This window comes from Microcaecilia unicolor, chromosome 10, assembly GCF_901765095.1.
Source record: "Microcaecilia unicolor chromosome 10, aMicUni1.1, whole genome shotgun sequence".
NCBI lineage: Eukaryota > Metazoa > Chordata > Amphibia > Gymnophiona > Siphonopidae > Microcaecilia > Microcaecilia unicolor.
Genome location: NC_044040.1, coordinates 186,404,693 through 186,476,781, shown reverse-complemented (window position 1 = coordinate 186,476,781; position 72,089 = coordinate 186,404,693). Strand labels below are relative to the sequence as shown.

The window sequence follows — 72,089 nt, the reverse complement described above, 5'->3', positions numbered from 1 at the left end:
AATCAGCCCACCAGTGTCCTTCTTGTCGGCAATTTGCACACTGGTTACGCCCTATGGGGGACCGCGTTCCTCTTGTTCTCCTGCCCCTCCCCTTCGGTCTAGACCTCATTCGTTCTTCCAGCACCGTGGCCAAGACATCTGCCTTCTCCCGCATCCGTCTGGTCGATTCCTTCCGGGCCTCCACCTTCTCCTCCTGGTCGCGATATCCGAATACGCGATCAGCTATAGCTTTCAGTTGGCTTAGGCTCATCCCTTCGAACCCCTCCGTTCTCTGTAGCTTTCTTCGTATATCCGGTGCTGACTGGCTAACAAAACTCATAACCACGGTTGGGAGGTTCTTAGGGTCTTCGGGATTTATCGGGCTGTGCCTTCTGAATGCTTCCATAAGTCGTTCAAGGAAGTCCCCTGGACTCTCGTCCTTTTGTTGGACCACACTGTGGATTTTTCCCATGTTGGTAACCTTCTGCTTCCCCTTCTTTAAGGCGGCCAGGTACGCCTGTTGGTATCGGCGGATAAAGGTTTGGCCTTCGGCGGTTCGGTAATCCCACGTGGGGGCAGCGATGGGCGCCTCCGTTTCTAGTAGGTTCTGTAAATTGGCATGGGCCGGATTCGCATCCCGGATGGCTTGCTCCATATTTTGTTGTAAAAGGCGGCGTTCCTCAGAGGTCAGGATGTGGGCGCTCAACTGCCTAAGGTCGGCCCAAGTTGGATTGTAGCTGTATATAATGCCTTCCACCAGCTCTATCAGCTGCTCGGGTTTCTGGTCGTAGGACGGCCCATGAAATTTCCAGTTATACAAGTCGGCACTTGAGAAGGGAACGTGGCTATAGACTGTCGATTCGATGGGCTGGCCCCCCCCTTCTGCCGGGTTAGGGGTATAGGTGGTGGACTGTCGGACTGGGAATAAGTGAGAGGTTTCCCCTTTTCGGCGGGACGGAAGGGCCTGTTGCGGACTCGATTGGGGAAACCGAGTAATATTCTTCACAACCCGTTTACTCTTCCGTGTGGTTGCGAGGCCAGGTGACTCAGGTGAGGCTGGGCGGGACGTCTCCCCGGCATCCGACTCTGACCCGGAAGTCCCGGCGTCAGCGGGGCCTTCTGCTAGGCCCGTAAGGTCAGGGTACATAGGAGCATAGGGCGGCGGCGCAATGTCGTCTTCGTATGCTTCCGCCGTAGCAAGTATCGGGGCTTTTGGAGGCTTCTTTTCGGCCGAACCCTGAACTTTCCCTGCGGTTTTCTTTGGGGGTTTTTTCCTAGAAAGTGTGTTGGTAGTACTGGGCGTAGTTCCTGCCTTGACTCTGGTAGCAGGGGGCGTGGCCTCAGTGGCTTCAGTGCTAGGGGCGGTAGGCCGTATGGGGGCGGTCCCTGCGGCCTTCGGGACGGCAGCGGTTGCCGAGCTTTGGAGAGCGAAGGCATGGGTCGGCAGGGTTCTAAGTTTGGTTTTCCGGCCCTTTCTCTGCTTTACCAACATAAGGGCGGCCTTTTCTACCTTCCGTTGGGCCCAAGCCGGCGGATCCCGGACTACATCCAACCACGCTTCTATGTATGGAATGTCCTCGGGACAGCCGGGGTTTCCCTCAATTATAACAATATTCATGACCGCCGCCACTTTTTCATACTCGAATGACCCTTCCGGGGGCCATCCAGCAATTCCTAGCCCTGGCCACATAAATTGACATCTCTGTATCATCCCGGCCCTGCTACATTTATCTAGATCGAACACTTCGCTAAAGTGTTCCGCCATTAAATCTAACGGTGAAGACCCACCCCCGCCCATCCTAACCTGAGTGCCAAAGGACAGGTGACGGACAAAGGGGGAAAGGGGAGGTGGAGGAGTAAGGGGTCTCGTTCCACCAGACACAGAAGGGTCAACACTCGGCCTGACCAGGACGCGGTCGCCCGGCCTGGAACTGCAAGCCCACTCACACACTTTCATACGCCACAAGAAACCCCCCCGTTCGTTCGCCGCTCGGTTTCGTCGCCGGAGCCTAGTGAGTTTCGGGACCTAGTCGGATACCAATAGTCCGTATTAGTCACTGGCTAAAAGAGGGTGATCACGCCTCTTCTTCGGTCCTTACTGGGCCGGTCACTACGTAGAGTATACTCGCCTGTCCGCCGGGGTCGCAGGCCGCGCCGTCGTGCGCTTCTCCCTGAAATAGAAAAGGTGCCTTGTCGGAACCACACAGCCCCCTCTACAGTCAGGCAGAGTTGATCGGCCCTCCTCCGGGAGATGGACGCTGAAATCAGCGGTGGCCACTCACCACCTCCTCGGGTGGGAATCGATGACCCGATCCGACTGCAGTGGGGGAGGGGAAGAATATAATCCGATTCCCCTTTCTACTTCTGTCCCATCTGGGTCGCCAATGAAACAGGTGGGAAATCAGGAGACGAAAGGCAAATTTTGGTTCCAAACAAGGCAACTTTATTGCTAGCAAGTGAACAGCACCGAGTAGCCTCGGGACACTGTGTGTCATAAATCATCTGACGCTTACATTTATACTTCCCTACTGGGCCTGCGCATTTGGCCCCTTACACGTCACAACTGTCATGCGCAGTAAACATTTGTAGTTCTTACAGTTCAAAATTGTAGTCCCAGTACGTACACACGTCATAACACTGAAATGATACTGGCAAGAAAAACGAAACTTAGCAGCTTATTCTGTACACACAATGCTCCTTTCTAGCACAGGAGATAAGGTGCGGCTCAGGAATGCAGGGGGGTGTCAGCACCCTCCAAGGTCGCCTATTCAGATGGCGTTGCTACGTGCAAGCTGGTCTTGTATAGGCCTTGCAAACTACTGTTACAAGCTATATATCTAATAGCCCTGCATTCTGTCTGTACATTAGTAAACAGCAAACTTGTCTTGTTAGTAAACAGTAAAACTGGATAAGGCACAAATGTCCAGTGCAGTAATAAGGTGTGGCCAAACAGCCAAAAGCAGAGGTAGAGTGCATAAGTAAAAGTCCATCAGTAGGCACAAAACATGAGGTTGTCCTGTTGCTCAGTAGTATTCAGGTAGTACCGGCGTTCCACTCCTTCAATAACATTGACCAATGTGTACCAATGACATCCATCCCCATCAACCTCTTTCTTGAATGCCACTTTGCCTAGACTATTATTTATTTGAATTTTGCTCACACCTTTTTCAGTAGTAGCTCAAGGTAAGTTACATTCAGGTACACTGGGTATTTCTCTGGCCCTGGAGGGCTCACAATCTAAATTTGTACCTGAGGCAATGGAGGGTTGTGACTTGCCCAAGATAACAAGGAGCAGCAGTGGGAATTGAACTGGTCACCTCTGGATGTTAGGACCAGTGTGCTAACCGCTAGACTACTCCAACACTCTCTCTTCCTCCCCACTCCCAAACCATTTTTTGGCAGACTGACCCCTAGCAGTCTCTCATCTTGAAAGATGGTGGTGCTGGAAGAAGAAGCAACTGGGCATCTTTCTGCCTTTAGAAGTGGGTGGGGGTTGAGAAGTCAGAGGAGTGTAGAGGTAGGTCACTGGATGTTGAGGGAGGACTGAAGAATATCTAGGGTGGTCAACTACTATCTGTGGAAAATCAGGGGTGTGTCCAGCAGGGGTTGATGAGGACTGCCAATGGCTTGCAGGCCTTGTACTGAAGAACACTGAACTAGAGGAACTATTTGATAAGTGTACTAGTTTTTTCTCTACCTCTATATTTTCAAACATAGTTCAAACATAGTAGATGATGGCAGAAAAAGACCTGCACGGTCCATCCAGTCTGCCCAACAAGATAAACTCATGTGCTACGTTTTGTGTATACCTTACCTTGATTTGTATCTGCCATTGTCAGGGCACAGACCGTATAAGTCTGCCCAGCACTAGCCCCGCCTACCAACCACTAGCCCCGCCTCCCCCCACCAGCTCTACTACTACTACTCAACATTTCCAAGGCACTACCAGACTCACGCAGCGCTATACTACCATAAACCCATCTGTTTTGAGGGTAATGCATAATCCAAAAAAACGTTTTGTTCCCAGATGCTTTACAAAGAACTACCGAATGAAACCAGATATATTATTGTAAATCTCATCCTGTTGCTTGTTGGGCAGCTTCAGCATTTTCGTCTATAGCTACCCCAGACCTCGTTCATTTGTGGCTCTTCCTCTCTGTTGCCTTTTTCACTCTCAGATGCTCTAGATCTTGTTGCTTACTAAGGAATCCTATTACAAATCTGTGGTAGAAAGTGGCCTTAGTGTGCTCTAATGCAGTGGCTTTCCTTGGGCTAAGGCAGTTTTTACCACAGGTCTTGGTAGAGTCATAGAGAATTAAAAATTATAAACAATTAGACAGTTGAACAATTCATGATACCTAGCTTCCTATTATGGATGGAGAAATTAGCATATGATTATGACTAGTAACCAGAGTCAGGGCAGCTTTAAAATCATTGATGACATCATAATATGCTCTGACATCCCTGAAAATACACATGAACAGAACTGATCAGACCTGTTTCCCACTAGGAAACTAACATAAGAAACAGCATTTGTAAGTTTTGTAAGTTTAGGAGGTATTGAGCACAGGAAAAGTGTGGATTGGGGAGGGGGGAGGGGTCACAAGATTCTCTAGTATCTATGGCACAAATATGAAAACTGGATAAATGTTTCAAACGTTTATTTCAGAGTGACAGGGGGGGGGGGCATACAGTTGTGATGATTTCATACTGCAAAGCAAGTTTCCCTGTAGAAAATATGCTAAAGAAAGAATTATCTAAAGCCACAGAAAAGAGCCAAGGCATACGAGTTAGTCATAAATGGAGAGAGCAAGATATTATACTGCTTCTCTTTTAGGAAAACAACAATAAAACTCGTGTTACACTGCTGATATATATATATATATATATATATATATATATATATATATAAAATCTATTGTATGCTAAAACCAGTAGCATGCACCCATGTCACTAGAAAGTTATTTCTGCTTAAACTCCCTGGAGTCTGCTTAGGGTGAATGGCAAAGGATGGAAGACTGACAATGCTGGCTATTAATGGGTTTATATTCAAATCAATTTAACTTGCCAGAAACGGCTCCTGGCTGGTTATATCGCTTCATTAATTATTAGCAACTAAAATACCAACCTAGTAGTTAAGGGTGAAAAGGGATGGTGTGTCAGAGAAAACTGAGACATTTTAGGGAGGGAGAATTTGCATCTATCATTTGGTAAGAAGAAAAAAAAAGAAACAAACTCTGATAAAATACCTAAGTTCTAAGGTACTGAAGTATCCAATGCTATTTGTCTTCTAAAATCTACTGAACTGTAAAGATCTAATTTACCTTTGGAAAATAATGTAGCATAGCTTTGATATTTGAATGCTTTATTGTACAATGCTGATATGAAGTTACATATAGCTCTGTGTTATATTATTTCAACCCAAAGCACTTTATTAAAAAAATTGAATACATATGGGCTCATTTTCAAAACAGAAAAACGTCCAAAAAGCATTACAAAGCGGCAGATGGACTTTTTTTTGCCAAAACATCCAAATCGTTATTTTTGAAACCCATTTTTAAGACGGTTTTCTATGTAGTTTGTATGCAGTGCATCCAAATCACAAGGGGGCGTATGAGGGGCATGTTTGGGGGGTGGGATTTGGGCATTCTCAAAACTTGGATGTTTTTCTGCCATAATGGAACAAAGCAAAAACATCCGGGGCTAAAAGTTAGACATTTTGGTCTAGACCAGTTTCAAGCACAACTAAGTCACAAAAAGGTGCTCTAATGACCACTGGAGGAATAAAGGCATGATCCCCTCCCCCCTTTTTTATGTGAAGTCCACTGTAGCACTCCCTAGGGTGCCCCACTGCTCTGCTGGGATATCTGTGTGGCCAGTCTACTAAAAATGCTGCCCCCTCATACATCCCAAATGCTGGTTTTGGTGCATTTTTTCCTTGGACTTTTTCAAAAAAAAAAAATGGTCCTACAAGATAGATGCACTGAGCATCTAGCAAATGGCAAAAACATCTGGCAAATGGCCATTTTTGAAACAAAAAGACAAGACGTTTTTCTGATTCAAAAATCGCTATGTTCACCACTCAATTTTTGGATGTTTTTAGCAAAACTGGATAAAACAAATTAGTCAGATATTTTGTTTAAAGATTAATGAATTTAGTGGCCCAGAGGGCACGTTCAATTGCACCCAATATCAGAGACTATTTACTGTCTTTTGTTTATGAAAAAGGGAATAATTGTTCAAAGGAAGACCAGAAATGTTTTTCAAATTTTCCCTATAATATTTTTGCCACATTCCCAAAGGACGAAGACTTGTGGACACATAGTTACAGTGATCTCATTTCTCAGTAACTTTGGGGTCCTTTTACCAAGCTGCAGGAAAAGTAGTCCTAGCACAAACCCTTACACAGGTTTTTCCTGTGCAGTAAGGTCATTTTTCCTGCAGCTGAAAAATGGCCAATTTTCTGTTTTCTCAGTAAAAACCATTAGTACGCAGCCATTAACAATAATAAGCTAGTGAGAACTTACTGCCACCCATTCTGTAGGTGGTAATAGCTCACACACTAATCCTGCGCTATTCAGTGTAATGTAGATGCATTGATTCGCCCAGAAAAACCCACTCTCTACCCCCCCCTGACACACCTCTTCATGGAAAAAATTTAGAAGTTCTTTTGTGCATTGTTTATGTGCACAAACATCAAACTTACTGCAGGACACCGGAGCACATCCCATGATAAGCCCTTTTAAGCTGTATTAAGCACACGTTAGTGACTAACACATCTTAGAAAAAAAAAAAGGCCCCTTTATGTTTAGTCTTCTTTCCACACCAATTTTTCAGTACATATTACGGGTGCAGTACAGAGGCGTAACTAGGTGGGGTACAAGGGAAGCAGCCACACCCCCATTTGGATTTTGAAGGAAATGGCGCCTATGCAACAAATTGGGCCTGCAGCCTCACACTGGCACCTATTCAAAAGATCTGCTCCCTCTGACATCAAAATCCAGCTACTCTTCTGGTTCAGGAGATCTTGATAGTAGTATTTTTGTTTGGTTCCACATTTGTGAAATGTGTCCAGACTCCTTTAGTTAATTGAATGCCCCTTACCATTCCTGTGTTGACTTCTGGTCTCACTGCTGGTTTGCCTACAAGGTACTAAAAGGATATTGACATGGGAATAAGATATGCGGCTGTCAAGTATCCCACAGTGGACAGAATTCCAAGAACTGGGAAAACTCAAGGTTTACAGGGGGGAAAAAAGCAATATTTATATAGAGTGAGAAAATGGAAAAGGGAGGGAGTAAAGGCAGCTGAGATTTTGTCTGAGTCTACAACATATTAAAAAAAAGGTTATTATTCCACCTTGTTAATAAGATCCAACTTTCCCTAACCAACTGAAATGACCCCTTCCTGGACACTGCAAAGGAATTTGCTCAGTACTGAGAGTGTGTGAGTGTCCGCTGAGCTGGTACCTAGATACTGATATATGGAGGAGGATATGAAACGTTTAGGTTTAGAGGACTTGGTAGTTACAAGGATGAATCTTTGGTTATATGCATTCGTCACCCTCACTCTACTGTTCTCGTTCCACTCACACCATGTCACAGTACACATTACATGCAGCAAAAGATTTAAAGAAGAGGACAATTTTCAAAGATTTTTAATTGGTTAAACTTATATTTATTCAGGAAAAAAATGTCTGTTTGAAACCCGCCATCCTTCCCTGTGGATGAAAGGACGCATGCTGTTCACAGGAAAAGGAGACAAGGCTAAGAAGTAAGCAGCAGTAAAAAAAAAAGTGGCCTGTGGTAGTGTGGGCACGTGTTTTTGGCATGCCCTGGTCCATTTTTCACTGTAGCTGGGAAAGGCATTTTTCAATGGGGCAGTAAATAGTCATATGCTAAAATTAAAAGTAGTGTGTGGTTATTTACTACCTGAGCCCTTACTGCCACCCACTGACCTTGCGGTAAGGGCTCATGCACTACACACAGAGCAACCATGCAATGCACACCAATGTGGGCGCACTGCAGATTACCGCTGGGAACGACCCCCGTGGTAGAAAATAGAAAAATATTTTATACCACGGGAAACAGCGCGCGCCAACTTCAACATTACCGCCGGGTGAGCATGCTACCTGGGCAGTACTGTCAATTTGGTGCTCTCTACACACACACATTAGCCCTACCACTGCTTAGGACAGCTAAAATATGCACATATTTTCCAGTGTGAACTTTACATCTGCAAAGCAAACACAAAGTCCATGAATACTTCTAGGGCCAACTCACCCATTACACAGATGGTAGTTGCCTACGGCAGCAAGTACTAGAGAGTGGTGAAAAGCAGTTGAAGTCAAATAGATCCCGAGAACCTCACAAACAAAACACCATCAGCACATGCTTTCACCCACAGGGAGGTGGGTAATTTTCAAACAGTCCTTTCATCAGGATAAATGGTTTCGGAAACTGCTCTCATTCTGGGATAGTTTTTAAAATAGTTTCCATATGTAAAGCAAGTTTACATACAAATAAATGTGACAAACTGGTGTATACACATATAAAAAGAAGACATCAAAATGGTTTAATATAATGAGTGCATAGGTGTTCCCAGGAGAATAGTTTAGGCAGAGTTTCAACTTATGCTTGCATTTGATGAAAATACCCTTGTATACACACACATCTTTTCTTGAAAGGTGTACATTTTTGCACTACTGGGGGTCAAATTCAGAAGCCTATTTTATAAAGGCACACAAACATAAAATACTAGTAAAAAAGGCCCATTTCTGACACAAATTAAACGGGCGCTAGCAAGGTTTTCCTCGGAGTGTGTATGTTTGGGAGAGTGTATGTGAGAGTGACTGTTTGAGAGTCAGAGTGAAAGTGTGAGTGTGTGAGAGAGTGAGTCTGGGTGTGAGTGTGTTTGTGAGAGAGTGTGTGTGTGAGAATGAGAGTGTGTGCAAGTGTGTATGTGAGACACAGTGTGAGAGAGAGTGTGTGTGTGTGGGCGAGAGAGAGAGAGTGTGTGTGAGACACAGATTCTCTGTGAGAGTGAGTGTATGAGACCAAGCAAGTGTATGAGTGACTGTGTGGCACATAGAGAGTGAATGTGATACAGTGTGAGACAGAGTGTGTGAGAGGGAGAGTGAGAGTCAGAAAGACATTGTATATGAGAGAGAGAGTGTGAGCCCTGCCCTCCCAATCCATGCCCATCTGTCCCCTGCCCCCTCCATTAATCCTTTTCCAGCAGTTCCCCTCTCTCCCTGAGCCCTGCCCTCCCAATCCATGCCCATCCATGCTCCTCTGTCACCTGTCCCCTCCATTCATCCCTATCCAGCAATTCCCCTCTCTCCCTGAGGCCTGCCCTGCAATCCATATCCATCCATGCCCATCTGTCCCCTCCATTCATCCCTATCCAGCAATTCCCCTCTCCATGAGCCCTGCCCTCCCAATCCATGCCCATCCATGCTCCTCTGTCCCCTGCCCCCTCCATTCATCCCTTTCCAGCAATTCCCCTCTCTCCCTGAGCCCTGCCCTCCCAATCCATGCCCATCCATGTTCCTGTCACCTGCCCCCTCCATTCATCCCTATCCAGCAATTCCCCTCTCTCCCTGAGCCCTGCCCTGCAATCCATATCCATCCATGCCCATCTGTCCCCTCCATTCATCCTTATCCAGCAATTCCCCTCTCCCTGAGTCCTGCCCTCCCAATCCATGCCCATCCATGCTCCTCTGTCCCCTGCCCCCTCCATTCATCCCTTTCCAGCAATTCCCCTCTCTCCCTGAGCCCTGCCCTCCCAATCCATGCCCATCCATGCTCCTCTGTCCCCTGCCCCCTCCATTCATCCCTTTCCAGCAATTCCCCTCTCTCCCTGAGCCCTGCCCTCCCAATCCATGCCCATCCATGTTCCTCTGTCACCTGCCCCCTCCATTCATCCCTATCCAGCAATTCCCCTCTCTCCCTGAGCCCTGCCCTGCAATCCATATCCATCCATGCCCATCAGTCCCCTCCATTCATCCTTATCCAGCAATTCCCCTCTCCCTGAGTCCTGCCCTTCCAATCCATGCCCCTCTGTCACCTGGCCCCTCCATTCATCCCTATCCAGCAATTCCCCTCTCTCCCTGAGGCCTGCCCTGCAATCCATATCCATCCATGCCCATCTGTCCCCTCCATTCATCCCTATCCAGCAATTTCCCTCTCTCCCTGAGTCCTGCCCTCCCAATCCATGCCCATCCATGCTCCTCTGTCCCCTGCCCCCTCCATTCATCCCTTTCCAGCAATTCCCCTCTCTCCCTGAGCCCTGCCCTCCCAATCCATGCCCATCCATGCTCCTCTGTCCCCTGCCGCCTCCATTCATCCTTTTCCAGCAAGTCCCCTCTCTCCCTTCCATGACCCCCCCCTCGCATCCATGCTCCTCTCTCCCATGTCCCAGCCTGGGCCGCCCTCTTCCCCCCCCCCTTCGCATCCATGCTGTCGTTTCTCCCCTGCCCTCCCGCTCCCATTGTTCTTCTTTACTGGCCACCCTCTTCTCTCCCCCCAACATCCCTTTTTGTTTTTTTTCTTTTTAAATTTACCTCCGTGGCGGTTCCGGCAGCGAAGCGTCAGGGAAGGAGGCGGCGCTCCCGACATCTAGCTTTCCCTTCGCTGTGTTCTGCCTTCTTTTGACGTCATCCTTGACGTCAGAAGAAGGCGGAACACAGCGAAGGGAAGGCTAGACGTCGGGAGCGCCGCCTCCTTCCCTGACGCTTCGCTGCCGGATTTGTTTTTTTTTTTCCGCCCTCGACGTCATGTCGTTTGACGCGAGGGCGGGGCAGAGACGGCTGGCTGGCTTGAAGGCTTCACACCACGAATCCACGAACCCTTCAGCCTGGGAGTGACGTCAGATGGCTTCATGGCTTCAGAACGTTGTCCTCAGAACGTTGAGGGTGCGTTTTATTATATTAGATATGCTTTCTACCGGGAAGGCGGTAGAACGAGAGGACATGAAATGAGATTGAAGGGGGGCAGACTCAAAAAAGATGTCAGGAAGTATTTTTTCACGGAGAGGGTGGTGGATGCTTGGAATGCCCTCCCGCGGGAGGTGGTGGAGATGAAAACGGTAACGGAATTCAAACATGCGTGGGATGTGCATAAAGGAATCCTGTGCAGCAGGAATGGATCCTCAGAAACTTAGCCGAAATTGGGTGGCGGAGCAGGTGGGGGAAGAGAGGTTGGTGGTTGGGAGGCGAGGATAGTGGAGGGCAGACTTATACGGTCCGTGCCAGAGCCGGTGATGGGAGGCGGGACTGGTGGTTGGGATGCGGGAAATACTGCTGGGCAGACTTGTACGGTCTGTGCCCTGAAAAAGGCAAGTACAAATCAAGGTAAGGTACACACGAGTTTATCTTGTTGGGCAGACTGGATGGACCATGCAGGTCTTTTTCTGCCGTCATCTACTATGTTACTGTCACACTCATTTTCAAAGCACTTAGCCTCCCAAAGTTCCATAGAAACCTATGGAACTTAGCCTCCCAAAGTGCTTTGAAAATATGCCTCTATGTATATATGCTTTCTGGAATTTTTTAAAGGGTCCTGGTATGAAACTACCACCATTATGTGTTTGTTTGTGTCTATATATGCATACATGTACACACATGGGTAAACACGAATCAATTGTTTACTCTTTCTAAAAGTATAGATGAGGGAACACTCAATGAAGTTACATGGTGATACTTTTAAAACAAATAGGAGAAATATTTTTTCACTCAGGAGCCCTTTTACACAGCAGCGATAAGCCCAATCTGGGCTAGTGTGGCGGTAACCCGACATTAATAGCACCAGAGTCCTTATCGCCACCTCAGTGGGTGGCAGTAAGGGCTCCAAGCCACATGGCCATGAAGTGAGGGTGAGAGTTATTTCACCACGTGGCCATTTTTTTTTTTTTAGTTTTACTGGCTGCAGGAAAAAGGGCCCTGAAGTGATGGAAAAACAGCCTCCGCCGCCAGTGCAGGGCCCTTTTTCCAACAACTTAGTAAAAGGACCCCTCAATAAATAGTTACGCTATGGAATTCGTTGCCAGAGGATGTGGTAAAAGCAATTAACATATCTGGGTCTCAAAAATGTTTGGATAAGCTCCCGGAGGCAAAAGTCCATAAACTGCTGTTAAGGTAGACATAGGGAAAGCCACTACTTATCCATGGGGTTGGTAGTACTACTACTACTACTACTATTTAGCATTTCTATAGCGCTACAAGGCATACGCAGCGCTGCACAAACATAGAAGAAAGACAGTCCCTGCTCAAAGAGCTTACAATCTAATAGACAAAAAATAAATAAAGTAAGCAAATCAAATCAATGTGAACGGGAAGGAAGAGAGGAGGGTAGGTGGAGGCGAGTGGTTACAAGTGGTTACGAGTCAAAAGCAATGTTAAAGAGGTGGGCTTTCAGTCTAGATTTAAAGGTGGCCAAGGATGGGGCAAGACGTAGGGGCTCAGGAAGTTTATTCCAGGCGTAGGGTGCAGCGAGACAGAAGGCGCGAAGTCTGGAGTTGGCAGTAGTGGAGAAGGGAACAGATAAGAAGGATTTATCCATGGAGCGGAGTGCACGGGAAGGGGTGTAGGGAAGGACGAGTGTGGAGAGATACTGGGGAGCAGCAGAGTGAATACATTTATAGGTTAGTAGAAGAAGTTTGAACAGGATGCGAAAACGGATAGGGAGCCAGTGAAGGGTCTTGAGGAGAGGGATAGTATGAGTAAAGCGACCCTGGCGGAAGATGAGACGGGCAGCAGAGTTTTGAACCGACTGGAGAGGGGAGAGGTGACTAAGTGGGAGGCCAGCAAGAAGCAGATTGCAGTAGTCTAAACGAGAGGTGACAAGGGTGTGGATGAGGGTTTTGGTAGAGTGCTCGGAAAGAAAGGGGCGGATTTTACGGATGTTGTAAAGAAAGAAACGACAGGTCTTGGCGGTCTGCTGGATATGAGCAGAGAAGGAGAGAGAAGAGTCAAAGATGACCCCAAGGTTTCGAGCTGAGGAGACAGGGAGAATGAGAGAGCTATCAACAGAAATAGAAAACGGGGGGAGCGGGGTGGTGGGTTTGGGGGGGAAAATGAGAAGCTCGGTTTTGGTCATATTTAATTTCAGGTGGCGTTGAAACATCCAGGCAGCAATGTCAGACAAGCATGCTGAAACTTTGGTTTGGATGCAAGGTGAGATATCAGGGGTAGAAAGGTAGATTTGGGAGTCATCAGCATAGAGATGGTAGGAAAAGCCATGGGATGAGATTAATGAACCAAGGGAAGAAGTGTAGATAGAAAAGAGGAGTGTTAGATAGCATAGATCTTGCTCCTTTTTGGGATTTTGACAGGTACTTGTGACCTGGAACCACTGTTGGAAGCAGAATACTGGACTACATGGATCTTTGGTATGACCTAGTATGACAGTTCTTATGTTCATATATATTTTTTGTTCAAAACAAAGCTTAATATTTAAAGGCATAATGTCCAATTATATATTTTTAAGGATTTCCAGTAGTTGAAAATTATTCCAGTGCCAAGCACACTTCTATGGTCTGTGGCCTGAAAATGAAAGGATAACTCAAATGCATATGCTATATCATATACTAGGAGTTTATCTTGTCGGGCAGACTGGATGGATGAACAATCTGCCAATATCTATTATGTATCTTTCTAGCTGTGACTTTAATGATTAAACTGAACAATCATATTTCAGTGGAAGGAGCTAGGGGCCTAAAAGTTAATTAGGGGGGGCATTGGAGTGGACTCTGTGGGTGCTTGAGCACCCCCAATATTGAGAAAATTCCTTGTATGTGTCCAAGGAGGAGTTATTTTCGTTGGACTTAGCACCCCCAATAATTTTAAAAAGTTGGCTCCTATGGGGGGGGGGGGGGGGGGAGGAAAGCCTTGAAGGCTTGCCTAGGGCACTTAATACCTTTGCACCAGTCATATGTTCCCTTCCCCCTCCCCTGAGCTGACAGATTTTCAAAGAAAATTCATATGGCCTTTCAGAACAAGCAATCTAATCAAGAACTCTGAAAATTGTCATCCTCAAAGATTAGCGTTCACACGTTTCGTTTGGTATGTCTGCTAGCACGTTCCTCCAGAATCGCCATGTTACTCAGTTTCAAGAGGAAGACTTTTTGGATAATCCTGATTTTTAACTTACATTTCCAATGCAATGTGGTATTTACAGTCCTTGATACCACCCACTACATATCCCATAAGGAACAAGAACTGGCCCCAAATCTCCCTCCTGGAACGGTATCATTTGACAGCTGGTCTTCCCGCACAATTGTTAGGCATAAAACTGAAGTGCTAGGCAACCAACTAAACTGAAGACACAAGAACATCTTTTAAGTAGAATCAGACATGCTCCTTGGTATACCACCATTTATTCAAATAACTTATTTATTCAAATAACTTATAAGCTGCTCAGCAGCATGGTTTTTGAAACTCTCTCACATATAAGCCATAACCTTTTTTCGTAGGACATCCTACATCTCTGAATCTCCAACCAATTCCTAGAAACGCGGCAACAAGAAGTCCCTGTGATTTTCGCGCGCCCAATACCAGGAAAAATTTCGTCTACACCGGCGGCAAGCTCAAAGTATGGGGGGGGGAGGGGGCGAAAGAACGACTTCACCTCTACTAACCTATGATGAGATTCAAACCAACCCATACAGTTCATATGACGCTCGACGTCATCAAAGCGCCCGCCCAGTAACCAATGAAAACCAGTAATGTCACCGCAGGGTGTGTTCTAATACCAGATCGACGGGTAACGCACTACTCTACCAGGCGTCACAAACATGGAACGATTGTTCTACGTTGGCCGAACAGCTGTTAGTTGGGGCTGGCCGGAAAAGAAAAAGCTAGTCCCGGCTACGGAAGTACCGGCGTAGGGATAAGCAGCATAAAGGGTAAAGGAAAGACGAGAAGAATGCTGTTGTGTGAGAGTTCAGGACATTCCTAGAAATGACGTCAATAGAGTTACGGAATAGGCAGTGCCGTGGCGGCCCTGGCCTGGGGAGGTTTCAGGCGCTGGCCTGGTTCATTAGTTTGGAAGGTCGGACTACTGTCGGTAGTTAGGCTAATTCTGAGCCAGATGTACTGTTTTTCTCATAAGCACAGAAATATGGGAAACCCTTTAATACCTTTGAGCGCCTAGCAGCCGAGGAGTTTTCAGTGGGGACGGTGTAATACATGTAAAATGTCCGTATGTAAACGACTGGCGAAAAAAAAAATTAAGTTTGAAAAGGTTTGTGATCGAATCCGGGAAGATCCCGAGGATCCCGCAGATCTGGCTTTTACACCGTCCCGTTTTCGGGATGGCTTTTACACCGTCCCGTTTTCAGTGTCCTACCTTTTGCCTGTGCGGTAGATCACTGGAAAATTCTGCATTTCATGGGATTAAAACGGAATTAAAGCTGTTCATCCTAAATAGCCGGCGCAACAATACCGATTTATTACTGTTTAAGGAGCTACCAGTGCTATAATTTCAGGAGTATGACTTTTTGAAAGTAGAGAGTGTGGGTTGAGATTTGATGCTAATCAATAAAATATTCCACAGTTTAGGAGCAGCATACAAGAATATAGTTTTACAAGAATATCGAGTCAGATACTAAAAAGAGAGGAAAGTTGCAATAAATCATGCTGGAAACCCTAGGAAACGAGTAGGAGTGTATGGAATCAGGAGATCAGTTGCATTGGGTAGGAGACCTTTATAAACTATGGAAAGCTGGATTCTGGCAGATGGTTAACCAATGTTCTTTTTGAAGTAGTGGTGTGGCATGATAGAATTTGCAAGTATTTTCGAATAATTTGACTTTGGTTGATTGTATTAGCTGTAGATGCTTGAAAGAGGAGAAGGGAAGACCCATAAAAAGGGAGTTGCAGTAATCCAAGTGAGAGATAACCAAAGAAAGTAAAAAAAAATGAATGCATGATAATGGAAGGTAGGGTTTAAACGAGTGAATACGGTGGTACGCAAAGAAAAAGGCTTGAAGTACTTTATCAAGGTAAAATTATGCCTTACGTGATCATTTTTTTTTTCCTTTAGTCTCAGCAGATGAATCCAAAAACTGGTGGGTTATATCCGTCTACCTGCGGGTGAAGATAGAGAAACTGAACTGAAGGGAGTGATATTAGACGGCCAGCCCCTCCATCAATAAATGAACTGGTTCTAAATATCACACTCCTGGAAGAGTGATCTAAAAGCAGCAGTACAAGTCAAGGCGTTTAATGCACCGTTCAAACAGTATACCTCGCTCAAAACTATGCAAAACCAGTTCATTTACTGATTCCGCCAGAACCAATATACTCATATCACTCCTCTCCTCAAGTCACTTCACTGGCTTCCGATCAGATACCGCATCCAATTCAAGCTTCTCCTCCTTACTTACAAATTCACCCGGTCTGCTGCTCCTCACTACCTCTCTACCCTCATCTCCCCCTACGTTCCTGCCCGTAACCTCCGCTCACATGACAAATCGCTCCTCTCAGTACCCTTCTCCACCACTGCCAACTCCAGTCTCCGCTCATTTTGCCTTGCCTCACCCTATGCCTGGAACAGTCTTCCTGAATCCCTACGCAAAGCCCCCTCCCTACCCATCTTCAAATCCTTGCTTAAAGCTCACCTCTTCAATGCTGCTTTCGGAACCTAACCTTTCGAACATATAGGTTGCCCCAATCTGCCTGACCTTTCAGATTAACTGTACATTTGTCTTTTAGATTGTAAGCTCTTCAAGCAGGGACTGTCTTTCCATGTTAAATTGTACAGCGCTGCGTAACCCTAGTAGCGCTTTAGAAATGTTAAGTAGTAGTAGTAGTAGATTCCACTGTCATCTTACAATAAGATATTCTGCTTACACCTGATGCAGGCATTTTTATGCTGAAACGGAGCTGTGTCGGGTTTTATTCTTATTACTAGCTGTTGAGCCCGTGAAAACGGGCTACTTTTGGAATGGGGGGGTTTCCGAGCTCCCCCCCGGAGTCGCCGCCGCCCCTCCACCCGACCCGAGCAGCACTGTAAACTTACATCAGCACGCAGCAGCAGGCACATCAGCAAAGCTGCCGTCGGGGCAGGCTTCCTTCTCTGCCTGTGTCCTGCCCTCGTGTGACGTAACGTCGGCGAGGGCGGGACAAAGGCAGAGAAGGAAGCCCGACGGCAGCTTTGCTGATGTGCCTGCTGCTGCGTGGTTATGTAAGTTCACAGTGGTCGGGCTTGATGGAGGGGCGGCGGCGGCGACTCCGGCGGAGGGGGAGCGGTTCAGACGTCTGCAGCATGCCAGTAGAGACTTCCCTCTCTGTCCCACCCCCATCATCACGTATTGAAGTGGGGGCGGGGCAGAGAGGGAAGACTCTACTGCGCATTTGCGAGTGAGTAAGGTCACTCGCCGTTTATATGTTTGATTGATTGATACTGGCAATAAAGAATCACCTGGTCCCCTACATCTTATTTATTTATTGGGATTTAATAACTGCCTTTATGAAGAGATTCGCCCAAGGCACTGTACAGTAAGTACAGTTTAACTTCAAAAGTACAATTCTGTTAACAGCATAACAATAATTTTATTTTTTTTATTTCTAAACTTAATACATAACATATTCCGTTACTTGACATTATAAATGTTAACATTTCTCTTGCCTGGGTACACAGCTTCTATCAACCGTTGCCTTTCTTGTCTCACAGGTTGTGCCGTCTAAGCGGCGGCTGGGGGAGGTGGGCTGAACTGTGGCCCCCCCACCTCGGGCTCTGGACCCCCTCCCACCGAGGTCTGGCTACACCCCTGATTGAAACAGTAGTGCAGTTGGAGGACTCCCACTCAGCTTAGAGGGAACTGTGATGGCCAATGAGATGAGATTGGCTCGAGATTCCTTAAAATTTAGTAGAGACGTGCAGCCCAAAATGTTTTTACTTTTTTTACGTTTGTTTTTTTTTTTGGCAGCACTGTTGTCAATAGTATGCACTCTTTGGAAAAAGTGCATAATATTTGTGAAGAGCTCACTATTTTTCAATCATGCACACTCTTCCGGTGCAGGCATAAACTGACATCATCTTGGGCTAAAAACAACATGAAATGACATCGGAAAATTTTGTTGACATTTTCCATCCTATTTGAAATGAATGCACATCTCTAAAAAATAGTTCTCATAGTGTTTTTAGATTTATTTTCTACTGCACATTTGATTTTGTGGATCATTCTGCTGATGCAATATTTTGAAGAGTTCGGACTTGCCAGTGCGCTTGGGTGGTTTAAATGTTATCTGCAAGATTGTTCTTTTTAAGGTTTGTGTCATTGGAAATCTGTGGTCAGAATATCCACTTCTATCTTAGTCTATCATGGGTCATTCTAGTGCCAGTTCTCCTTAACATTTTCTTTTTCCCTTGGTTTCTTTAATTCAGTCACTTGGATGCAGGCCTTATGTTTACACAGAGGATATTCAGAATTTATTTTTCAGTTGATCCACGCTTTAGACTTCACACTCTTCAAAACATGCCTTTATTGTGGTGGCAGAATGACTTGATCATAAGTTATTTTTGAACACTGCAAAACGTGAGAATATCTGGTTTAGTTGGGCTGGGCTCTCAGCAGAACTAGTTCTCTATTCAGGAAGCTACCTCTTGCTTCATGACTCATTTGTTAAATTAGGGATGGGAGGAGGTTCAGTCATGCCTTCCCCTTGCTGGCTTTCCAGCATCAGGGCCTGGTTATTTATTGAATTAAAGTGCTCATTCTGGTTCATCAGGCTTTGCATACTGATCCATGCACATGCTTGGCTGTCTCATCATGGGCTTCACCACTTGTCTGTTCCTTGTCTGACACTTACTTGGAGATCCCCTCCCCAAACGCTTTGGATTAGCCTCTGTTTTGCTGTTGTTGGGAGTGTTGCTCTGATACATGTAAATTTGTCTGAAGACTTTTTTTTTTTTGTATTGGGTGTTTGAAGTGAGAACTTGTGAGGGGAGAAGGGGTGGAGACACAGGTCCTGAAGGCTAAAGTTTCTTCTTTTGTGTTATATGTAGTATAGTTTGTCTGGTCTGTGTGCTTTTCTGGATTTTCTTTTTTTCATTGTGAACTGTCTTGATTGTGGGTTGACTGGAAGGGTGGTCAAGAAAGTTTTATAATAATAATGAGATAGATTTGTATTTACTGTCTCTGTTTACCATAGTAAATGTTTTCTGGAAATTTCCCTCATTATGAACTGTATGATGAAACATAATTTAATATTTAAATGTTGATAGCCAATTACACATTTTGTTGTGAGGGTGATGGTGCAGCAGCATCATTATACTAAGCCGGAATTGTGCCCTATGTGACACAACCCCATGGGCCCCAGCCCTGCAGCCAAAAAGAGAAGACAATGGATGGAGAGCAATTTTGGCACCACCACCATGAAAACAGTAGTGGAATTCAAAAATGTGTAGGATAAACACAAAAGAATCCTATTTAGAAGGAATGGATCCACAGAAGCTTAGCGGATATTGGGTGGTAACACCTGTAATTGGGGAGCAAAGCCAGTGTTAGGCAGACTTCTACGGTCTGTGTTCTGAATATGACAAGAACAAATCAAGGTCAGATATACATATAAAGTATCACATACCAGGGGCTTAGCCACGGGTGGGCCTAGGCCCACCCAGCAGTGGAGCACCCTTAACAGCACTGGCAGTAGAGCACCTTTATCAGCACAGCAGCAGAGGGAGCAGGCTGAGCTCCCACGATCCTGCATCTACCTCCGTCTCAGCAGCGATAGCGATTCATACATGCCACCTACTGCTTCTAACCTGGAAGCATCTCCTCTGCTGCGTCCCACCCCCTTTATCACAACTTCCTGTTTCTGCTGGGGCAGGACGCAGCAGAGGAGACGCTTCAAGGTTAGCGACGGTAGGCAGCGTCCTGGAATCGCTGCCGCTGAGAGAGGGAGGCAGATGCAGGATTGTGGGAGCTCAGCCTGCTTTCTCCAATACCAGCGCTGTTAAGGGTGGTGCCCCATTGAAGCGAGAGGGAGAGTTGGGGGGAGGTCTCCTTCTGAAAGATAGATGCTGCATGGGGGGGCATGAGGTGGAGAGGGGCAAGAGAGAGAGAATTATGGGACATAAGATAGAGAGGGGTAAGAAAGGAAAAAAATCTTGCATATGGTGGGGGAGGGGAGAGGGATAAGAGAGGGAAAAATCTTGGACATAGGGGTAGTGGGGAGGGAGAGATGGTAAATGTTGGACATGTGGTGGTGAGGAGGGGAAGATGGTGAAAAATTGGGCATGATGGTGGAGGGCAGGAAGAGATGCTGTAGGGGAAACGAGAGATGTTGGATGGGGCACAAGGGAGGGGGAGAGGCAGAAATGTTGGACATGGCAGTGGAAGGGAGGAAGAGAGAAAATGCTGCATGGGGGAGGGGGAAGAGAAGTGTTGGATACATGGCACAAGAGGGAGAAATGGTAGAAAGTGGGAGAGAGGGAGATATATTGGACCTGGGGGTGTATGAGAGGGAGAGAGAAACACAGGAGGTGGAGAGGGGAGAAAGGAGGAGATGTTGGATTCAGGAGCAGAAGGGTGATGGAGAGATGCTGGACAGTGGGAGTGAGGGAAGAGAGAGGGAGAAATGTTGGAACATGAGGGAGAGGGCAGGAGGGAAGAGAGAGGGGCAGAGAGATGTAAGGCTACAAGATTGGGGTGGGGAGAAAGAGGGAGCAGATGCTGGGCTAGAAGGGTGGAGGGAAGATGGTGGAACCATGTGGGAGAGGTCAGGAGGGGGAGGAAGAGGGTGGCAAGGAAATGAATAAAAAGATAGTGATTACAGAGGATAGAAATATGGTAATGAAAGGGAATGGAGGGCTGAGGAAGGAGTGAGATGGGGAAATGGAAAAGCTAGTGGGTGAGAGAAGATGAAAATCTGATAGGTAGCTGTAAACTAAAAAGGAGGAGAACAGTGAGGGTGAAATTTGAGTTGACAGCAAGGCAGAAAGAAGAAAAAAGGAAAGAGCTAAAAATAACAACAGTCAATATGTCAGAAGCAGGTGTAGTGAAGGTAAAAAAAAGACAAATGGACAGCAGCCGCTTGAAAGAGAATTAGAAGACGACAGGAAAGCAGAAAAGAAACTGCAACCAACATGATGGAAAAATACAATGTCCAGACCACAAAGGTAGAAAAAAGCAATGTATTTTTAATGTTTTAAATGGAATATGTTGGCTTTGAGAAATCTACATTGCAAATGTGTTTGTATCGTGTTCAGGAGAAAGGAAATGCATTTCTATTTCTCCAATGTTGCAGTACATGCTAAGTTTAACTTTTTGGAGTTCTGAGTTCAATTTTTGTCTACATATTTTTATTTCTGATGTGTGATCCCCTGTTCTGTATTTAGTGAGGGTCTGTTGGTGTGACAGTAATGGCAGGTGGGGAAATCGGAGGGAAGGCAGGGAGGAGAGGAGATCTGGGAGGGAGCCCTAGCATGTCTAACACCAGTTCTGACCCTTGCTGTATAGCTGGTAGGGATCCTAAGCCTCCCCAGCTGAGGACTTCCTCCAAAGACGGCCAGAACTTCCTTCTACCAAGCTCTGCAGTCAGTGACAGCATGCTTGAGTCACCACAGCTAAGCACGCATAGGGTGCTGGCATCAGTGGCTTATGGATGTTGCTGCTGCCTGCCAAGTTTGGTAAAAGGGAGTTCTGGCCACCTTCAGAGAAAGTTTTCAGCTGACAGAACTTGAGGATCCTTATTAGCTAATGTATTTATATTTTGCGGTAGGGCAGGGCAGAGAAAATATTGTGCCCACCCACTTTGGGCTTAGGCCCATCCAAAATTGGCTGTCTGGCTACACCACTGTCACATACAATGAGTTTTATCTTGTTGGGCAGACTGGATGGACCGTACAGGTCTTTATCTGCCATCACCTACTATGTTACTGTGTGGCTGCACCGCTGGCACAATCCTTGGTGCAGCCTAGGATGGAGAATATTGAAAGTTAATGGAAGGCTTGCTTTAAGCTAGCTAATACTCTTGAATAGGCTTTGAGTGCTCCGGTACTATGTCCGTGCTCCAAAGCACTTATAATATTAAGTTAGTATTTGATGTATTAGTTAGAATATGTATGCATATGTGTGAGTGTAGTTGAATGATCTGGGGTATTTATGAGTAGGTTAATGTATTAAGCATTTGAAAAATATTTATCCATTAGAACAGTTGGGATCGATTTATAATAAGTGTAAGAGAAAGATCAACCGTGCACTTTGAATTTACAGCTGAGGCATCAAATGTTAGTTGTAGAGCAGCTGAATACAACAAGTATTCGGTAAATAACCTGCCCAACCAAGCAGATTTGTGCTACAAAAGAAATGCTGAGAAATGACGCAAGGATCGCGTTACGTGTCCGGTCACTTTTATTACACGACATTACGTCATGTACGGCTCAAGAGATTTGCACAAGCAACTTCCCCCCCCTATCTTTCTCTCTCTCTGGAAACAAAATCTGGGCAGAGGGACTATTTCGTGTGGTAAGATGACCTCAGCGGACGGATACGGAGTTGAAGGCTAGTCAGCGAGGGGCGTTCTCCTGTCCCGCGGGCGGCGGCTGCGTCACAGACCGGTCGGGCTCGGCGCAGCAGGCTGTGTTCCTTTCATTCTTGTCTTCTGCTGCTGCCGAAGGTGCTCGCGCGTAATGGCGTCCGGTGCTCACCCCGCTGCTGCTACTGCTGGCGCCTCTAATCGCAGCGCAGACGGCGGGATCCTCATCGGGGACCGCGTCTACTCGGAAGTCTACCTCACCATCGACAACTCGCTGATCCCGGAGGAGCGGCTCTCGCCCACCCCGTCCATGCAGGACGGGCTGGACCTGCACACGGAGACGGACCTGCGCATCCTGGGCTGCGAGCTCATCCAGTCTGCCGGCATCCTGCTCCGTTTACCGCAGGTGAGAGGGCTCAGGGTTAGCGGGGGGAGGGGTGAAATCTGCCCTTGAGGTAGGGAAAGTTTCGAGAGGAGGAGGAGAAATAGGGGTGGGTGGGAAGGGGGGACATTTTCATGTTTTAGATAGGGAGGGGGGAGGGGAGAAATGCGGAGGCCGCTCGAGTCTCTGACGGGAATGGCGGAAACTGCTTCACACAAAATGGCGGCGCTTACATCGCGCTTTTTTTTTTCCGCCTCCCCCGCAGGTGGCCATGGCTACGGGACAGGTGTTGTTTCATCGCTTCTTCTACTCCAAGTCGTACGTGAAACACAGTTTCGAGGTGAGTGCGGATCGTCTGTGTGGGGGAGGGGGGGACCGGTATCCTGTGCTCTTCTGCTGAAGGCAGCTTGAGCGGCCATTACGCGCCTGCCATGCTTGGAGCCGGAGGCCTGGCGCAGACGCCTCACACAAAGCACCGAAGAGTTGGTATAGTTGTGGCCTTTAACCGGTTCCAGTGGCCCTGTAATTTAGGTCTAAAGGGGTCCAGCTAACTTAAGTCACCGAATTAACTTTTCTCTGCGTACTTTTTGAGTTTCCAGTGTTTTCGTAACGTTCAGGTAGACCAAAATACAATGGGTTAGTGACTTAAGTTGGGAGTTGAAATGTTTACATGAACAAAATACAGCCATACCAGCAGTCCTGAGGAACTGAGTTCGATTCCCAGCACAGGCAGCTCCTTGTGACTCTGGGCAAGTCACTTAACCCTCCATTGCCCCATGGAAGCCGCATTGAGCCTGCCATGAGTGGGAAAGCGCGGGGTACAAATGTAACAAAAATAAAATAGATACTATTGGAGACTCACAGAAGCAGAAGCCTGCGCGGCCACATTGGTGATCTGCAAGGGCTGACTTCTACATGGAATGTTGCTAGTGGAATAGCAACATTCCATGTAGAATCTCAAATAGTAGCAACAGTGAAGGAGTGGCCTAGTGGTTAGGGTGGGGGGCTTTGGTCCAGAGGAACTGAGTTTGATTCCCACTTCAGGCACAGGCAGCTGCTTGTGACTCTGGGCAAGTCACTTAACCCTCCATTGCCCCATGTAAGCCGCATTGAGCCTGCCATGACTGGGAAAGCACAGGGTACAAATGTAACAAAAATAAAATAGATACTATTGGAGATTCTACATGGAATGTTGCTACTATTGGAAATTCTACATGGAATGTTGCTATTCCACTAGCAACATTCCATGTAGAAGTCTGCGCAGGCTTCTGTTTCTGTGAGTCTGACGCAGACTCACAGAAGCAGAAACCTGCGCGGCCACATTGGTGATCTGCAAGGGCCAGGCACAGGCAGCTCCTTGTGACTCTGGGCAAGTCACTTAACCCTCCATTGCCCCATGTAAGCCGCATTGAGCCTGCCATGAGTGGGAAAGCGCAGGGTACAAATGTAACAAAAATGAAAAAAATATCCAGAAGGTTTATAACTGGTTGCACATAATTACTGTGCTGTAACGTGAGAATATCGTTTTTTTGGGGGGGTGGGGGGTTGGGGCCAAATATGCTTATTTTGGTTCCATCAGGTTTAACCAATATATTGCACAGTGATGAGCCTTGTGTGGTATTTAGTTCTCTTGCCTTACTGATAGTAACAGAGGCTTCATTTCTGGAATGTGAAATTTGCATCGAATGCAGAATGATTAATGTTGTTGGCCTGAAGAATCCCATTTGCAGTTTCTCCCCATTTTGTTTTGATTTCAAGCAACTTTCTGTGGGGAAATGCCCCTTGAAGAACGTACCATGCACTAGTGTAGAAACTTGTATTTCATGCCAGTGACATTTTTTTCAGATTGTTGCCATGGCTTGCATAAATCTCGCTTCAAAAATTGAAGAAGCACCTCGTCGTATCAGAGATGTAATTAATGTTTTTCATCATCTACGCCAGTTAAGAGGAAAAAGGTAAGAAGCTTTATTTATTTTGTTGTATCAATATAACTCTCAATTCAGAACTGGTAACTTTAAGAACAAAAATCTGTTACTTTAGTCATTGATATGTTAACATTACTGTTCAGTATTTATTGCGGTCTTTTGACCTTTTATTTTGTGGGAGCAGAAGAAACATTGGCCACAAAAAAAAAAAAAAATCCTCATGCTGTGACTGAGAAATGAAACTGTACAATGCACTATTCTGTGGTTGTGCATAGTAGTCCATGCATGAGCCTGCAGTAAAATATTCCATGTTGCTGGCTTTTTAATAGCTATTCCTTGTGGGAACAATTTAAAATGAATAACATTCCATCTCATTTTGCAAAGCAGCATCAGATTTCCGATTTTATGATGTTAGTATTTTAAATACTAACTGCCTTCTGCTTCTCTTCTCTGGTATATGTGGGAACTTAGGAGCTGAAAACCAAATTTCTTGACTTGGTATTCCTGCTATGGTTATCCCCCATTGACCTCTTCTTTCTGAAGTGCTTGAGTGCAGGCTTTCTGAACGGTTATGTTTTTTGGTGTAGATTAATTACAAATCAGAGAGCTTTTTTCAGTTCACTTTTTTAGCAGTCGAATATTGTTTATAATATCAAGCTATATGAAAATACAAGATCTTAAAAGGATTGAAGCCAAAACAGTTTCAAGGCAGGAACAAGGCTTACAGGTATTATCTTCTGGGCAGGTTTATTTTCCGTAAGTGTAATTTTAAAATTTTTCTAACTATTATAAGTTAATGTTGGTTACTGATCTTGAAATAAGCAGTTATATCAATTAAACAAGTAGAAGTTAGGTCTTGATAGCTGAACTGATGGTACACTTGTGATGCAACACGTTTAAACATGGTAGAGATTTAATAGAGAATGTGAGCTTGGCCTTAACCCTGGCCTGATTGACACACAGTACTTTCCTGAGTGCGAGTATTTACCTTACCATATTGTACATCATGTAAGAAATTACGAGATTGTGACACTTTTTTTTACAAACTGAGCAAGAAACAAAGGAATCACTTTGCATAATGAAAGGATGCTATTGCTGTTTGTATTTTACTCTTAAATGTGTTTAAAATACACAATGGTTACCATGGGTATTCTAATTGGTTTTTATGAGATCTTCATGAAGTATATTTTTATGCTAGTTTTATTTTTAATCAGGTAATAAGAGAATCAGCATAATAAGGGAAAATATATGATAAATTGAAAGCACTACACATTCTGTTGTGGAGAGACAAAAAGGAATACAAAATAACATGACCCTATAAATAAGCCATTACCAAGCAGGCATCAAAAACCAGAGGGGATCAAAGAACCAAGAACTACAGGGCTATTCTTATTAAGGGAGTCTTTTACTAAAGAATAGTACAAGTTACTTGCCCACAAGACCCATTTTATTCTTATGGGGCCTTTCTGCAGATAATGTGCTTATTAGTTAGTAAAAGAGATCCCTTTAGTCTTTTCTTCAAAACAAATTGATCACAATAAAGGGAGGGGGGGGTCTTTTACTAAAGATTAGCACATCTGCAGCAAGGCCCATATGGGTCTTGTAGCAGATAACATGGTAATCCTTTAGTAAAAGTCTCTCTTAAATGGGTTAACAAAAAAGTCTTCCCACTGAGTGTAATAACATTCATAGAAAGATTTTAAAATACAATACTGTAAAAGTATATACGAAAACAACCAGCTGATGCTTTTGAAAACTTTTTTATTGTTTTCCTCAAGGGGGGGGGGGGGGGAATCTTTATTTTCTATAAGGACTAATCAAGATTTCTTTTTAAAAAGTGCTTTGAGATGGTCTCTATTGGGTGAAAGGGGAAAATTGGAAAAATAGATCTTCAAACACTTCCAAAGACATCTTGAGTATTTGTCAGGTTACCCTTCTAAGGAGAAACAAGCATACCCGGATCACCTTCCATGGGAGATGCCCAACCTGTAGAAGTTAGATTAATAAAATGCCTTAGATGCAAGAAGTATAGTACTAGAGTTAGTTGTGAATATTCACAGAATAATTCTGGAACACGTCTTCAGCTTCAGTCAGTTTTCAGAAGGTGATTCTTGGAATGAATAACATCCAAATTTTCAAGCAGAGTATAACCTTTTTATTGGAACAATCTTCAGTAGCAAGTTCTGTGTGTGTATACTGTACTCTAGAGGTGGGCAGTCTGTGGTCTGCAGCTTGCCATTGAATTTTATGCACTCTGCGATATGGGTAATATACAAAGAAAACAATCAGAATTTGGACTGTTTTAAATACTATATTTTGGAAATATTTTCAGAATAGCCATTCAAGCAGTTTTTCCGTCATTTTTAATTAGATATCACAGAAGGTCTGTGCGTTTATGGTTCTGACATTACATAATGTTGCAGTCCACTAGGAATAGTACCGACTACTGGCCTTCTGTCTAAAGGTTTCCCATCCCTGTATTCATATGAATAAGCTATTTTTGTAGGTGAGGGACCTTCGGAAAATTATATTTAGCCAGCAATCTAGGACATTTTGTGCGTACTTACCTAGTATTTTCAGTCATTGGTCCCTCATACTGTATATGTCGACATCAGGTTTAGCTAAATTGCTACACCAGGGGTCTAGGATACTATAACTATTTTGGAACAAATAGTCATTCGTATCTCTTTTAACAGCTTCACAGAAACACAGTAAGGTGTCCACTCTTTGTAGCAGTAGCGTAGCCCCGGCCCACCCAAAATGTCATTTACCTTAGTGTGGCTGGCAGGGATCCCTAAGCCCCACCTGCCAAAGACCTTCTTCCTGCCAAATGAGCTTATTTTGAAGGCCCCTCCATCATGCACTTGCTTAGCTTTCATGCATGTGCAAAATTGAGCATAGGCGGAGGCCGGAATTGGGCAGCAGCGGTTCAGGGACAGTGTTGGCCGCCCAAGAAGTAAGCTTGTTTGGTGTGAAGGAGGTCTTCGGCTGGCGGGGCTTGGGGATCCCCGCCAGCACAAATAATTACTGGGGGAGGGGGGTGCGCTGGGAGGGGTGGCAGAAGTTAAATTTGGGTTTTGCTTTGGGCAGAGTTGAGGGCAGAAGACATGAAACTTTTGGCCCACTGACTTTGACTTGTATCCGCCCAAAATTAGCTAGCTAAGCTATTTTTTTAATTAAAGCCTGTGATGTCACTAGCTAAAACATTGACACAGACAAAATAGCCAAACTCTTTTTGTTAAAACCAGCACCAACAGCTTCAGAATGGAAATCAATAATGATGTAATAGTTGCTATAAAAGAACATATATATACCAAAAGCAAGCTGTGACTGCTTTCCCACATGTCCGGGTTAGAGCTGTTCATTTTAGCCTGCAATGTTAATAAATAATGCCTATATCAGTATTCAAATATATTTTTAATGTATCCCTTAATACTTTTATGTTCAGCTTAAAAATTGCTTAATGCTATTCCATTCCACCACATTTAACCCAAAGAACTTCTGAGAATTGCATTGAAATACCTAAAATTGTTCACACAAAGCTATTCTCACTTCTGTCTCCTCTCTGATCTGATCAATAATAAAACAAATTGAGTTGATCCAAAGAATGAGCTTCCTCCAAACAGTGACTAACCAAGGTGTTGTGGAAATGCCTGTATTAACACGGCTTTTATGTTCTGTTAAGCAGATTTGGATAGGTGTAGTGGGTCTGCTAACGTATAACTTCAAATACAACACCGGATAACATACAGTACAATTATCAAATACATGTGATTTAGTTATATGGTACCTTTCTGTTTGTGCTTGGATTAATCCACTCTCAATTCTATACTATAATAGTACAGAAGAGAAACTTATATCTTACCTGATAATTTTCTTTTCTTTAGTCAGCATCACTGTTTCTGAACCCAGTGAGTGTTCTCTTCCCACCAGCAGGTGGAGATAGAAAAAAACTGAATTTTAAGTAAGTATACATAGGAAATCAAATACGTTAGCGTTTAACTTTAACAAAGGAGACTATGATAAAATGAGAAGAACGGTGAAAAAAAAACTGAGGAGAGGCTGTGAGGGTCACAAATTTACATCAGGCATGGAGGCTCTTCAAAAACACCATCCTGGAAGCTCAGGCCAAATATATTCCATGTATTAAAAAAGGAGGACTGATGACAGCCGGCATGGTTAAAAAGTGAAGTGAAGGAGGCTATTAGAGCTAAAAGAAAATCCTTCAGAAAATGGAAGAAGGAATAGACTGAAAATAATAAGAAACAGCATAAGGAATGTCAAGTCAAATGCAAAGCTCTGATAAGGAAGGCTAAGGGGGACTTCGAAAAAAAGATTGCGTTGGAGGCAAAAAACACACAGTAAAGTTTTTTTTAGGTATATTAAAAGCAGGAAGCCGGCAAAAGAATCAGTTGGATCGCTAGATGACAGGGGGGTAAAAAGGGGCAATCAGGGAAGACAAAACCATAGCGGAAAGATTAAATGAATTCTTTGCTTTGGTCTTCACTGAGGAAGATTTAGGAGAGATACCAGTGCCAGAAATGGTATTCGAAGCTGACGAGTCTGACAAACTGAATGAATTCTCTATAAACTTGGAGGATGTAATGGGGCAGTTCTGCAAATTGAAGAGTAGCAAATCTCCTGGACTGGAAGGTATTCATCCCAGAGTACTGATAGAACTGAAAAATGAGCTTACAGAGCTATTGTTAGTAATATATAATTTATCCTTAAAATCGAGCGTGGTACCGGAAGATTGGAGGGTGGCCAATGTAACGCTGATTTTTTAAAAAGTTCCAGAGGAGATCCAGGAAATTATAGACCAGTGAGTCGGACGCCATTGCCAGACAAAATGGTAGAGAACAAAATAAAGAACAAAATTACAGAGCATATTCAAAAGGATGGATTAATGAGAGAAAGCCAGCATGGATTTAATGAAGGGAAATCTTGCTTCACCGATCTATGACATTTTTTTTGAAGGGGTGAACAAACGTGGATAAAGGTGAGCCGGTTGATACTCTGTATCTGGATTTTCAGAAGGCGTTTGACAAAGTACCTCATGAAAGACTCCAGAGGAAATTGGAGAGTCATGTGATAGGAGGTAGTGTCCTATTGTGGATTAAAAACTGGTTAAAAGAAAACAGAGAGTAGGGTTAAATGGTCAATATTCTCAATGCAGAAGGGTGGTTAGTGGGGTTCCCCAGCGGTCTGTGCTGGGACTTCTGCTTTTTAACATATTTATAAATGACCTAGAGATGGGAGTAACTAGTGAGGTAATTAAATTTGCTGATGACACAAAGTTATTCAAAGTCATTAAATGTGGGTGTATTGTGAAAAATTACAAGAGGACTTTCCGAGACGAGACTGGGCATCTAAATGGCAGATGACGTTTAGTGTGAGCAAGTGCAAAGTGATGCATGTGGAAAAGAGGAACCCGAATTATAGCTACGTTATGCAAGGTTCCATGTTAGGAGTCACCGACCAAGAAAGGGATCTAGGTGTCATTGTTGATACGTTTAACCCTTCTGCTCAATCTCAAAAAAGATATAGTGGAATTAGAAAAGGTGCAGAGAAGGGTGACAAAAATGATAAAGGGGATGGGACGACTTCCCTATGAGGAATGGCTAAAGCAGCTAGGGCTCTTCAGCTTGGAGAAAAGGTGGCTAAGGGGAGATATGGTAGAGGTCTCTAAAATAATGAATGAAGTGGAACGGGTAGACGTGAAGCGTCTGTTTACGCTTTCCAAAAATACTAGGACTAGGGGGCATGCGATGAAGCTACAATGTAGTAAATTTAAAACGAATCAGAGAGAATTTTTCTTCACTCAACATGTAATTAAACTCTGGAATTAAATTAGTACGGTCCTCTTGTAATTTTTCACAATCCTCTCACGATTTAACGACTTTGAATAACTTTGTGTCATCAGCAAATTTAATTACCACTCCCATCTCTAGGTCATTTATAAATATGTTACAAAGCAGCGGTCCCAAGCACAGACCCCTGGGGAACCCCACTAACTACCCTTCTCCATTGAGAATACTGACCATTTAACCCTACTCTGTTTTCTATCTTTTAACCAGTTTTTAATCCACAATAGAACACTACCTCCTATCCCATGACACTCCAATTTCCTCTGGAAATTGGAGAGTCATGGGATAGGTGCTGAAGATCTGCATACCAAGGTCTACAAGGCAAATCTGGTGCCACCAGCAGGACCAAATGAGGATGACATGCAACAGTTGACCCACCAGAGGCCAGAGAGGGAAGACACAGAGCAACACCACTGCTGGCCAGGGCTGAACCAGGGCATCAATCCCCTGAGGGGCTGGGTCTGTCCAACTGAAGAGGCACTCTACCTTCAGATTAGCTCGTGAGGCCATCAGGTTGAACCAAGGAGGCCCCCAGTGGTCCAGTTTCCACTCTCCTGGATTCAGAAAAGAGCAACTGAGTCTGCTTGCACACCTTCCTTTCTCACAGTATTGACTGCTGAAAGGGCCTGCAGAGGCTCGCCACCGCCTGTCTTCCAGGTTCCACCCAGCTTGTTGATGTACGCCACAGTTGTGTTGCCCAACATCACTGACCGCTTTCCCTTCAAGGAGTGGCTGAACTCCAGCATAGTCGACCGGTTCGCCTAGACTGGGCTGAGGAATCTCGCACAACCGGTGCGTCTGCACCCTCAGCTTCTCTGCCCGCTCCTCAAGGAGAAACACAATCTCCCATCACGTGTTGAAGTGAACTCCCAGGTACTCCAGAACCAGAAGGTGGATGACCAGATTAGTGATGTCACTGGTTTGAATTTCATTTTCTCTACCGCCATCTGCTGGTGGAAAGAGAGAACACCTAAGAAAGGTGCATCTTCTGAATATTTGTGCCTCTAGTATATGTAATGCAAGGACTTTAATATGAAATTGATAGAAAGTACATGCCAGTGTTCATAAATTCATGCTATACAAGAAGCCATATTCGTAAAGCTAAAGGTACCCACTGTTATGTAGTATTTTTGCTTTGTCATCCAGTAATTCCTGATTCACAAACCAAGTTCTCAATCTTTTTTGATTTGGGGCTGAGAGTGTCCTCTTGTAATTGATCAAACAAATGCCCTAGATTTGATTATAATCTGAATCAGAAGAATAGATCCATTATAACCTAAAAAATTGTCCAATATATATATTGGTAGACCCAACGCATGTGGAAAATTTAAGATCTGTGCTACTGCAGTACAGTGTACAGAGCAGATTTAATATCTATGCTGATTGTTTAACAGAACATAAAAGTTGTTAATACAGGTATGTCCACGGCCACTCTGGTCCCTTGGTATTTGGAGAAGGCTTATGATTTAATGTTAATCGGTTTATTATTTATCAGATACCAAACTCCATCAGAGATTAGTTTGGCATGAACAATTTTGGATGCAGTATTTTAATGCAATTCTCATTTGCTGTTGGGGTTAGATGACTCTGTGAAATGGAACAGTGTTTAACCTTTGAGGTGAATGTAAAGTATCATAGTTTAAAAAAATTCATTTTGTATATCACTGTAGACTTTTTTAAAAATTAATAAGGATGACAGATGACGAGAACACTAATTTAGACATGGAGAGAGAATATCTTTGGGGGGTTTGTGTGTGTGTGTGTGTGTATATATATATATATATATACAGTGGGGGAAATAAGTATTTGATCCCTTGCTGATTTTGTAAGTTTGCCCACTGACAAAGACATGAGCAGCCCATAATTGAAGGGTAGGTTATTGGTAACAGTGAGAGATAGCACATCACAAATTAAATCCGGAAAATCACATTGTGGAAAGTATATGAATTTATTTGCATTCTGCAGAGGGAAATAAGTATTTGATCCCCCACCAACCAGTAAGAGATCTGGCCCCTACAGACCAGGTAGATGCTCCAAATCAACTCGTTACCTGCATGACAGACAGCTGTCGGCAATGGTCACCTGTATGAAAGACACCTGTCCACAGACTCAGTGAATCAGTCAGACTCTAACCTCTACAAAATGGCCAAGAGCAAGGAGCTGTCTAAGGATGTCAGGGACAAGATCATACACCTGCACAAGGCTGGAATGGGCTACAAAACCATCAGTAAGACGCTGGGCGAGAAGGAGACAACTGTTGGTGCCATAGTAAGAAAATGGAAGAAGTACAAAATGACTGTCAATCGACAAAGATCTGGGGCTCCACGCAAAATCTCACCTCGTGGGGTATCCTTGATCATGAGGAAGGTTAGAAATCAGCCTACAACTACAAGGGGGGAACTTGTCAATGATCTCAAGGCAGCTGGGACCACTGTCACCACGAAAACCATTGGTAACACATTACGACATAACGGATTGCAATCCTGCAGTGCCCGCAAGGTCCCCCTGCTCCGGAAGGCACATGTGACGGCCCGTCTGAAGTTTGCCAGTGAACACCTGGATGATGCCGAGAGTGATTGGGAGAAGGTGCTGTGGTCAGATGAGACAAAAATTGAGCTCTTTGGCATGAACTCAACTCGCCGTGTTTGGAGGAAGAGAAATGCTGCCTATGACCCAAAGAACACCGTCCCCACTGTCAAGCATGGAGGTGGAAATGTTATGTTTTGGGGGTGTTTCTCTGCTAAGGGCACAGGACTACTTCACCGCATCAATGGGAGAATGGATGGGGCCATGTACCGTACAATTCTGAGTGACAACCTCCTTCCCTCCGCCAGGGCCTTAAAAATGGGTCGTGGCTGGGTCTTCCAACACGACAATGACCCAAAACATACAGCCAAGGCAACAAAGGAGTGGCTCAGGAAGAAGCACATTAGGGTCATGGAGTGGCCTAGCCAGTCACCAGACCTTAATCCCATTGAAAACTTATGGAGGGAGCTGAAGCTGCGAGTTGCCAAGCGACAGCCCAGAACTCTTAATGATTTAGAGATGATCTGCAAAGAGGAGTGGACCAAAATTCCTCCTGACATGTGTGCAAACCTCATCATCAACTACAGAAGACGTCTGACCGCTGTGCTTGCCAACAAGGGTTTTGCCACCAAGTATTAGGTCTTGTTTGCCAGAGGGATTAAATACTTATTTCCCTCTGCAGAATGCAAATAAATTCATATACTTTCCACAATGTGATTTTCCGGATTTAATTTGTGATGTGCTATCTCTCACTGTTACCAATAACCTACCCTTCAATTATGGGCTGCTCATGTCTTTGTCAGTGGGCAAACTTACAAAATCAGCAAGGGATCAAATACTTATTTCCCCCACTGTATATATATATAATAGTCTTTTTAATCGCTGCACAAATAGTGCCATGGTATATACATTCATATACATTCTGACCACCACAGCACTATCTGGTCAGTGATCCAGATAGTGGCGAAATTCAGCCCACTTACCTGTTTACCAGATAATGAGGTGGGGATTGTTTTAATGAGACCAACTCCCCCACCCCCAGTGCTGTGGTATTCTAGGGTAGGACGGACAGGAGCTCCTGCCTCTGTTCGCACTGAGTTCAGAATGGTGGCCACAGCCTTTAGCAGTGGTCTCATGGTACAGTTGCTGGGGGTCAGGACCCTAGCAGTAGTACTGCGAGACTACCGCTAGATGTCATGGCTGCTATTTTGAACCTGCAATACCATTGCATTCTTAAGGTAGGCTGGGTTGAGGGGAGAGCTTCTGGAGAAGGGTGGATTCACTCCCATTATCTTTCATGTCAGTGTTAACAGCATTAATGTTAATTACTGTTCAAATCTGTGGAGGAGTGGCCTAGTGTTTAGAGCACCGGTCTTGCAATCCAGAGGTGGCTGGTTCAAATCCCGCTGCTGCTCCTTGTGATCTTGGGCAAGTCACTTAACCCTCCATTGCCTCAGGTACAAACTTAGATTGTGAGTCCTCCCAGGACAGAGAAATATCCAGTGTACCTGAATGTAACTCACCTTGAGCTACTACTGAAAAAGGTGTGAGCAAAATATAAATAAATAAATAGGCATGAACAATGGCTAATCAGCACTGTACACTTTATATAATGTTCTCTTGGGCCAGACATCACATAAGTTATACAGATGTGTCTTCCACACATGTGGAAGCTTTTATTTCCTCTACTTCTGACCAGTTGATTTGGTGAGACTCTGTCCTGGCCGCCTTGGATCTCGTTTCACTTCTGGTTAAGTTCATTGCTTGCTTTGGTGTGTATCGTGTGTGTGGTTTTTATGGACCATGTGTATTTTGACATCAACTATTGCGTCACTGTAGATCAATTTCCATTAATCTTGTTGGTGCTGGTTTGTAGCGCAAAGAGTTCAGCCTTTTTTGTTGTATTAATAAAGTTGTAGCCTGCGATGACACTACAGCTTTCGCCAAAAATTCCAGGGGGAGAAAAAAATGTGTTAAGAAACATGGGCACCTTACTGTTAAAACTGTTAAAATTAGATTTTCAGATAGAGCTACCAATAACACTTTTGTTGCTGAATGGAGTTAAGGATTCTTGGAATCTTGGACCCTTGACAGTAATTTCATAAAACCCAGCATATACTAGACAGTATGAGGAACTGATTGAAAATATTAGCTGACAAATGGTGCAAATGTCCTAAATTACTGGCTTAAGTGTTTTTCTGAAGGTTTGTCATCTAAAAAAAAAAATAGCTGATTCATGGCAGTAGTGCATATATTCATAAAGTGCTATTGAAGATAGTATTTAGTTGGTTTCTTCTGAGACTTTCGGTCACTAGTTTTGTGTTTTAACAAGAGTAGCAAAGTTTGAGTCTGTAACTCTTTGCTCACATTCAGTACCCTGTCTTGAGTAGCCAGCTTAGTGACACTCTCGCTTAAAAATTTACAAAGTTCCAGAAGGATCAATCAGTACACATTGATCAGGCAGCTTCCAAAGCTGTTAACTCACTGGGATGCATGAATATCATCCCTTTCATTCTTGTTATCCCAGGGAAGGTGGTAGCCTGTAAGAGTATGGTTTGAGAAATCACTTCAAAGCTGGTGGATCTTGACCTGACACCTGTTTAGGCTGCTAAGGCTTAACCTTTTTTCTCCTATCGTTCTTTGCAATTTGTGTTAATGTCTATCCTTCACTAGAAAGCCCAATCGTGGATACGATGGAAGTGGACACAGTACATTGCAAATTTGCAGGCAAAGGTAGAGGGGAGCAAACTATTGGACACAATAGTGTCTGCTTCAGAGCCAGAAAGGCCTGTGCCTCATGACACTCATCAGGGTCCTCCTTCAGTCAGAAGTGGCACAGAGTAGGAGCAGAAACTGTTTGTGGGTAGGTCTTAACATACCTGTTACAGTACATGAAACCATATTGTCTCTTAACGGGAGTTCAGTAGTAGTCCAGTTCTCCCCCTCCCCCTTCCAAACAGTTTATTGGTGCTCCTGAAGTGGTTTTCAGAGGGGAACATTTTTCATCATATGATGCTGTTCTGCTGCTGGCTGTTCTTTTATTCCAGTTTCGGTAGCCACCCTTGATAAGGTCATCTGTCAGAGGCATGGCCTCAAGCCCAAGAAAGGGGGGGATGCTTTCGTGAGAGGTCTACCCAGGTGTAGGGGACCCAAAGTTGTGAAGAGTTCAATTTTTTATCCTACCTGCAGCTGCTTGTCAGTCACCGTACCTCTTCAGATATGTTTTATTTCTAATTTGTATCAATCATGCTAGTGCATTTCTTTAAAAAAAAAAATGACATCTTTCTCATTTCAAAGCCTTACTTGGCAATCTTTGTACTAGATATATTTGAAGCAATACATCTGGATTTTTTAATTTTCCTTGTTTGCAGAAGACTGGATGCTTTTCTGTTGAGCATTCCCTGCTTCATAGGTCGGATACCATCTTTAGTTCCCGTTGTTTTTTTTTTGTTTGTTTTTTTTTTTTTTTTTTTTGTTAAATCATTACGTTATTTCCAGAATTAAATTCTCAAATATATTTCTCTGTATATGAGGGTCCATGAGATTTTGGGTGAGAAAAGTAGTTTCCTTACCTTCTCTGATATACCAGTCTGAACAACTGGGTTGTGTCTCTCTCCTACCAGCAAATGGAAGTAGAGATATAGATTTTCCAGTGACATCACCAGTACATAGGTATTGCCACACAGACCAAAAGATCCATCAAGCCCAGTATTCTGTTTCCAACAGTAGCCAATCCAGGTCACATACCTGGCAAGATCCCACAAAAGCTCAATCCATTTTATGCTGCTTATCCCAGAAGTAAGCAGTGTATTTTCCCTAAGTCCATTTTAATAATGGTCTATGGACTTTTTCTTTAGGAAGCTGTCCAAGCCTTTTTAAAACCCTGCTTAGCTAACTGCCTTTACTGCATTCTCTGGCAACAAATTCCAGAGTTTAATTACACGTTGAGTCAAGAAAGTTTCTCAGATTTCGTTTTAAATTTACTACTTGTATCTTCATTGCATGCCCCCTAGTCCTGATATTTTTGGAAAGAGTAAACAAATGCTGGTACCTTCTGAAATTCTCTTTTTCTGCCTCCAACAGATGGTAAGATGGTTCAGGCTGGTGCAGCAGGTTTAGGCCACGCTCCCCAGAATGCAAGCAAAGGCCTATGCTTCTGGTTGAGCTTAATAGCCTTGCTCCTGGAGTTTGGTTCATGAACCTTACCCTGGTAGAGTGCAGATTTTGATTTTCCACCGTCCTAAGCAGCACCTGGGGTGTCAGCTTAGTGTGGCTTCAGGTTCAGACCTTACAGCACCTTGCCTGTGGTGGGTGGTCTCTTCCCCCCCCCCCCCCCCCCCCCCCCCCATAACAACTAGGCAGCTTTGAAAAAGAAAATTGGAATCTGCTGGCTGCCTGGTACTTTATCTCTGTTTTTCTAGTGGAACAAAGCTTTAAAAAAAATATATATACACACACACACACACCTAGAGGAGCAAGGAGGGAGGTTTCCACTGCCTGGTCTCATATGCAATCCCTTCAGGCAGCTCTGTCGTACTGGGCCTTGAAGTTGCAGGACTTTGCGTTTAATTTGTCTCTACTGTCTGTGGTAGGAAGGAGCCTGTTTGGTGGAACAGTTATAACATCTCTTGAAGGGAGTTCTGTCTCATCCTTAATGGATTGCAGTGACCACCGACACCAGCCTTTGGGGAGGGGGGTATTGCTTCAATTGAGTGGTTTGGGGCAATGGTCCTGTGTTGGGAGCATTGTGGACATTCAGTTGGCTAGAGGTAAGAACCAACTGGTTGACCACCACAAGAGTTCCTCCTCTTGTAGGGGAAAAGCAAGCAGTTCAAGGGATGTCAGGAAGTTCCATATTTCAACAGGCAAGAAGGAACCATAAATCAGGAAGTGATTCAAGTGGCTGCAAGCATTTGCTGATGGGCCAAGTAGCATCTTTCTGCGGCTCACATTGCCCAGAAGGACAATGTTGAGATGAACTTCCTCAGTTATTTTGGATTCTGGGGAGTGGGAGCTGGGCCTGGTGGACTTGTGTCCTGTGAGGCCAGCTTGTCTTCAACCTTAACCCAATGGTGTCAGTTGATCTCCAAGGTGGAGCACTTCTTTAGCTGCAGGAGGGTAGCTGGCCCAGTTGGCATCCATGCCTGTGTTCAGTGGTGGCTCAGGCAGGAGCCCATGGATATCTTTCTTCTGTTGTCTTAGTTGTGAGGGTTCTGTGCGCAAATTAATGTCGCCTTTCCCTCCAGGGTTTTCAAGACTAACTTTGGAGGTTGGGATACTTGGATCTCATTTGTCTGGGTGCGGAACCTCTGCTTCCTCTCCCCAAGGGCCGAGGCCTCCTGGGGCAGAGCCTAGTGGAGAGGGAGGATCCAGATACCTTCTGGCCCCTGAGAGGTGGTACTTTTGAGTTGTGTTCTCCTCCATGGTAGCCACCCTCCTCAAGGCCCATATAATACCACCTCATTGTAATATGTCTGGATTTGGAAGGTCTTTGAGTGTTGGAAAGTGCAAGATCCTGACATGCAGGAATTTTTCCAGAAGGGGTTTGAGCAAGTCTGAGGTTTTAGCTCCCCAAAGTTCAGGTTGCAGTGTGTGCTTGTTCCTTGGGATCTCCTTGGCACATGCAGCCATTATGCTCCTGTTTGAAGGGGGAGGGGTTGCACACTTTGTATGCCCACCCCCTGATGGCTCCTGCCCTTGTGGGATCTCAATCTGGAAAAATTCTGTCTACCCATAGGGGATTTCCCTGTTTCGTGTGAATTAAGAGATGCCTTTGCCCTCTTTTCTGGAACAAGCTTCAGGTGCTCAGTTTAATTCTGCTCTGGGCATTTAATTTGTATTCTATCCCATTAAGTGAAAGAAATGTAATTTCTCTGCATCTCAAATCATTTATTCTGTTCTGTGGCCCGTGAAAGGGTCTTCTGGTCTCTCAATCGTCTGTTGATGGGTGGATCAAGGCAACCATTGAGATGGCCTTATATTTGTTGAAATGAGCGGGTGTCAAAAGGATTGAAGACTCATTTGGCTTGGGCACAAGCGTCTTGAACAAAAGTCCAGTCAGTCTAGCCTGAGGTTGTCTGCAGGGTGGCGAACTGGACATCTCTACTTTCCTTTGTGAAACATTACACACACTGTTCTTGCCAGAGGAGATTTATTCTTTGGAAGAACACTTACAGAGGAGGGTTTGTCTCCCCGTCCCTCTGTGATTTGTGCTTGGGTACAGACCATTTGGAAGAGACCGATAAGGAAGGTGAAATTTAGTGATGCTGTTTTTCTTTTTCTTGAGTCAAGCCATAGTGGTCTTGGACCTACCCTGGAAGACTTTTCTGTTGGTGGTGTATGTAGCTATGCATTAATACTGTATGGCAACTGTATGGCAGTGGTCAGATGAGGAATAGGTGTGGTACATTGGATCTTACTCTGCTTTCTCACTAGTATGCTAGATAATTCCAGAAGGCACGGGCCTATGTACTGGTGATGTCACTGGAAAAATCAGTATCTAACTGCTGGTAGAAAGGGAACAAACCCCACTTGTTCCAACTCATGGTAGGGCTCAAGGAAAACAAAATAACAGGTATGACTAAATTTCACCATTTCTGGTGGAATGTAGCTAGTTTTAAATGTTAGAAGCAGGCAACCCAATATGTCTGGCATGTTTTATCAGTCTCTTGAGCTGATACAAACTCGGTCGTTCCTTATAGTTCAGGAAATGGGTATACTATTAAGATTGGAACTTTTTCCCCCATATACTTTAACCGTTGTACCAACCTGGGAGATGGTGTGGGTTAGGGGCTTGTTTTGCGAGACAGTTTGCCATGAATGCAAATTGTTATAAGGCATAGCATAAATAAAGATTTTTTTCAAAATTTAACTTTATCACAGCAGCTGATTAGCTTGGAATATAAATAATTTCACACATAGTGGACTATGCCCAAATGTGGGCTATCGTGTTTAAAATAAATTATAGAAAATGTTTAAATGAAGATTCTTAGTTTGATTTAAAATATCAAACCGCTAATTCCCCCCCTGCCCCCCCCCCCACCCCGAATCTGAATTACCATGTGTTTTAGCATGCAAAGAATCGTTTGTGGAAGTCATCTTTGGATGTGTGCGGCCCACCCTCCTTTGTTTACAAATAAGATATGATGCAGATGACAGTGTAAAATAAACTAAGTGACCATTACAACAACTGGAAATCCACATACAAACAAGTTGTACCTTGTGTCAGGGAAGGCACTTTGTATCTTCCAGCATTGCCTGGAGACAGAGAACAGAAGTGTTGTGATCTGACATTGTAAGCACTGTAGCAGTGAATTGGTGAAAATACTTTATTTTTTAGGACGAATAGCTATCGATGTTCTTGGGAAAACAGACTTAGATTATTTTTTTCCTCTGATCACATGAAAGAACTTATTTATAAAAACACTTTACTCTTTTCAGAATCATATGCCTCCATATTACCTGTACATTAATTTTTCTACCTGTCTGCCTAAGTTGATTTGGGAAGCAGATTTTTACATGGTGATAACACAGCGGTGAAAACCAAGAAAAATCAGAATGACACATGCAGTTCTGATCTCGTGATGTGTTCAGGACTGTTATCTGCCAAATCATTATTCTAATTTCACATCTGTGCCCTCTGATCAGAATAAATCAAGTATCCAGAGGTGTAATGGAAAACCTTTATGGAACTAAACTTTTTCAAATAAGTGCTTATTTAAATATAACTGTGTACAAAACACAGTTTTTGTAATGCTTCCATTCTTGGATCAAGAGCTTAGTAATGGCTGAAATTGCCATCTCTGATGTGAAATTAAGTAAAACTTGTTCCATGTTAAACACTTACTTTAATCTTGTAAATCATAATGGAACAAGAATAAATTGATAGTGTGATCAATCCTAGAACATTTATTTCTATATGTACTTCTGTAAAGACGCTACTTCCCACAAATAGTCACACCTGAAATAGACTAGCTGCTGTTGATAAATAAGGTGTCGTGTCTTATGGGATGTTTGTGTGATTTTTTTTTTCTTCCTTATTAAATATTCCTTTAAGTATGCTTTAGGCACAATACACCTGTGGAATTTAACAACTTGACTGAAATGTCATTTGTAAAGGCATTTCTTCATTTTGTAAAACAATTATCTACTTGAAAGTACGGATAGAAATTTGACTTGATTTTGAATGATGTGGTTCATATTTTGTTGTGCAAAAACAAGCAGAAATAGATGTTCTTTGTAACCTTTTTTACAAGTATACTAAACACATTTATTAAAGTATGTGTTATTAACTTGAATTCTTTTTTCCCTTGCAACCGACTATACAGCGACCAGCTACATTTACCAATGCCTGGGTGATGTGGAGTGGTACATAGCGATGAAGCTGTCGTCATGGCAACAGTGAGTGAAGTGTCGAAAATCCCCAAGGAGAAGCCAGTGCTCTGAGAATAGGTCACTGGAATCGGGGACTAACAGGTTGGCCGTTGGTGAACCACTTCAAAAAAAACTCCTGTATCTTGTTCTAAGCTTTTGTCTTTGCTGTCCAGGTGTTTTCAGTGCATTATCTGCATATTTTCTTCTTTTGAATTAATCTGTTGGTAGGTTGTTTCAAAAGAAATTGTGCATAACTAAAGTATCACTAAGTAAATTAGGCTATAATGAGGCTCAAAATTAGATTTGCATTATTTATCTTCATGCTTTGTATTTAACACCAAAATATTTTTGTAGTATAGAACACACAACACAAAACGTAAGATAAAAGTTGGAATTGAATAGTATTTTCATGTCAGCTATGTCTTAAAATAGCAGTTACTCTGAAACAGTAATAGTTCTATTTTGTTAGGCAGGCTGCTATTTTGGGACATAGGTGGTTAATGATCAGGGTTTCTGTAAATTCAATACAGTGTGTTTTCAACTGGTTTAAAAATAAATATCCCTAAAATGATGTCATTAAACATGATATGCAAGATAAGAATATAGGAAACATTCTAACTCTTTAAAACAAGAACTTTGAATAGGTATATCTGGTTTATATTAACTAGAACATTTCCAGCCAGAACATTTGCTAGAAATTCTGTGAATTGAACATTTTCAGTAGTGAACTAGGATTTGATGTGAAGTTGATACTCGCAGCATAATGCAAATATGGAAATTTTATGACAAGATTACCATTATATGAGCACACACAAAAGTACATTGGTTCTAGTTGTCTTAGTTAACCCAATTTAAACTTCATTATGTAAAGTCATGTTTCATTATCACATTCTGGCTCTGATTCCATTAGCTTGAGGCTTTTCTTTCATGTTCCCAGTATGTATGTTTGTCCCTTTCTGTATATAGTGCAATATGCCAAAACAAACTTGATTCTGCTGACCTCCAGTAGGTCAGCAAAATATATTTTTTAAATGGGTGTCTTTTGTTACCATATTCAAGGTCCATATAGGAAGCATTAATTCAGTAGTTTTAAATCCATCCGCCATTCTGGAGTTGCAGTGTGCCTGCCACTAGACTCATCTGGTTAGAATTTGGGTTGGAGGGGGAGGTAGGGAAAGTTTTTAACAAGAGATGTGAGATCTACTCTACTGCAAATTGATTGTGGGTATGGTCATTTTTAAAAGGTCAGAAGTTGAAAATCATATCACTTTAGATTTTGACCTTGGAGAGTTGGTGTTGCATACGTGTATATGGATTTCAGGTTTGTTTACCTTCTCGGGAAAATCCTTCAATCTTTCACACTGTGTGTGGCAGCCAAAAATACTAGCAGTGTTAGGAATTATTAAAAAGGAATGGAAAATTAAAACAAGAGAATGTAATAATGACACTCCTGCCCTATGGTGTGTGATCATATCTTTAGTATGGTATGCAGTTCTGATTGCTGGATCTCAAAAAAAGATATAATAGAATTTGAAAATATACAGAGAAGAGCTACCTAATTAAAAGGGATATAATGATTCCCTTATGATAGGTTATGACTCTTCATCTTAGAAATGACTTATGAGTTGAAGATATTTTTTTTTTTTTTTTTTTTTTGTTACATTTGTACCCCGCGCTTTCCCACTCATGGCAGGCTCAATGCGGCTTACATGGGGCAATGGAGGGTTAAGTGACTTGCCCAGAGTCACAAGGAGCTGCCTGTGCCTGAAGTGGGAATCGAACTCAGTTCCCCAGGACCAAAGATATGAGAGAGGTCTATAAAATGAATGGAGTGGAATGGATAAACTCAAATCTGTTTATGCTTTCAAAAAGTACAGTCTAGGGAGAACATGCCATGAAGTTACCGAGTAATATTTAAAATTGCAATATTTTTTCACGCAACAGTTAAGCTCTGGCATTCATTTTCAGAGGATGCAGTAAAAGCAATTAGCATTCAGAAGTTGCTCATCCATGGGGTTTGGCAGTATAGAATCTAGCTACTTTTTGGCATTCTGCTGGGTACTTGACCCGGATTTGCAGCTGTTTAGGAACTGATTACTAAGCTTGATGGACTTTTGATCTGGCCCAGTATGGTTGTTCTTGTGAGGTTACATTCAGGGTACTATAGATACTTCATGGCCAATGCCATCTAAGGGTTTTTCCTAGTGTGTGTCTATGGGGAAAATGCTTAGGGCAATGGAGGATGATGTGATTTGCCCAAAATCACAATGACTGCCAGTGGAAGAAGCTGGATTTGAGCCATGGCTTTCCTGGTTCTCATCCTTCTGATTTAATCACTAGGTTGCCGTGTCATGTGTTATACTTATTTATTTTATGAACGGTTATGTGTTAATTTTGGGACATTTGAGTCCCATTCTTCTCCCACCCCTACATTTTTTTTATTTAGAAAGGAATTTGGAAATATGGGGACATGATTCTTTAATCCAGCACTTACCCTGCTGAAGCACATTGTAATAACACATCTACGTACTGACAGGCAGCAACCCACAATGTGCCATGGGAATAAGCCTAGGGAAAGGCTCTTCTCTTTCAAATTAAGAATTCTTATATATATTTGAAACAAAGGTAAAATAGTTAAGTTCATACACCTATGAAGTAACGCCGATGAAGTAGTCTTATATACCTTAAATTGGCAGTGACTGTGTTTTCAAGAATTGTATTGAGAAGCACTTCAGAATTCTTACCTATGAAAAGTAGGTAAACGAACGCACACACTATTGTATGTGGACAAAATTCTCAAGTTTCCATGCTAGAATATATTTTTGCACTGTTTGCTTTTGAAGAGCCCAGTGGCTTGTAACTAGAATAATTATGGCGGAATCACCTTAATGGCTGGATAGTAGGACAGTGGAAATATGTCTACCCCAGCAAATGAGTGTTCATTTTTCTGCACGTCTACACTTGCTTTTCACTTATTCATTGCCAACAATAATGATTAGACTGAAGGCTGTTCTTTCAACTTCAAACATAACGATGTGGTATCAATTTCAGAGCTTGACTCTACATGGTTACCTGCACACTGTTGCAGAAACTGCCTTTAACTTGTCTGTTCAGCGTCTCCTCCAGTGACAACATAATGTGCTTTCATATAATAGTTCAAGCTATTTCGAGTCTTGATTATTGTAACACCCTGTATTTAGGCCTGCCAGCTTCCACTATAAGTGCTGTGCAGGTGATTCAAAACAGTGTGATTTGTTTGGGTGTTAATTATTTTCAAACATGTTAATCCTTTTGTTACCGTTTTGGACTGGTTTTAGTAAAGTGTAGAGTGCAGTTTAAGGTATTAACATTGGTTTTCAAACATTTGTGTGGTGAGTGTCCAGAATATTTGAATGATTTAGTATCTTTGTATCGGCCTTCTCTTCTTTAAGGTCTGAATCTGTTGCTGTTTGCTTCTTTGAAGCAAGCTAGGCTTTGTGACACTCATGATCCTGTTTGTGTAGTTTTCTTTTTCCTTTTTGGTTGGTCCTATACTTATGAAATGAATTGTAGTTTGTTGAGTTGCAGGCAGAGACCATAAGAAATTAAAAGCCTTGCTTTTCAAGATGGCTTTTGATTGGGGAAAATGTATTTTATGTCCAGTTTCCTTGTAATCCACTTTGATTTTGTGGATTTAGTGGAATAAAAAAAAGATTTTGGCAATATAATACTGTGAAATTTTATCTGGTAAATATTTAAATTTTGAATGTTTTGAGGTCTAATTATCTTTGAAGCAAACTCCGGGGTGAGTTTCCTCATCCTCCCATAGTATTGGATTCATATAAGCACAGGAATTGCTCACTTTTTCCAAATCTTGACTTGTTATATACTCAGGCTATTTCCCTACCTGCTTAGGCTTATGATCTTTAGTATCTAAGGCATTGTAGAATAAAGTAATCTATCAAAACTCGGTGGCAAAAGCAGGATCTGAACTTGGGCATTCTTGTTCCCTAACTAAAAGGTAATTTCTCCTGGGATGTAAACTCTTTCCACAAAGCGGTGGTGATAATATAAAGTCCATCACAAGGCAGGTACTGCAAGTAGTGCAAGTTTGCCAGCTTTAGTTAACCATGCCTCCATAGTGCAGACATCTTAAACTTAAATACATTTTTTTAATATGTATTCTTTCACAGATTGAGGCATGCTTCTAGCTGCCATGTGTGTGTTCTGTTTGTTCCTTGCAATTTATTGGAACTGTTCATAGTGCATAACTGCAACTTGAAGCACTTTTCTTGGAGAAACGATCCCATGGCATGCGCTGTGTTGCGGATTTCAGAGAACACAGCTTACTAATTAAGGTATTTTTCTCCCATTTGGTGTACAGTGCAGTATTTTCCTGAAAGTGGAGACCAGTGTTCTATTTAACCCTAGAACAGCTAGCACAGGTAGTGACAGTACAGTGGAGGAGTAGCCTAATGGCTAGTGCAGTGGGCTAAGAACCTGGTGAACTAGGTTGAATTCCCACTGCAGCTCCTTGTGACCCTAAGCAAGTCACTTAACCCTTTATTGCCCCAGGCATAAAAACAGATTGTGAGCCCAGTAGGGATAGAGTACCTGCATAGAATTTGTAAACCTCTTTGGTTGTACCACAGAAAGGTGATATATCAGGTCCATGACCTTTTACCCCTTCCTCACCACAGCTACCTGTAGGGTATCTGTGTCTCTACAAGGTGTATGTGGTGCTATACAGTCAGTGCTTTTTGAGGCATACAGTCTAATAAAACACAAACAAGATAACCAGGTCTCAAAGTTAAAGCTGCGACGCCAGGCTCATTAGGTCTCAGTGCCTTGCAGTTATCTATGGGACGGACAGCCCATGGGTAAGGAAAGGAGGTCATGTCAACCTTTGATAACTTCTGCAGAGATTGGCAGCTTGTAATGGTATGTTAGTAATGGGCAACTATTCAGTGGCAGCTGGATTGAGGAATCTCCTCTTTTTGTTTTTTTTATTTTGTTTTACATAGGCCACTAAATGCTTGGCAAATGGTTCAAATATAACTACCATATATGCCAGTGGCTTTTTAAGTCTGTGGAATTTAAACAGTTGTAAGAGTAAAAGTGGTGATTCACATAGAACAAAGTCTCTTGCATATAAAGCAAAAAAGATCATGTTTCTATTTGTTTAAGATGAGGTATGGAAATATAACGAGAAAACTAAGCAATCAGTATTTTAAGGACAGGGGAGTAAAATCTCCCCTCGCTTTTTCCTAGTTTAAAATTTTTTTTTATAGTACCAGTGAAAATGAAATATGGATAGGGAGGATAGGCCATATGATCTTTTGCCAGCTATTAATTTCTATTATCCCTTTCTGTTCCTTAGAGATCCTCTGTGCTTGTCCCATTCTCTTTTGAATTTAGATAGTACTAGTCTCCCACACTTCCACTGGAAGGCCATTTCATGTATCCACCGCCTTTTTCGTAAAACGTATTTCCTTTAGATTGCAGCTTAGTTTATTCCATTTTACCTTCATCCTGGTTCCAGAACTTCCTTTTCAATTGAAGGAGATCCGCCTCCTGTGCATTTATGCCAGGGAGATATCTAAATGTTTCTCTTTTCTCCTGCATTTCTTCCAAAATATAAATATTGATACCGTTGTCCTCGTATGAATTGGTTGAGTAGCCTAATGGTTAGTGAAGTGGACTGAGAACCTTGGAAACTGGGTTTGATTACTACTGTGACTCCTAATAATCTTGGGCAACTCACTTATACCATTGCCCCAGGTACAAAAAAAAAATCTTAGGAAGGTACCTGCATTTAATTATAAAAACAAAACTGCATACCACAGAAAGTCGGTATGTCCAGTGCATTACCCCTTGCACCCTTATGACTGAGACCATTAACCACTTCAGTAAATGCCTTGTGGACCACTTCACCCTGCTTACATCTTTCCAAATGGGTGGTCTTCAGAATTCTACACATACTCTAAATAAGGTCTCGGCAGAGGCTGGTACAGGCACTATTGCCTTCTCTTTCCTACTGGGCATTTTTTTCCCTATACACCCAAACATCTTCTGGCTTTTGTTGTTACCTCTGCTGATTTGGCCTCCTTGAGGTAATCGGATATGGTTGCCCTCAAATCCCATTCTCCTTTCATATCCTATACTATACTTCTCAAGTTGGTTTCTATTTCTCTGCTCATTTGTTTGCTTCTATTCTTTCATTTTTGTTTGCGTGTCTGAATTTTATTTGTCAAACCTTAGGCATCCAGATGACTGACTTCTAGGATTTTTCCAGCCCTGTTTAAGACATAGAGGTTATGAAAACTAGTGTCTCATTAAAAAAAAGCATTGATTCCAATAGGTGCTTAATTTTTCTCTGAGGAAAGGCTAAAGAGGATAGGGCTCCAGCTTGGAGAAGAGATGGCTGGGGGTGGGATGTAATAGTGTCTACAAAATCCTGAGTGGAACAGGTAAACTCAATTTTTACTCTTTTGTAAAGTACAAAACATAGTAACATAGTAGATGACTGCAGAAAAAGACCTGCACGGTCCATCTAGTCTGCCCACGATAAACTCATATGTGTATACCTTACCTTGATTTGTACCTGTCTTTTTCAGGGCACAGACCGTATAAGTCTGTCCAGCAGTATTTCCCGCCTCCCATCACCGGCTCTGGCACAGACCCCATATGTCTGCCCTCCCCTATCCTAGCCTCTCAACCACCAACCCCTCTTCCCCCCGCCACCCAATTTCAGCTAAGCTTCTGTGGATCCATTCGTTCTGCACAGGATTCCTTTATGCCTATCCCACGCATGTTTGAATTCCGTTACCGTTTTCATGTCCACCACCTCCCGCGGGAGGGCATTCCAAGCGTTCACCACCCTCTCTGTGAAGAAATACTTCCTGACATCTTTCCTGAGTCTGCCCCCCTTCAATCTCATTTCATGTCCTCTCGTTCTACCGCCTTCCCATCTCCGGAAAAGATTCGTTTGCGGATTAATACCTTTCAAATATTTGAACGTCTGTATCATATCACCCCTGTTCCTCCTTTCCTCCAGAGTATACATGTTCAGGTCAGCAAGTCTCTCTTCATACGTCTTGGAACCACACCATGAAGTTATAGTCCTATTTTTAAAACAAATGGGAGAAAATATTTTTTTCACTCAACACATAGTTAAGCTATGGAACTTGTTGCTGAATGATGTGGTAAAAGCAGTGAGCATAACTGTTTCAAAAACTTTGGATAAGGTCCTAGAGGTAGAGTCCATAAACTGTTAAAGCAGATTTGTGAAAATCTACTGCTTATCCCTGGAGGTCAGCAGCGTAGAATCTTATTGTTTCTTGGGATTCTGCCAGGTACTTGTGACCTGATTTAGCCATTGCTGGAAGCAGGATACTGTTAGATGAACATTTGGTCTAGCCCATTGTGGCAATGCCTATGTTCTATATTTAGTTTTACAAACAGAACGTTAATAATCAAATTCTAGAGGCTACAAGTTTGCAGTTGGGTACAAAATAAATATTGACAGTGTTACTGAATAGTGCCCCTAGGAAAGGGTGGTATTGTGAATATGTAGGTATTGGGCTGACAGATGCATATAATTCCTTGTGCTGATCCTTTTATGTACAAAGTGTTCTACATTTTACAGAAAGGTAGAAAAAAAGACTTAACTGGTCTTCCAGTTCTTTGAAAGGGAACGATTAATTCAACAATATGGGTTTTCTTTATAATCTTTATAATTATATGTATAAAATATCTTATAGTAGTCCTGGGAAACTTGCCCTCAGGTACCATTTCTTTGTAACGTTTCATTTCATTCCTTTTAATCTTGGAAAAACAATTTATATCCTGTTGTAATTTACTAGAAACTGTATTAAGATGATGTGCTTAATAAGCATTAGTGCATTATTCAAACATGTTTCCTTCCTGAATAAGTTCACCACAAATACAGTTTTCAAAACACTGAAAATAAAATGCACATACTGCTAAGTATATTTTCAGAAGTTTGAGGGATATAAAATTTTCTGTAAAACATATACAAGAGTACAAGTAGCTATTATGTTTTCATCATTAACTTTTCTGACTCTGTGTTCTGTAGATTTCCCATAGTGGCCTACCTGTGTAAAATTCAAAATGCTTAAGAGTCCCAGAGAAATAACTACGTGCCTCACTGTATTTTAGTATTTCATTTTAACTAGAAGTCCCCAGAGAGGAACAAAGCAGGTAGAAGCAAAACTTATTGAAAAGCAAAACCAAAATTATCTTAAGTCAAATTTGAGACCAGAAAGCTTTGAGGTTAGCAACTGTACATATGTTTGTATTTGGAAATCTTAGTGTGATTGAAACCACATTCCAGTGTAGTATTCTAAAACTCTTTAGATACAGATTTAATGAAGGGATTAAATATTCAACCTGAGAACATAAGTATTGCCCTACTGAGACAGACCGAAGGTCCATCAAGCCCCAGCATCCTGTTTCCAACAGTGGCCAATCCAGGTTACAAATACCTGGCAAGATCCCAAAACAGTACAATATATTTTATGCTGCTTATCCTAGAAATAAGCAGTGGATTTTCCCTACATCCATCTTAATAATGGCTTATGGACTTTTCTTTTAGGAACTTATCCAAACCTTTTTTAAACCTCGCTAAGCTAACTGCTTTTACCACATTCTTTGGCAACGAATTCCAGAGTTTAAATGTTGAGTGAAGAAATATGTTTTCCAATTTGTTTTGAATGTACTACTTTGTAATTTCATTGTGTGCCCCCTAGTTCTGTATTAGTTAATACAGTGTGTTCTAGTTAAAATAGCTAAATGGTAAACTAAGTGCATCTTTAAATTTTCTTAAAGTCCTGTAAACAATATTAACGGTGTAATATCTTTGTTCTTATATATATATATATATATAATCAGTGGCGTACCAAGGTGGGGGTGGTCCGCGCTGGGGGGTGCCGCGGTGCGAGCCTGCTGCGAGAGTTCGCTAACTTCTCTCGTTCGCTGCAGGTCCCTCTGCCCCGGAACAGGTTAGTAAACTCGCAGCAGGCGTGCGCTGCGGCACCCCCCCCCCCCCCCCCCCCCGCCCCAGCGGCATGTACCCGGGGGGGGGGGCGCTGCCCCGGGTGTCCACCCCCCTAGGAACGCCACTGCTATATATATATATATATATATATCTATATCTCCTATATAATAAAACGCATCTCCAACATTCTGAAGCTGACTGCATGGCTGAGGCATTCCTGCTCTCTGTATCCATCTCCTGAATTAACATCACGTACTTCCGGGTTCGTCACAAGCAGAAGTGACCAACCACAGGAGGTTTCTCAGCTTCAGAATGTTGGGAGGTGCATTCTATTAAATAAGATTGGTCAGTTCCTTGAAGCACAGCCAGAGCTCAGCATCCTGCACAGTAACGCTCAGACACCGGGGGGGGGGGGGGGGTGTATCTCTGTCACACACACTCTCTCTCTCTCACAGTCAATGTCTTTCTCACTCTCATACACTCTTTCACAGTATCACATTCACTCTCTATGTGTCACTCAGTCACACACACACACACACTCTTGGTCTCATACACTCAGTCTCACAGAGTCTGTGTCTCACACACATTCTCTCTCTCGCACACACTGTATCTCTGTGCAACACTCTCATACTGTCTCTCATACGCACTTGCTCACACTCTCATTCTTACACACACACTCTCTCTCTCTCACACACACATGCACATTCACTTTCTCACACACTCTCACATACACTCTCTCAAACATACACACTCCGAGGAAAATCTTGCTAGTGCCCGTTTCATTTGTGTCAGAATATGCAATGATGCAATATATATATTGCATCATTGGCAAAAATATAACGGCTGCTCTACCTACCTTAACTAGAGAAGAGGGTGTGAATGCAGTTTACTAAAGGGTCCTTTTACCAAGCTGCGTGAAAAAGGGCCCTGCACTAGCGGCGGGGGCCATTTTTCCCCCCACACCTTGGCCCTTGTTACTGCAGAGGGTAAAAAGAGCCCTTACTGCCACCCAGTGAGGTGGCAGTAAGGGCTTCCGTGCTAACCCACCGGGTTACCACCAAGCAAGCCATTTCCGGGGGTTTTCTTTTTCCCCCAGAAATAGCACTTGCTCAGATCGGAACTATCTCCAGCAGCCACATTGAGCTGGCTGTAGTCCTGGAAGAGCGAGTGGTAAGCTCACATTGGGCTTGCTGCCGCTTTGTAAAAGGGCCCCTAAGTTGCCTTAACTTTATTCCTGTAGGAACACACATGTTATCTTGGTCCATAAATCTTGAAGTTACAAGCATGCTTTTTAGAGATGACATGCTTCCACAGTACAATTATAATATTTTAGCTTATTGACTTTGTAGCCTGATAAACTAGAAAATGCCTGCACACCCGGGGCAAAAGGCCTTTGAGTCAGAAAATAACATTTTATTTATTTTTATCCCACTTATACCTAAGCGGCTTACATAAAATATATGCATAATAATACAAAACAAATACAAATGTCTTCAGTTGCTACCAACCCCATCTAAATCCCCCCCCCCCTGCAATAATACTAATAGATAAATAACATGCCTCATAAACCAGCTCCATCGCATGGCTTAACCATATTACAACTTTTGTCCTCACTCGTTGACTTTGTAGATCCAGCATAATAATGACCCACCTGTATCAGAAAAAAAGCCTGTACAATCTTCAACAGTCATTGAAATCAAGTCCTATCTGCACATAAGTGAAATTACCCTAGCAACTTATTCCACAACTGAGGGCCAGCCACTGGAAATGTTACAGCCCTTGTGCTAGCATAATGTACTGTGGAAATTGCATCCAGAGATAGATCATAAAACTCTCCCAGGCAGATAAACATTCAGAACACCTGAAAAATACTTGGCACTTTCCAGTTCCCGGTGGATAATTGTCAAAACCTTATGCTCTATTCTATATTCCACTGGCAACTGGTGGAGCTGTTTCAGGATAGGCGTAGTGTGATTAAACTTCTAGGTGGTCGGCAGAGTTCTGAATAACTTGCAGAGCTTTCACCTGCACCTTTGGAACTCCCAAAAACAACACATTACAATAGTCACACTATGAAAATTCCTGGTTTTAACCCACATAATAAACACAGTTGCAGAAAAGTTGATCTGCTCTGCGCACTCAGACTTGCATCCAATATAACACCCAGCAATTTCATCACCTTCTTCACTGGCAAAACCACTCCTTCCATACAAATATGAGTAGGCCATAACGCCTCCGTATCATTCCCCATCACTGCCATAATCTGTTTTATCCACGTTCAACAACCTATTTGCAGGTTGTAGAAGTTAAAAGCAAAATGGAAACAATTACGTTAACATTATAATTCGTCTTGAGTCTAAATGTAATGCTTGTCTGCATTCCATATTCCTTTCCAATATAATGTTAATTTTTCCAAACATTGAAATAGCTTGCTTTCTTGTTTACATATTTTATTGATTTTACAAAAGAGAGAATAACAACCTGTGACAACAAGAAACAACATTAAACAGTTAGATACTATAGCAAAATGCAAACCGTCAGGTACATGAACAGGAGCACATAGAAGCGAAAGGGAGAAGAGAAGAAAAAAAAATAGCTTGCTTTAACATAAACAAGTGACAAGAGTAAATGTGAAAGTAAATACTGCAGGTATACATTAACGTACAGGCTGTTTTTTTTAATTCATTGCATGACATGTTGTGTAAACTAGCATTGTGTGTTTCTGTAGTTTTGGTTTTTATTTATAGAGAAATTGGTTTGCACATGTTCTGCTTGGCCAAAAAATATATAAATCTGAAACAATATTAGTTTAGACTTCTACATTCAAAGCGGTTTACATAGTATGTACAGGTACTTATTTGTACCCAGGGCAGTGGAGGGTTAAGTGACTTGCCTAGGGTCACACGGAGCTGCAGTGGGAATCGAACCAGTTCCCCTGGATCAAAGTCCGCTGCATTAACCACTAGGCTACAGAAATGCCTACCATAGTAATGACTAAAATACACATGATATTCTTCCCACACATCCCCATCCCAACACACAGACCAGAAACTAAATTTGTCTTTTACTTGGTTGCTTCTGATTAGGGCATCCATTTCTACCATAAATGTGATTGTTCTGCTTTTCTAATATGCACAAGTTACCTAAGGAAGCCTATCATTTTACTAGTCTGAGCAATGTGCTTTTCAAGAATACAAAATTCCTAATGTAACAGGATAAAGCTGCCATACTAATAGGATTACAAAATGTGTTAGGTCTGGATGGCTTTTCTTTGTATTATGCTTTTGTTTTTTTGTTTGTTTGTTTTTCCCTGTGCAGATAACGAAAAAAACAGAAACTAGTTCTTTTCAGGTCAGTGTATGTCTTGCCATTTCATAATATGGGGAAGCCGTACTGCTGAATACTAAGGACTTTTTGGTTCTTTGTAAATTGGTGTATATATTTTTAATAAAGATAAAACATAGATTGCTCAGGACAATACAAGTTTTTAGATATAGGAAATAGACAAACTTCCTTAGAGCTATGGTCTTTCTGATGGAAATTTTAAAGAGAATGTAAAAAATAAAAGCTATAGTGTGGTCTGCAATCATTGTATCACACTGCAGAATGAATTTATTAGAGAGGGAAGCGAGTTACTTTTGATGAACTGATGAAAATCTGAGAGAGTGAATTTTGACCACTTTTTTAGGTTACAAATAAAGAGAAACCATGGAAAGCTAGTACCTTCATAAAGATCCATATAAATAATACAGCTGTCTAAAATTACACACTACATGATTTTAATTTTAGAACATTGGACTAAAGTCATTAGGTGACGTAACAGGCTTTATATATATATATATATATATATATATATATATATATATATATATACACACACACACACACACACACACACACACACACACAGAAACATCTAGAAGGTAAGTTGAATATCAGTAATCTAGTTGTGGAATGTATGTGTAGGAGTTGGAGGTTAGATACTGAACTTGGACAGCACAAGATTAATGCTTAAACTTGTTTGCAGGAGTTTCAAAAATTTAGTTTCTGTTGCCGTTTAGTTGGTTGGAAGGGAAAACTGATATGGATATGGGTATCGGATATGCAAAGTAGTTTGATTTTGTCTCCTACAAATTAGGACTCCAAGCCCCTTGATACTTGATCAGAACTACATAAACACCAAAAACCAAGTAATCAAAGCTGAAAGGAGAATTCTGAAGGAGTTGGGATTTTGTGTTCATGTCAAGCATCCGCACAAGGTGAGTTGAAAATTTGTAAATAACTTTTAACCCGATGCGTAACATGAATAGAGTATATGTAATAGCCTTGTATCTTCAAAAGTATGGTCATGTGGTATACTTTCCATGGGTTATGTAGAATTTTTTTGTTTGTTTTATCTACAGATAATAGTTATGTATCTGCAAGTGTTAGAGTGTGAGCGTAATCAAACCCTGGTTCAGACAGCCTGGTAAGTTAATCTTGACGTTCTTTGCAGCCAAGGAAATAGTAGCAGAAATAATGTAGATTGATGTGCTCTGGATAAAGCATTAAGGTACCCGTAACCATATCAAATGAAAGTTCCAGTGTTCTGGCACTTGCATTGATTACTTGTTTCTGCATACTGTTTTCATGGTTTGACTAACCAGTTTTAATGGAGAACTCAATTTAACTTTGTTCTTTTTTTTTTCTACTCTTTAATTAAAGGGTAGTCCATGATGGTAAGTCATAGAACTCTGCCATCTGCACCACAGCCTCAGGATGGCCCGATTGGCTGCTCTTCTCTCCAGCCAATCCAGTGCAAGCTCTCATCCGAGATTCACTGAAGTGGTCGGTCCATATCCATCTGGCAGCATCTTCTAGTTCTCTCGGGGTGTCAAAAGGATTTGTATATTTGCTTCAAGAAATAACTATTTGACATACATATGTAATAAATGTATGCATGTTAGTGGTAATACTTAATATGGCTTGAATAGCAGGCTCTCTGTAAATGACTATATTTTGCAGTCCCAATCTAAACTACATTTTAATTTGTTTTCATTGTAGATTTTAAAATGTATGGAACACAACTACCACTTTCAACAAAGAGGCATTTATAGTGCAGCCACTAAATTTGTAATGTAACATTTCCCTTTGTCACTTGTGTATAGGTGGGCTGATTAGGGCAGATGATGAATGCACCTAGTTTTTCAGTCTTCGGTGTTTTAATCATTAAAATAAGGCTGTTTTAAACTCCTGAAATGGCCCATTATCACAGTAAAATGTTTAATTACTAGAAGTAAGTCAACTTTATTCAAATTTATAAGTTGGAATAGCTAACATTGACATGACAGCAAAGGAAATGATTAGGGAGAAGGTTGCAGGCTGTTCTGTAGTGAATTAACTATGGCTGTCAGACATTCATGGTGCCTTTTGGATTCTGTAATGTATTAGGAATTACAAACATGTCTTGGGCAAGTTAAGAAAGCCATCCATGTTTTCTGATAGCATGCCAGCCAATCGGACCCTGAGTACTGTCACATGCAGTTGGAGTTCAAGACATATTAGTTGAAATGTTTTGCAGATGGCACTGGATTTAAGATTTTGGTGCCCCTAGACAGGACCGGAGAAGGGAAGGCAGAACATGGTGGCAGCAGCAGCACAAGACCTCAAAACACCCTGAGCAGTTGACTTAACTGTTCTAAATCTGGACCTGGTCACAAAGAGTTTTTACTTTTTTTAAAAGAAAAATCTGTCCATTCAGCAAGCAGTAACATCTATTCTGTACTTAAGTTCTAGTTAAACACATTAAGAATTTGTGCTATAGTTCTTTTGAATTCCTACTAGAAACCGTATTGCTATTATATATCGTCTAATTTATATTTACATACAGGATGTAGCACTCTAAAATAGGAAAGAAACTTTAACTATATTTTCAAGCCATGCGATATCTTTAAAAAAGATCCTATTGATATGAAATTAATATTTGTTTTGTGACAGGAAACAAGTGGGTTGATGAAAAGTGGAGATTTTATTAAAACATAAAAAGATATATCATTTTAATGACTTCAAATGAACAGAAGGGCCCAGGATGTTTATTTTGAACTCTGAAACGTGCAGAACTTGAAGTTAGATGAGGGGGGGGGGGGGGGGCGTAGCGTCCAGTTAAAGAGAAGAAAAAAAATAAAGTTGATTTGAGTCTCCAAATTTTTTTTTATTGAATTTATTTATTTTTTACCATACAGAATCTGTTATACCTAAATCAAAGTTTATATTTTTTTTTTCCCCAGGAATTACATGAATGACAGTCTTCGAACTAATGTGTTCGTGCGATTTCAGGCAGAAACCATAGCTTGTGCTTGTATTTATCTTGCAGCCAGAGCTCTTAAGGTAAATATGCTCTGGTTTTGTTTAAATTTGAATGTTTTATCCCTAAATCAGGAATGGTTCTCCATCCTAGTCCTTGAGATACAACTAGCTGGTGTCTACAGAAAGGTCCCCCACTAGCAACAAGTAACTCTTTGGAGCAGTCAGAAGTAGGGCTGCAAGGGAAATGGAAGATTGGGGACAGGGGCTGGTGAGATACTACCACTGTCTCCTGATTGTTGGCAACAGTTCTGGTTCTGAGGTCATTGTTGATCTGTATGAGTGTCATATTTGTGTTTGAGTTGATAAACAACTGAAAATGTGAAAGAATATGCAGAAATTTTAAATGCCTTAACTAAAATTTAATTTGCTTTCACTAATCTAATTTGTATTTGGTATGGCTCAAGCCTTGTTAATCATTTTTGTCCAAAGTATCTTGGGATGTCTCTCACACACAGATTAGCTTTCACAACTTGTTTGTATGTAATGGCTCTGCTAATCCATAATAGTTAATCAGCCAACTGTCAATGTAGAATAACAAGGGGGCCAATTCAGAAAGCTGCGTGTTAGAGCCTTAAGCCAACAGTTGAGCACACTGCTTCTAATGTGAACTTAAGAACATTTTGCACGCTGATGCAGTAAGCTAAACATGTGCGATTTGAAAGCACACAAAATTTGTGCGCTAATCAGTAAATCTACTAAATGTATGCACACAGGTTTGTATGCAAAGAACAGCTAAGTATCAGCCTCACTATTTTTGTTTCTGCATTGGCTCCAAGAATAGTTTTTAAAAAAATAATAAATTAGCTGCTTAGGTGGCTTTCATTAAAAAAATGATTTGGAGCATAGACTTGTTTGGTTTCCTAGATTCCATTGCCATCACGTCCCCATTGGTTTCTGCTTTTTGGCGCTTCAGAAGATGATATTCAAGAGATTTGTACAACTACACTGAAGCTTTATACAAGAAAAAAGGTAAGTTTGTGTGAATTGAACTACCACATTTCTTTTTTTTTTTTCTTTTTTTTTTTATTTGTAATTTTAATGAATTTTAGAAGAAACACTTGTACAGAAAAGGAGTATTACCATACCATACAAGAAAATATTTTATAAAGATAATCTATTAAATGATAATTACTGCTAAAGTCCACAATTTTAGGCAAGGCACTATTCAAAAATTGGTTAACATAGGAAAAAATGAATAGAACATATTCCCACTTATCCAATCACGGAGTAGATACTAATGGAGGAAGCACCAGAGAGTTTACGGCTAGTTCTTGTCTGGAGTCCAGGAATTTTGCTAATTGATCACTCTCAAAGAAAACATATTTAATAGTTTGAAATTTAACAACACATTTACAAGAAAAAATAAGCCTGAAAATTCCCCCCTGTGACAGTACACGATCACGAAGTTTCAAAAAAGACTGACGTCTTTTCTGAGTTTGTCCAGCAATATCAGGAAATACTTTGACTTTGCAATTCAGAAAGACTTCATGTCTATGTTTCTTTAGGAAAAATATATTTCAAATAGGCTATGTTTATGGTCACTGGTCAGTTTTTCTACTATTTTTGCCTGGTTTCTTTAACAGCCTAACTACGAATTTCTAGAGAAAGAGGTAGAGAAGAGAAAAGTAGCCTTACAAGAAGCTAAACTGAAAGCAAAAGGCCTGAATCCTGATGGTACTCCAGCACTTTCCACCATGGGTGGATTTTCTCCTGCTTCCAAACCATGTAAGTTAATTTCATTTAGTTTGCTGTTAACTCCTTGACTGAGCCGTGTATACAATTTGACTAAGATGTTAATGTTGTAGTGTGGGATGATTGTAATCATTTGTCACTTCAGCTCCTGCTGCTAAAGTGTCATAATTCACAATTTTGTCCCATTTTTGCAGATAACACCTTAAGATGCACATGCTGGCCTCTTTAAAGATATCCATTCAAGTAAAATGTTCTGGGGGGCCAATGCAGAAAGCCTCCTGGTAGAACTGGCTAAACAAGCGGCTCTACCACAAAATTACCGATCCTGAAATACTGCAGTGTTCTATAAGCAGTGAGAGTGCAAGTTGCTGCTGCTTTTAAAATTGCAGCAGTTATCTACATCTCTTTGGGAAATGTCACCTTTCCCGTCCAACAGGAAAGGTGACACTTGTTTTTTCTATTTAACATTTTTTTTTATTAAACAAAATTGTAAAACAGAAACTGTTCCTCGCACAGTCCCTTCTCCCCAAAACCCACCTTATAGAAAACACCATAGAATATAGACAATATACAAAACAGAAATATCAGATGATTGAAGGTTTTGACTCTTATAACCCCTATCATCCTTCCATTGGAAGGGTGACATTTTAAATGGGGGGGGGGAAAAGTTGCAGTCTGCATGGGGCCTGATCTCCCTCTCTCTCACCCCCTCCCCTCCTCAAATAAAAAATTCCCTGTGTCTTATGACACCATCTCCCACCACATGACCATCCCTCACCTAACTTAAAAATATTGCTTTTCGGACCCCCTTCCTTTATTTGAATTTTGCTCTCAACTTTTTCAGTAGTAGCTCAAGGTGAGCTACATTCATGTTTACTGAGCTACATTCATGTTTACTAGGTGTTTCCCTATCTCCTGAAGGGCTCACAATCTAATGTTGTACCTGAGGCTATGGAGGTTTAAGTGACTTGCCCCAAGATCTCAAGCAGCGGTGGGATTTGAACCAGGTACCTCTGTATGTGAAGCCCAGTGTTCTGACCACAGGTCCACTCCTCCCTCTCTATCTCTTCTCTTAAACCAGAAAGGGCCAATTTCATGTTACCTGTGGTTTCCCTTTCAGACATAAACCTTTCCTTTCCCTAAACCATTTCTCCCTCAGATACCACATTTGCTTTCACTTTCACCCCGTATCCTCTCCTCTGAACCTTATAACATATACCCTGCCCCCTTCAAGGCAGCATGAGGGCACTTTCCTCTATCAGCAAGTTTGTACCTGGAAGCTGTTCCAGCTGTAGCAGTTCAGGACCTGGGTAGCAGTGGTATAGTCATTCAGGCCCAAAGACAGGAGCCAGTAGACTGGCCCTGCCTGGTACACCATGCGATCGTTTTGTAGATTATGGTGCTGAAAGTAGCAGCAAGCAGGCATCGCTCCTGCCTCTTCAAGTACCGGCGTCCAGAAAGGGCCTCAAAGGGGGAGGGAGTAAGGAATATATGGGGGGAAGGGGTTTCCTGTTGGAGACCTTTTTTTTTTTTAATTCAGATTGGGTTTGAGGGGGGGATGTGTGTGGGGAGTGTCAGTCATGTTGGGGGCAGTATTTTAAAGGGGGGTACCAGTCCTGGGGGGGCATGCCAGTTATGCTGGGGTTTAGGAGGGTTATTTGGGCAAAAGGGAGAGAGAGATGGGGCTGGTGCTGACATTGGTGGCTCTACGACAGCCCTCAGACCTGACAGGTTTCTTGGGTTGAGCTACCACAGTAGTCATTGCTGCAGAGTGACTGATCAACTCTTTAGCGAATGCTTTCATATGCTATGTGCTAATATCTACCCATAGGAGTAAATCTCTGTGCAGAAACCCTCTATAGCTTGCAGCCGCCATTAATGAGCAGGCAAGCTCATTCAGGGTAATACAGCCTGCAGTAGCTTTCTGCATCTGCCCCTCAGTATTTTCTGTTGGATTCCTATATTCTAAATTTAACAATTTAGGAAGATTTTTTTGTATATAATGTACAGAAAAAGCTGGAAGTGTTCATATAATGGATTTCTAAATTCTGCTTTTAGTTTAATATTGCACTCTTTTTATATGTAGTGTGTCCTGGTTGATGGTATGTAGTAGTAATGTTGTAGGATATTTGGAGCTGCACCATGCTTTACTTCATTCTGTTTTGGCCTTAACTTCAACAAATTGAATTACTTTAGTATTAGTAAGTTTTGCCTGTTCTGGAGAGCTTCCTCATGGTATGATTGTTTCACTAGTTTAGTTTTAATTATGGTCCAGATTATGAAAATACACATGGAGAGGGGGAATTAAAATTGGCTTGGCTGCTGGATTTAAAAAAAGTGTCTCCGGTACCTGCAGGCTAGTTGGTTTTTGCTCTGATAAAACAGAAAAATATGTCAAGTACCATGTTCTTCTTTCCAGTATTTACTTTTGTTTTTAATTCTTTAGCATCACCACGAGAAATTAAACCTGAGGAAAAGTCACCAGCTTCTATAAATATGAAGAATACCAAAAAAGAACCAGAAGAGAGGCAGCAGTCCTCAAAAAGTCCTTACAATGGGTAGGTTTCCCATCTTTTAAAAAAGATTTGTTACTCATACTCTTAACTTGGCCAGATTTCTTTATTGGAGCGCAGTTTCAGGATTTGCTTGTGCTTTTTTTTTTTTCCTGTTAACTCACGTAATCCCTAAATTTATGTCCAAAGCGGCTCACAATAAAGAATTACATTAACAAAACAAAGAATAAGACAAAAAGTTCTCGTCAAATATTTTTCAAAAAAGTATGTTTTCAGATGCTTCCTAGAAAGGACGTAAGATATGTAAGACAAAGATTTTATCTGCAGTGGAAGACCATTCTAGAGCTGTACAGCATAAACAATCAAAACAATTTAAGCATATATGTTTAAAAGAAGGAAAGCTCAATAAATTAAAAACAGTGGATATATGTCCAATCTTTGTGTTAAGTGACCAGACTATTAAGATGTTAAGTGGCACACCTGTATAAAATCTTAAACACAAAAGATAATTTAAAAATCAACACGAGCGTGAATAGGAAGCCAGTAGAAAGAGACCAATGAGAAAATTCTAACCAGCACTTACAATATTTTCTTAGAAATCTTTAGTTGCTAATTTCTTCCTTATGCAGTAAGTATCCATAGTTTCAAACATCTATTAAGGGATACTGCTGATAATAGGTATACAGCTTAATTATTTTAAAACCATATTATTCTGTGAGCCCCATGGCAACACACACTAACTTTTAGTAAATTACTTCTTCCCCCCACCCCCAAGATCCAGTGGTGACTTTATTTTGAGCTTGATGGTGCTTCAGTGAAATACACGTGTGCTCATATGCCGGGCTGTCTGGAGCCAGGCAGTTGCAAGGGGCAGAGTCCCTCCCGCAATAACATTTTTAGGTCAGGGTGTCCTCCAGTGAATTCAGTCAGTTCAAACAGTGATGCGGTGTACCGGTTTGCTTTTCCTATGGTGCAGCTCTTTGGGTGAGAGTGACATGGTTCTTGCCTTGCTTACCTGTCCACACCTACAGATGGCCCTGCTGGCATAAATAATATTCTTTGAAGGGTGGTTATTTTCTCTCTCCCCTGACCCCCTGCTATCTGCTGGATCACCCTCCCAATTCCTAATCCTCTTTTACTGTATGCTGCTCTTTCCTTTACTTTCTTAATGAAATTCCTTTCATCCCTTTATCCTCTGTTGTATTATGTAAACCTCTTCTATGGTATTCGTATATGAAGCCTCTAAATAAACTTGGAAGTCAAGTTCATTGAAAAGTTTTCAACTGTTGGTTGCAAGCTTGTCACTTGGACCCTCAATTAATTGTCTTACAATTTTGGTTTAAAACTTTAAAATTCATTATCCAATTATTTTTCATTTCTTGTTTTAATGTAAATTAAGGATGCGAAAGGAAAGCAAAAGAAGCAGAAACAGCAGAAGCGGCAGTAGATCAAGGTCAAGAACAAGGTCTCGGTCTCGATCTCACAGTCCAAGAAGACAGTACGTAAAAATGAACGGCATTTATTTCAAATCCAGATCTTTACCATCTGTAGCAAAACATTTACAGGAGTAACATATAAAGCCTGATCTACTGAAAGGTTTTACCCATTTTGTTTCTGAAAAATGCTTAGTATATCTGGCCCATAATGTGTTTTGTCTATCATTCTGTGGTGGAAAGCAAATAAAGCAACCTGTGTTGTATTTCTGGCAGTCCACTTCAAAACTGAAGTTTAAAGAGTACTTTATAATATGACAGTCACTCTGTTACATAATGTAAATTAGAGAAACGTTTGAACAGGCCTAGTTACTGCACAGTTTAAATCCCACTTCAGCTACCTTTTTAATAATTAAACCCTCCAGGAAAATACCTACTGTACCTGAAGAATATTGAAGGTGTGTACATTCAGGTACAATAAATATTTTTCTGTTTTTGGAGGGCTCACAATTTTAGAAAAAAATCATAAACTGAAGTGTGATTTGAACCTGGATCCCCTGATCCTCGGCTCACTTCTCTAACCCATTAGGCTATCCCTCTGTTCTGCATTGGTGTCTATGTAGCCATTTTATAAGATGGACCTTTTCTGTACTGCGACACAGACTTCTGTGTCCCTTGTTTTTCCCTGTTCATAATTTGGATGTTTGTAAAAGGGGTGTTCATGTTGAATGTTTCCAGTACATGGACATCCATCTTTCATGTATTTTAGAACAGGCTATATCCTGTTCTAGAATATATGTGAGATGGATGTTCATTTGTGGTGTTCTGAGGTGGATGTCTTTTCTAAAATATCCCTTTATTTCTTTCTGGAAACTTGAGTTTGGATGATTTCTTCTTTTCCTTTTCTGCAGCAACTGGTTAAATTTTTAAAATAATATTATTTGCTTTTCATTTAGTTATAATAATAGGAGGAGTAGATCGGGCACATACAGCTCAAGATCACGAAGTCGGTCACGCAGTCACAGTGAAAGTCCTCATAGACATCACAACCATGGTTCTCCGCAACTTAAAGTCAAGCACCGTATTGATGAACTGAAGAGCTCCAACAGACATAGCCACAAAAGGAAAAAATCTCGATCTCGCTCTCACAGCAAATCCAGAGATCACTCTGATGCCAAGAAACACAGGCATGATCGGGGCCATCATAGGGACAGACATGAAAGATCTCGATCATTTGAGAGACCTCATAAAAGCAAACACCACAGCAGCAGTCATTCTGGACATAGCAGACACAGGCACTGAACAGAGTTTACTTTATTTATATAGTTTAGTTATTAATCTTAAAATAGGCTATATGGACTTGTAATTAAGATTTGACAAGGAAAACCATGATTACACTTTGATTTACAAGACCTGATCGCAGATATTTTTCTTTTGAAGAAACTACTTTTTTGCACATTGAAAATACCTTAGCAGTATCCAAATCTGTGGTCAGGTTAATTTGTATGTATTAGAGTTGTGATTGTTTATGGAAAAGCTGCAGAATAGATTTGGGGAAAGGGGGATAAAACTACTTATTTTTATACAAACCAATGGCAGACCTTGTTATTTAAGTACAGTTATTTGTTTAAACAATGTGGATAATTTTCTTACACTGGTTTTAGTCTGCATGTGTACAAATTGATTTTTTACAAGGAAATAAAATACAAAGGTGTTTTTATTTTGAAATAGTTTAAAATGTTTTCTTCATGGATGTATGCAGAAATATTCTGGTTCATACTGAATAGGCTATGTTTCTCTATTTACAGTAGAGAGTAAATGCAGGATTCGGTGTGGGGACTGATGTACCATAGTGCATTAACATCTGCTGCTAAGGTGTATAAATGTTTGCTGCAGATAGAATGCAAATGAAGCATGTTGTCTCAGATGCTAATGTATGCTTATTCAAGTATGCACATTGTAAACAGGGTAACAGAAGAGAGGGTCAAAAGTACACAAACAGCAGCAAAGAAAACCACAAAAGGGCCTTCAGGACTGGAGCAAATAATAGCAGTTCTTTATTAAAGAGACCCATTAATACAGTTGATCTAAAGATTGTAGTTTCTACTTTGTGCTATTTGATATACTTCTGTAACTTTTGTAATTTACCACAGATTTTGCATTAAACCTACTGCAGGCTACTTCACAACAGACACTGTTGAAAGCTGTTACATACATTACCTACCTACATTAGCACTAAACATTATGTACTTTAGTTTTGGATTCAACTCTCATCTTATCCAGGTACAATAGGTATTGGGGTTTACAATCTTAGTTGTCCCTGTGGCAGTGGAGAGTTAGTTGCTTAAGATGACAAGATTTGTCAGTGAGATTTGACAAAAATTGCATTGACCCTGGGGTTTTTGACCAAAAGTTGTATGTGACCATCTTGATTCTTAAACTTGTTTTGCTCTTTTCGTATAGCATAGCATCACATGTTGGGGGGAGGGGTTCTCTCCCGAATGTGGGTAGCAAGACACTTTATTTTTGTCAGTAGGTAAGTGAACTTCTCAATAAATGACATTACTTCCTGCCTGTTGGTCAAACTGGGGCATGGCAGTCTATACTTAGTAACCCTGGTGAAGTAGTACTGATCATCTGAGGAGACCCAAGGATCCCAACTCATTTTTATTAGAAGCCCAGTTTTAGCTCCCAGGCTCCAGATTGGATAATCTGGATTAAAAAAAAAAACCAAAACAAGCTAAAGTGATTTTAGTTGCCCTGCCTTCAAGTTTTCATGTTTTCTTATCAATCTAGCTCTCATTTGTATTAGCTCAAACATTTCAGCCATTTCTTACTACTGCCCATTTCTGGACTGTTTAGCCTTTCCAAGTTGGACCAGTGTATAATAGTATGTGGCTTTCTCGAAGAGACATGTAGATAATCTGCCAGACACTCCAGCAAACCTGGTTAAAGGATAGCAAAGAAAGAGAACTATTCTAATGAACCATGAGAAAGCAACTCTTAACATTTGTACCTTTAACTGACCACTTTAAAAGGTGTTACCTTAAAGCATAGTTAATGAAAAGGAAAACTTAGCAGTTCCATAGCAACACAGCTCCATATGGCATTTAAAAAACATTTGGGGTCCCTTTTACTAAGCCACATAGGCGCCTACATATGCCCAACGCGCACCAATTTGGAATTATCGCCTGGCTATTGCATGGCCTGGGTGTTAATTTCATTCTCCGAGGACAAGCAGGCTGCTTGTTCTCACTGATGGGTTGACGTCCTCGGCAGCCCCCTCCATCGGAAAGTTTACTAGCAAAGGCCTTTGCTAGTCCTCGCGCGCCCATGCGCACTGCGCATGCGCGGCCGTCTTCCCGCCCGAAACCGGCTCGAGCCGGCCAGTCTTCTTTCGTCCGCGCTCGGTACGGTCGTGTTACGCCGTTCGTGCCCCAGAGAGTCGACCTCGCGCGTCCTTTTCGACGTGTTTTTTCGCTTTTTTCCTTGAAAAAGTTCGGGAAGCGCTCCGGTAGTGTTCCGGAAGACCCTTTCGGGTTTTCTGCCCTTCCCGTATTTCTCAGTTTTTGCCCCATAAGTTTTCTTTCGTTGTCGGGGTAGGCCTCTTTTGGCCTCGGTCGAGATTTTCTCCCTCTAAATTTTGGTGCTTCAATTTTCGCCATTTCGGCTTTTGATTTCGCCGGCGTGATTTTTCCGCCCATGACATCGAAGCCTTCCAGCGGCTTCAAGAAGTGCACCCAGTGCGCCCGGGTAATCTCGCTCACTGATAGGCACTCTGCGTGTCTTCAGTGTCTAGGGGCCCAGCACCGCCCTCAGAACTGCAGTCTGTGTTCCCTGTTACAAAGGCGGACTCAGGTAGCGAGATTAGCCCAGTGGAACGTTTTGTTCTCGGGCTCTTCGTCGGCATCGGCACCGGAGGCATCGAGTGCATCGACGTCGTCAGCGTCCGGACCATCTTCCTTGGCTGCCGTTCCATCGACTGCATCGAGGCATCGGACCTCTGCATCGGCGCCGAGGCATCGGGCGACTGCATCGACGTCGGTGGTACCGAGACTTTGTCTGCTGATGTCGTCGGACGGAGGTGCATCGTCAGGAGTGCAGGTGAGGGCTGTCCATTCCCCTGCTGGTGGCGGTGAGCCTTCGGGTGGGTCTCCTCCTACCCTGAGGGCTCCTGCGGTACAGCCCCCCCGGGATCGACCCTCTTCGGTCTCGGCCCCGAGGAAGCGACGGATGGATTCTACGTCCTCGTCGGTGCCGGGGAGCTCCGGTGACATGCTTCGGAAGAAGTCGAAGAAGCATCGACACCGGTCTCCTCCCCATGTCGGCACCGAGAGCTCTGGGTCGCCGAGGGATTCGGCACCCAGCAGGCATCGGCACCGAGAGGACCGCTCACCCTCTGTTCAGGAGGTGTCGATGCGCTCCACTCTGGACAGCCCGGAACAGCCTCCTCGCCCGGAACAGGTTCTGACGTCGACGCCTGCATCGACCTCTCAGCCTTTCTCTGCAGCCGCTCTAAACGAGAGCCTCCGGGCCGTTCTCCCAGAGATTCTGGGAGAGCTGTTGCGCCCTACCCCTCCGGTACCGGCGGTGCTTGCGCCTCCGGTACCGTCGAGCGTGGCGCCGGCTGGCCCATCGCCCAGGTTGAGGTCCCCGACGTCGGTACCGCGTGCGGTGCCGACAGCGGCCACCTCCCAGGAAGGCTCCCAGACTACGTCGGCGGAGGGAGCTTCGCCGATGCGGGCGAGGGAGTCTACCTCTCGACGCCCCCACCGTGGACGGGGTTCCACCGAGTCGAGCAGGGCAAGGTTGCAGACGCAGGTTCGTGAACTTGTGTCTGACACCGAGGGTGAGGCCTCGTGGGAGGAAGAGGAGGACCCCAGATATTTCTCTGACGAGGAGTCTGAGGGTCTTCCTTCTGATCCCACTCCCTCTCCTGAGAGACAGCTTTCTCCTCCCGAGAGTCTGTCTTTTGCTTCCTTTGTCCGGGAGATGTCTACGGCCATCCCCTTCCCGGTAGTTGTGGAGGACGAGCCCAGGGCTGAAATGTTTGAGCTCCTGGACTATCCTTCTCCACCTAAGGAAGCGTCCACTGTTCCCTTGCACCATGTCCTGAAAAAGACATTGCTTGCGAACTGGACCAAGCCACTAAGTAATCCCCACATTCCCAAGAAGATTGAGTCCCAGTACCGGATCCATGGGGACCCAGAGCTGATGCGCACTCAGTTGCCTCATGACTCTGGAGTTGTGGATCTGGCCCTAAAGAAGGCTAAGAGTTCTAGGGAGCATGCTTCGGCGCCCCCGGGCAAAGACCCTAGAACCTTAGACTCCTTTGGGAGGAAAGCCTACCATTCTTCTATGCTCGTGGCCAAGATCCAGTCTTACCAGCTCTACACGAGCATACACATGCGGAACAATGTGCGGCAGTTGGCGGGCTTGGTTGATGCTCTTCCCCCTGAGCAAGCCAAGCCTTTTCAGGAGGTGGTCAGGCAGCTGAAGGCGTGCAGAAAATTCCTGGCCAGAGGAGTTTATGACACTTTTGATGTTGCGTCCAGGGCCGCTGCTCAAGGTGTGGTGATGCGCAGGCTCTCATGGCTGCGTGCCGCCGACCTGGAGAATAGACTCCAGCAGCGGATTGCGGACTCGCCTTGCCGTGCGGACAACATTTTTGGAGAAAAAGTCGAGCAGGTGGTAGAGTCTCTCCACCAGCGGGACACCGCATTCGACAAGTTCTCCCGCAGGCAGCCTTCAGCCTCTACCTCTACAGGTAGACGTTTTTTCGGGGGAAGGAAGACTGGTCCCTATGCTTCTGGTAAGCGTAGGTACAATCCTCCTTCCCGACAGCCTGCGGCCCAGGCTAAGCCCCAGCGCGCTCGCTCTCGTCAGCAGCGTGCGCCTCAGCAAGGCCCCGCGGCTCCCCAGCAAAAGCAAGGGGCGAGCTTTTGACTGGCTCCAGCAGAGCATAGCCGACATCCAAGTGTCAGTGCCGGGCGACCTGCCGGTCGGGGGGAGGTTGAAAGCTTTTCACCAAAGGTGGCCTCTCATAACCTCCGATCAGTGGGTTCTCCAAATAGTCCGGCAGGGATACACCCTCAATTTGGCCTCAAAACCTCCAAATTGTCCACCGGGAGCTCTGTCTTACAGCTTCCAGCACAAGCAGGTACTTGCAGAGGAACTCTCCGCCCTTCTCAGCGCCAATGCGGTCGAGCCCGTGCCATCTGGGCAAGAAGGGCTGGGATTCTATTCCAGGTACTTCCTTGTGGAAAAGAAAACAGGGGGGATGCGTCCCATCCTAGACCTAAGGGCCCTGAACAAATATCTCGTAAAAGATAAGTTCAGGATGCTTTCCCTGGGCACCCTTCTCCCCATGATTCAGCAAAACGATTGGCTATGCTCTCTGGACTTGAAGGATGCCTACACTCACATCCCGATACTGCCAGCTCACAGACAGTATCTGCGATTTCAGTTGGGCACACGCCACTTCCAGTACTGTGTGCTACCCTTTGGGCTCGCCTCTGCGCCCAGGGTGTTCACAAAGTGCCTAGCTGTGGTAGCAGCGGCACTTCGCAGGCTGGGGGTGCACGTGTTCCCATATCTCGACGATTGGCTGGTGAAGAACACATCCGAGGCAGGAGCCCTGCAGTCCATGCAGATGACTATTCGCCTCCTGGAGCTACTGGGGTTTGTGATAAATTACCCAAAGTCCCATCTTCTCCCAGTGCAGAAACTCGAATTCATAGGAGCCCTGCTGGATTCTCGGACAGCTCGCGCCTATCTTCCAGAGGCGAGAGCCAACAACTTGTTGTCCCTCGTCTCGCGGGTGCGTGCGTCCCAGCAGATCACAGCTCGGCAGATGTTGAGATTGCTGGGCCACATGGCCTCCACAGTTCATGTGACTCCCATGGCCCGCCTTCACATGAGATCTGCTCAATAGACCCTAGCCTCCCAGTGGTATCAGGCCGCTGGGGGTCTAGAGGACGTGATCCACCTGTCCACGAGTTTTCTCAAATCCCTGTATTGGTGGACGATTTGCTCCAATTTGACTCTGGGACGTCCCTTCCAAATTCCTCAGCCGCAAAAAGTGCTGACCACGGATGCGTCTCTCCTGGGATGGGGAGCTCATGTCGATGGGCTTCACACCCAAGGAAGTTGGTCCCTCCAAGAACGCGATCTACAGATCAACCTTCTGGAGTTGCGAGCGATCTGGAACGCTCTGAAGGCTTTCAGAGATCGGCTGTCCCACCAAATTATCCAAATTCAGACAGACAACCAGGTTGCCATGTACTATGTCAACAAGCAGGGGGGCACCGGATCTCGCCCCCTGTGTCAGGAAGCCGTCAGCATGTGGCTCTGGGCTCGCCGTCTCGGCATGGTGCTCCAAGCCACATATCTGGCAGGCGTAAACAACAGTCTGGCCGACAGACTGAGCCGGATTATGCAACCTCACGAGTGGTCGCTCAACTCCAGAGTGGTGCGCCAGATCTTCCAAGCGTGGGGCACCCCCTTGGTGGATCTCTTCGCATCTCGAGTGAACCACAAAGTCCCTCAGTTCTGTTCCAGGCTTCAGGCCCCCGGCAGACTGGCATCGGATGCCTTCCTCCTGGATGGGGGGGAGGGCCTGCTGTATGCTTATCCTCCCATTCCTCTGGTGGGGAAGACTTTGTTGAAACTCAAGCAAGACCGAGGCACCATGATTCTGATTGCTCCTTTTTGGCCGCGTTAGATCTGGTTCCCCCTTCTTCTGGAGTTATCCTCCGAAGAACCGTGGAGATTGGAGTGTTTTCTGACCCTCATCACACAGGACGAAGGGGCGCTTCTGCATCCCAACCTCCAGTCTCTGGCTCTCACGGCCTGGATGTTGAGGGCGTAGACTTTGCCTCTTTGGGTCTGTCAGAGGGTGTCTCCCGCATCTTGCTTGCTTCCAGGAAAGACTCCACTAAGAGAAGTTACTTCTTCCATTGGAGGAGGTTTGCCGTCTGGTGTGACAGCAAGGCCCTAGATCCTCGCTCTTGTCCTACACAGACCCTGCTTGAATACCTTCTGCACTTGTCTGAGTCTGGTCTCAAACCCAACTCTGTAAGGGTTCACCTTAGTGCAATCAGTGCATACCATTACCGTGTGGAAGGTAAGCCGATCTCAGGACAGCCTTTAGTTGTTGGCTTCATGAGAAGTTTGCTTTTGTCAAAGCCCCCTGTCAAGCCTCCTACAGTGTCATGGGATCTCAATGTCGTTCTCACCCAGCTGATGAAACCTCCTTTTGAGCCACTGAATTCCTGCCATCTGAAGTACTTGACCTGGAAGGTCATTTTCTTGGTGGCAGTTACTTCAGCTCGTAGAGTCAGTGAGCTTCAGGCCCTGGTAGCCCAGGCCCCTTACACCAAATTTCATCATAACAGAGTAGTCCTCCGCACTCACCCTAAGTTCTTGCCAAAGGTCGTGTCGGAGTTCCATCTGAACCAGTCAATTGTCTTGCCAACATTCTTTCCCCGTCCTCATTCCTGCCCTGCTGAACGTCAGCTGCACACATTGGACTGCAAGAGAGCATTGGCCTTCTATCTGGAGCGGACACAGCCCCACAGACAGTCCGCCCAATTGTTTGTTTCTTTTGATCCCAATAGGAGGGGAGTGGCTGTAGGGAAACGCACCATATCCAATTGGCTAGCAGATTGCATTTCCTTCACTTACGCCCAGGCGGGGCTGGCTCTTGAGGGTCATGTCACGGCTCATAATGTTAGAGCCATGGCTGCGTCGGTAGCCCACTTGAAGTCAGCCTCCATTGAAGAAATTTGCAAAGCTGCGACGTGGTCATCTGTCCACACATTCACATCTCATTACTGCCTGCAGCAGGATACCCGACGCGACAGTCGGTTCGGGCAGTCAGTTCTTCAGAACCTGTTTGGGCTTTAGGATCCAACTCTACCCCCCGAGGGCCCTGTTTGTTCTGTTCCAGGCTGCACTCTCAGTTAGTTGGTAAATTTTTTAGGTCAATCTCTTTAATGTCCTCGCTGTTGCGAGGCCCAATTGACCATGGTTGTTGTTTTGAGTGAGCCTGGGGGGCTAAGGATACCCCATCAGTGAGAACAAGCAGCCTGCTTGTCCTCGGAGAAAGCGAATGCTACATACCTGTAGAAGGTATTCTCCGAGGACAGCAGGCTGATTGTTCTCACAAACCCGCCCGCCTCCCCTTTGGAGTTGAGTCTTCCCTTGAAGTGTATTGTCTTGCTACATACTGGACTGGCCGGCTCGAGCCGGTTTCGGGCGGGAAGACGGCCGCGCATGCGCAGTGCGCATGGGCGCGCGAGGACTAGCAAAGGCCTTTGCTAGTAAACTTTCCGATGGAGGGGGCTGCCGAGGACGTCAACCCATCAGTGAGAACAATCAGCCTGCTGTCCTCGGAGAATACCTTCTACAGGTATGTAGCATTCGCTTTTCTTATGCGCATCCAGTACGCAGACCGGTTAACACGTGAGACGTTACCACTAAGTGAATGGGTGGCAGTAAGGTCCCAGACCCAAAATGGATGTGTTCCAATTTTCATTTTGACGCATGTCCATTTTCGGCCAAAAAAAAGGT

The 72,089-nt window shown here is 43.2% G+C and overlaps 1 protein-coding gene across 2 annotated transcripts; it reads left to right on the top strand.

Annotated features, from left to right (window-relative positions):
- Nucleotides 1-22,496: 22,496 nt before the first annotated feature.
- Nucleotides 22,497-64,244, top strand: CCNL1 (cyclin L1). Of its 2 annotated transcripts, XM_030216015.1 has the most exons (11): nucleotides 22,497-22,868; nucleotides 23,110-23,184; nucleotides 24,690-24,799; nucleotides 54,672-54,792; nucleotides 54,937-55,001; nucleotides 56,800-56,899; nucleotides 57,743-57,847; nucleotides 58,462-58,603; nucleotides 61,017-61,128; nucleotides 62,483-62,581; nucleotides 63,473-64,244. In XM_030216015.1, the coding sequence occupies exons 1-11, from the start codon at nucleotides 22,617-22,619 to the stop codon at nucleotides 63,816-63,818; spliced, it is 1,527 nt and encodes a 508-aa protein (XP_030071875.1). In that variant the 5' UTR covers nucleotides 22,497-22,616; the 3' UTR covers nucleotides 63,819-64,244. The 2 variants fall into 2 exon arrangements, with proteins under 2 accessions (XP_030071875.1, XP_030071876.1); XM_030216016.1 differs by lacking the exon at nucleotides 23,110-23,184.
- Nucleotides 64,245-72,089: the final 7,845 nt, after the last annotated feature.

Excerpts from the sequence above, each read along its gene's own strand:
- CCNL1 (XM_030216015.1), top strand. The coding sequence starts at position 22,617 with ATGGCGTCCGGTGCTCACCCCGCTGCTGCTACTGCTGGCGCCTCTAAT. Across the intron at positions 23,185-24,689 it reads ACGTGAAACACAGTTTCGAG|ATTGTTGCCATGGCTTGCAT; the intron begins GTGAGTGCGGAT and ends CATTTTTTTCAG. Across the intron at positions 24,800-54,671 it reads CGCCAGTTAAGAGGAAAAAG|GACTCCAAGCCCCTTGATAC; the intron begins GTAAGAAGCTTT and ends CCTACAAATTAG.